The sequence below is a fragment of the Gopherus evgoodei genome, chromosome 3 (genome assembly GCF_007399415.2).
Source record: "Gopherus evgoodei ecotype Sinaloan lineage chromosome 3, rGopEvg1_v1.p, whole genome shotgun sequence".
Taxonomy (NCBI): domain Eukaryota; kingdom Metazoa; phylum Chordata; order Testudines; family Testudinidae; genus Gopherus; species Gopherus evgoodei.
In genome coordinates this window covers 9,181,970-9,252,769 of record NC_044324.1, presented here as the reverse complement: position 1 = coordinate 9,252,769, position 70,800 = coordinate 9,181,970, and the positions used below count along the sequence as shown (strand labels likewise).

The 70,800-nt window shown below is 53.6% G+C and overlaps 2 protein-coding genes across 2 annotated transcripts in view; one reads left to right on the top strand and one right to left on the bottom strand.

Moving 5' to 3' along the window:
* Positions 1-14,961: 14,961 nt before the first annotated feature.
* Positions 14,962-43,284, bottom strand: PPM1G (protein phosphatase, Mg2+/Mn2+ dependent 1G). The gene is made up of 10 exons (XM_030554951.1): positions 43,130-43,284; positions 38,139-38,208; positions 22,905-22,990; positions 22,047-22,179; positions 20,174-20,625; positions 19,652-19,789; positions 18,606-18,840; positions 17,405-17,534; positions 16,915-17,017; positions 14,962-15,675 (listed from the first exon to the last, which is right to left on the bottom strand). Exons 1-10 carry the CDS (start codon positions 43,247-43,249, stop codon positions 15,475-15,477), a joined length of 1,668 nt encoding a protein of 555 aa, XP_030410811.1. The 5' UTR covers positions 43,250-43,284; the 3' UTR covers positions 14,962-15,474.
* A 21,875-nt stretch (positions 43,285-65,159) lies between these two features.
* NRBP1 (nuclear receptor binding protein 1) overlaps positions 65,160-70,800 on the top strand; it is an 86,618-nt gene continuing 80,977 nt past the window's right edge. The window contains exons 1-2 of the mRNA XM_030554953.1: positions 65,160-65,242; positions 67,340-67,573. Of these exons, the coding sequence (XP_030410813.1) occupies positions 67,361-67,573 (213 nt within the window). The 5' untranslated portion in view covers positions 65,160-65,242; positions 67,340-67,360. The remainder of the gene's footprint in view (positions 65,243-67,339; positions 67,574-70,800) is intronic.

The following is a 70,800-nucleotide window of genomic DNA, read 5'->3' as shown; positions in this document are numbered from 1 at the left end:
CCTCTCGATCTTCCAGAGGTGGGGTTATCCCCGTGTGGACCTCTTCGCGTCCGGGGGGGAACAGGAAATGCCAGGCGTTCTGCTCCTTTCAGGGCCGGGAACCCGGGTCTATAGCGGACGCGTTCCTTATTCCGTGGACGACCCACTTGTACTACGCGTTTCCCCCGTTCCCACTGGTCCACAGGGTCCTTCTGAAGGTGCGCAGGGACAGGGCTCGCGTGATCATGGTGGCCCCGGCATGGCCCAGGCAGCACTGGTACACCATGATGCTGGACCTGTCCGTAGCCGACCCAGTTCCCCTGCCCCTTCACCCGGACCTGATCACCCAGGAACACGGGACTCTCTGTCACCCGGACCTGCAGTCGCTGCACCTAGCGGCATGGTTCCTGCGTGGCTGACCAGTTCTGAACTGCGCTGCTCCACCCCGGTACGGGAGGTACTCTTGGGCAGCAGGAAGCCTTCCACTAGAGCGACATACTCGGCCAAGTGGAAGCGTTTCTCCTGTTGGTGCGTGGAGAAAGGTCTCCGCCCTATGGAAGTTTCGGTGGCCAATATTTTAGACTATATTTGGTCCCTCAAACAACAGGGCCTGGCGATATCGTCTTTGCGGGTCCACCTGGCAGCTATCTCCACCTTTCACCCGGGTGGGGATGGCCGCTCCGTTTTTTCTCACCCGACGGTGACTAGATTCCTGAAGGGGCTGGAACGTTTGTACCCTAACGTCCGACTCCCTGCTCCAACCTGGGATCTTAACCTGGTGTTGTCTCGGCTCATGGGGCCCCCCCTTTGAGCCGTTAGCTACTTGCTCCCTACTCTATCTCTCTTGGAAGACTGCCTTTCTAGTAGCTATCACCTCAGCTAGACGGGTGTCGGAACTCCGGGCTCTCGTGGTAGACCCCCCGTATACAGTCTTCCATAAAGATAAGGTGCAGCTGAGGCCACACCCTGCCTTTCTCCCCAAGGTGGTCTCAGCCTTCCACAACAACCAAGAGATATTCCTCCCGTTTTTTTTCCCGAAACCTCACTCTTCAGGCAGGGAGCAACAGCTCCACTCGCTTGATGTCCGTAGGGCTCTCGCGTTCTATGTGGAGAGGACCAAACCGTTCCGCAAATCCCCCCAGCTTTTCGTGGCAGTAGCGGACCGCATGAAGGGGCTTCCTATCTCCTCGCAGAGGTTATCCTCATGGGTAACTTCCTGTATCAGGACCTGCTATGAGCTGGCCCACGTTCCTACGGGCCGGGTGACTGCGCATTCTACCAGGGCGCAGGCGTCATCGCTGGCTTTCCTCGCCCGTGTGCCCATCCAGGAGATCTGTCGGGCAGCGACCTGGTCATCGGTCCACACCTTTGCTTCCCACTACGCCCTGGTCCAGCAGTCGAGAGAGGACGCGGCCTTCGGATCTGCAGTGCTCCATGCCGCAACTTCTCACTCCGACCCCACCGCCTAGGTATGGCTTGGGATTCACCTAACTGGAATGGATGTGAGCAATCACTCGAAGAAGAAAAGACGGTTACTCACCTTTGTAACTGTTGTTCTTCGAGATGTGTTGCTCACATCCATTCCACACCCGCCCTCCTTCCCCACTGTCGGAGTAGCCGGCAAGAAGGAACTGAGGAGCGGGTGGGCCGGCAGGGGTATATATTGAGCGCCATGGCGGCGCCACTCCAGGAGGCGACCTGCCGGCCCACTGGAGTTGCTAGGGTAAAAAGTTTCCGACGAACGTGCACGCACGGCGCGCACACCTAACTGGAATGGATATGAGCAACACATCTCGAAGAACAACAGTTACAAAGGTGAGTAACCGTCTTTTTTCCTTCTCCTAGGCCGGCTGTACTCCCAGGCTGAAGAGCCCCATCTGCCCGGAGCTATCTGGTTATTTTTAAAAGGCACCAGATACTGGCTTGTTTCACACCCACTTTTGGAGAGAGTGCAGAGTATCAGAGACAATGGTCTTTTATAGGAGCTGGGATCTCATCCCACTCCAGCCAACTGCCCTTGGACTGGGGCGGGTTCTGACGACTTCCTCAGCAAGTCCCACGGCCCTGTCCCTGGACCCATAGACACCCCAGGCCAGTGCTGGGGCATCATGGCCCCAACCTTCAGCCAAATATTTCCCCCGAGGCTGGGGTGTGTTACTGGCCACCACTTTGCCCCACAGTCCTGTTCTCCTCCATGGGAGGCAGCTCCACCACCACACTAAGCTCCATATGATACTGGCCCCCAAGACCTCCTGTGCTGCTGGCTAGGAGAGGGTCTCCTGGGGCTGGGCACAACCCCCCGAGCTCCCGTTTCACACTCTGGGCTGGCTTCACAAAGGTACATGGGTATTGCCAGACCTACCCGTTTCATAGGATCCTCAGCCCTGAGCTGGCGCTCGGCTTCCCAGGTGCAGTCTGAGCAGAGTTGGGCCCCCTACAGAGATTCCCAGCAAGCTGTGCAGGGAGCCACCCAATCTAGCCAGGAGAGATGTACCAAGGCAGGGGACTGGGTCTAGGCCTCACGCCTCAAAGGTTCTTAGGCCCCTCTCTGCCATTGCTTGGGACCTCTAGGCACCTGCCTCCAGCTGGGATGCCTGGCCGTGCCCCTCTCCTGGAGTTCAGCGGCTGAGCCAGGCCAGCTCCAAACCAGAGACACCCAGTGACTGAGGCACTCACTGGAAGGGGGGACATGGAGTCAAGTGTCTCATCTGCCTGATGTGGCCCAGGGATTTGATCCCAGGTCTCCCGTGTCTTGGCGCCAGGCCTTGGTGTTCTGGGCAGGCTGCCTCGGGCTCTGCTGTACAGCCAAGCTACCGATGGGCCCGGTGAGGGGACGCTATGCCTGGCGGTCCAGCGGGCTGCTGGGCACTGACTGGCACATGCGGTACCGACCCCACTGGCCTGGGCATGCTCAGCCTGCGGCTGGCTGGAGGCTTTGGCTTGCAGCTAGCCCTCAGCACTCTTGCCCCCGGGTTGGGGAGTGACCATATTTCCCAGTGCTGGGCAACCAGTGCACCCTCTCCCCAAGTAGGGCAGAGGCACTCGGCTGGCAGCAGCAGCACTCAGCAAAGGAAGCAGTATCCCCTATCCCTCTAGCCCCCACCCCACCCAGCAGAGGGACATGCCCCCCCCGCACTGCACATAGGTGCTGGAACTAGGGGTGCCATGACTTGAAGTGGTTTCCATTGTTTACAGTTTAGTTCAATGGCTCTCAGCACCTCTACTGTACAAATTGTCCCAGAGCCTGACACTGCATGTTGCATTGCAAAGGGCAGCACATCAGATGTGTCTCCTTGAGTGCCCAGCTTGGGGGAGGCAGGGAGAGAGAACGGAAGGAGAGGGGCACCTTCTGGAGGCCCTGCAGGCCCCACAGCAGATATAAAACACAGAGACTCGGAGGAAGGGAGCTAATCAATGGGACATAGTACCAGGGTATAAAGATATATAGGAATGACGAAGTAGGAGTAGTGCTGGCACTATTTGTTTACGAAAGCACAGAGTTCAATACAGTAAAAATCTGACACGAATCAAACAGATAGAAATTCCATGCTTCAATAATGAGAGTATAGAAGCAGGAACATACCAGCGACCACATCACCAAGAAGGCGACAGGGATTGTGAAATGCTCATGGAAATTAGAGAGGCTACAAAATGGGCAACGACTGCCTAGGAAGGATACTGCAGAAAGGGATCCCAGGGTCATAGTGGATCACAAGTTAAATATGAACAAATAGTGTAACGCTGTTGCAAAAAAAGCAAACATCCTTCTAGAATGTATTAGCAGGAGCGTTGTAAGCAAAACACGAGAATTAATTCTTCCGCTCTGATTAGGCCTCAGCTGGAGTATTGTGTCCAGTTCTGGGCACCACATTTCAGGAAAGATGTGGACAAACTGGAGAAAGGCCAGAGAAGAGCAACAGAAATGATTAAAGGTCTAGAAAACATGAGCTATGAGGGAAGATTTAAAAAATTGGGTTTGTTCAGTCTGGAGAAGAGAAGACTGAGGGGGGACATGATAAGAGTTTCAAGTACATAAAAGGTTGTTACAAGGGGGAGGGAGAAGAATTGTTCTTAACCTCTGAGCATAGGACAAGAAGCAATAGGCTTAAATTGCAGCACGGGTGGTTTAGGTTGGACATTAGGAAAAACTTCCTGTCAGCGTGCTTAATAAATTTCCCAGGGAGGTTGTGGAATCTCCATCTCTGGAGGTTTTTAAGAGCAGGTTGGACAAACACGTGTCAGGTATGGTCTAGATAACACTTAGTCCTGCCTTGAGTGTAGGTGACTGGACTAACTGGCCTCTTGAGGTCCCTTCCAGTCCTATGATTCTATGAAAAACAGAAAACTCAGTAATAATGGGGGATTTCAACTATCCCCATATTGACGGTCACCTCAGGACAGGACACAGAGATAAAATTTCTAGACATCATTAATGACTGTTCCTTGGAGTAGCCAGTCCTGGAACCCTCAGGGGGAGCGGCAATTCTTGATTTAATTCTAAGTGGCACACACGATCTTGTACAAGCGATGACTACAGCTGAACTGCTCAGTATTGACGACCATAGTGTATTTAAAAATTGACCATCCTGTGGGGAAGAGCAAAAATACCACAGCAGCATTTAACTTGAAAAAGGGGAACAACATGAAAAAGAGAAGGCTTGTTAAACGGTAATTAAAAAGAACAGTCACAAGAGTGAAATTCCTACAAGCTGCATGGAAACATTTAAAAACACCATAACAGAGGTACAAATTAAATGTATACCCCTAATTAAAGACAAAAAAAATCCACCCTAGCTAAACAACAGAGTAAAAGAGATGGTAAGAGACAAAAAGGCATCCTTTAAAATTTGGAAGTCAAATCCTACTGAGGAACATAGAAAGGATAAACTTTGGCAAGTCAAGTGTAGAAGTATAATTAAGCAGGCCAAAAAAGGATGTGAAGAGCAACTACCAAAAGACACAAAAACTAACACCAAAAAGATCTGTAAGTACACCAGAAGCAGGAAGCCTGCCAAACAATCAATCAATGCGCTCACTAGATGACTGAGGTGTGAAAGAAGCATTCAAGGGAGACAAAGTCATCGTAGAGAAGTTACACGAATCTTTGCCATCAGTCTTCACTGCAGAGAACGTGAAGGAGAGTCCCACACCCGAGTCATTCTTTTTAGGTGACAAATCTGAGGAACTGTCCCAGATTGAGATGTCAATAGAGGTGGCTTTGGAACAAACAGTTCAATGTAAATATTAATATGTCACTAGGACCAGATGGGATTCACCCGAGGGTTCTGAAGGAACTCACATATGAGGTTGCAGAACTACTAGCTGTAGTACATAACTTGTCTCTTAAATTAGCCTCTGTACCAGATGACAGACGGATAGCTAATGTAACGCTAATTTTTAAAAAAGGCTCCACAGGCGATCCCGATAATTATAGGCCAGTAAGCCTAATTTCAGTACCAGCCAAATTGGTTGAATCTATAGTAAAGAACAGAATTATCAGAGACATAGATGAACACGATTTGTTGGGGAGGAGTCAACATGGCTCTTGTAAAGGGAAATCATGTCTTACCAATCTATTAGAATTCTTTGAGGGAGTCAACAAACGTGGATAAGAGGGATCTGGTGGATATAGTGAACTTAAACAAGGTCCCTCACTAAAGGCTTTAAGCAAAATAAGGAGTCAAGGGGTAAGAGGGAAGGTTCTCTTAAGAATTGGTAACTAGTTAAAAAATAGGAAACAAAGGGTAGGAATAAATGATCAGTTTTCACAGTGGAGAAAGGTAAAAAGCAGGGTCCCCCATGGCTCTGTATTGGGACCAGTGCTGTTCAACAGTCATACTTGATCTGGAAAAAGGCGCAAACAGTGAGATAGCAAAATTCACGGACAATACCAAATTACTCTAGATAAGTCCAAAACTGACTGTGAAGCGTTACAAATGGATCTCACAAAACTGGGTGACTGGGCAACAAAATGGCAGATGAAATCCAATGTTGATCAATGCAACGTAATGCACATTGGAAAACATAATCCGAACGCTACATACAAAATGATGGGGTCTAAATTAGCTGTTACATCTCAACAGAGATCTTGGAACCATTGTGGATAGTTCTCTGAAAAGATCTGCTCAATGTGCAGCAGTAGTCAAAAAAGTGAACAGAATGTTGGGAACCGTTAGAAAAGGGATAGATAATAAGGCAGTAAATAACATAATGCCACTATGTGAATCCATGGGACGTCCACATCTTGAATACTGCGTGCAGCTCTGGTCGCCCCATCTAAAAAAAAGATGTATGAGAATTGGAAAAGGTTCAGAAAAGGGCAACAAAAATGATTAGAGGTTTGGATCAGCTTCCCTATGAGGAGAGATTAAAAAGATGGAACTATTCAGTTCGGAAAAGAGACGGCTAAGGGGGATATGATTGAGGTCTATAAAATCATGACTGTGTGGAGAAAGTGAGATGGAAACTGTTATTTACTCGTGATATAACACAAGAACTAGGGGTCACCAAATGAAATTAACAGGTAGTAGGTTTAAAACAAACAAAAGGAAGTATTTCTTCACACAACGCACAGTCAGCCCATGGACTCAAAGCTAGGGGATGTTGTGAAGGCCAAAAGTGTAACTGGGTTTAAAAAAAGTTCATGGAGGACGGACCCATCAATGGCTATTGCCAAGATGGTCAAGGACACAACCCCATGCTCCGGGTGTCCCTAGGCCTCTGACTGGATGACAGGCCAGGATCACTTGATAATTGTCCTGGTCGGTTCACTCCCTCTGAAGTACTTGGCACTGACCCAGTACAGCCATTCCTGTGTTCTCGCGGATTAAGAACTGGCATGGAATGAAGTGTTCTTCTTCGAGTGATTGCTCATATGCATTCCAGTTAGGTGTGTACGCGCCGCGTGCACGTTCGTCGGAGAAACTTTTACCCTAGCAACCCAGGCGGGTCGGCTGGGCGCCCCCTATATATCCCAGCCGACCCGGCCACCCTTCAGTTCCTTCTTACCGCCCGTGTCGGTCATTGGAACTGTGGAGCGCGGCTTCGCTGACCTCCACACTCCCTAGCAGCTCGTTTTGCTACCGTTGTATATAGTAGTTATAGTTGTTATTGTACATATATAGATATATAGTTCTTAGTTAGTAAGTTACATAGTGTGTTAGTTTAGTTAGTAGTGGTAGCGAGGGGATCGGGGTAGCCTCCCCTCCCCCGCACCGGGAGCCGGAGCCCATGCCCGGCTCATCGGGCTTCAAGCAGTGCTCGACTTGTCACAAGCCCATGCCCGTGGGAGACCCCCATGACTCATGCTTGAAGTGCCTAGGGGAGTTGCACTTATCAGCCAAGTGCGCAATCTGTAAGTCCTTCAAGCCGAGGACCAAGAAGGAGCGGGACATTAGACTGCGACAGCTCCTCATGGAAGCGGCCCTGACACCCTTGCCCTCGGCACCGAGCACAAGTCAGCCGGTGAGCAAGAGCACCGCCACACCGAGTGCCACCACCAAGAAGCCAGCACTGAAACCGGCCCAGAGCCGCTCCCTCTCCCCGAGGCCAAAGGCTGCAAAGGCACAGATCATCTCACCTTCAGCCATCCCGCAGTCAGACCCTGCGCAGAAGGTGGATCGCCCAGCACCGATACCTGCCGCGGCACCGCCGAAGCCGGTACCGTTGACTCCGACCCCGCGTGGGCCGTCGAGTCCGGCACCTGGCAGCTCCCCAGTACACACCATGGTGGAGCTCACCTCTCCCTCTACCCCGGAAACATTCGCAGCGGCGAGGGAGCTAATTGCGATCACCGAGGCACCGATGCCCTTACGCCCGGCACCGCCGGTGCGGGTTCTCTGCTCTGTGGGCAAACCAACCCTGACCAGACCAGCTTCGGTCAGTGTAACAGGCCGGCACCGCTCCAGATCGCGGTCCCGTGGACGCTCCACATCAAGGCGCCACTCAGACTCAAGGCATCGATCACGATCCCGGCACCGGTCGCCTCGGCAACACTCAGACTCCCGGCACCTGTCGAGCTCCCGGCACCGATCACCCCGGTACCGCTCACGCTCTCGGCACCGGTCGGGCTCCCGGCGCCAGTCTACTTCCTGAGGGTCAACTCGGTACTCCCGACACTGCTCCAGCTCTCGGCACCGAGGTGGGCGCCGCACCTCCAGGAGCAGATCTAGGCAACGGTGCTCGCGATCCCGGTTGACCTCCCGGCACCAAGCCAGTCGCAGGTCCCGGTCTCGATCCCAGCACCGATGCCAGCACCGGTCACCGTTGTCCAGAGGTGTGAGGTCAGTCGGTACCGCGGCACCGACTTTTGCAGCACGACCGTGGCCATCAAGGGGCACGTCGGCATCCTCCCAGGCGGGCAGTTACTATGGGGACCAGGACCCCGAGGCACCGCTGGGTGTGTTCCAAGACCCCCGACCACAGGACTCGGGTGCCCAACAGTGGGGTTTTTGGACACCCTGGGGGCCCAGGGCGCCCCCGTGCCTCAGATACGTCCCACCACCTCAGAGCATCGGGTACCAGAGGCCACTGTTTCCCGCCCCCCGGTGGTTGAGTCGGAGAGACAGTCGCCCACGCACTCCCCGGGACAACAGGAGCAGGAACCAGGTCAAGAGCAAGAGGCCGTACAGGAGACCCTTATCCCCGGGGTATCCTCCTCCTCTTCCTCACCAGAGGAGGCAGTGGCCGGGTCGTCGGCATTGGGGCCTCCAGCGATAGACCTCAAGGCCCACCAGGACCTCCTCCGTCGAGTGGCTCTTAATATCAACCTCCCGGTCGAGGAGGTCGCAGAGGTGGAGGACCCGGTAGTGAGCATCCTCTCGGCCGATGCTCCTACCCGGGTAGCCCTTCCGTTCATAAGGACCATTCAGTCCACTGCCGAGAACCTATGGCAATCGCCAGCCTCCATCCCGCCGACAGCTAAAGGGGTGGAGAGGAAGTACATGGTACCGTCTCGGGGGTACGAGTACCTGTATGTCCACCCTCCTCCCTAGTGGCCCAGTCGGTTAATGACGGGGAACGGCATGGCCAGCAGGCACCGGCCCCCAAGTGCAAGGAGGCAAAACGGATGGACCTCATGGGTCGCAAGGTATACTCAGCGGGGGTTTTGCAACTCCGGGTGGCCAACCAGCAGGCCCTACTGGGACGCTATAACCACAACATCTGGACGGAGGTGGGAAAGTTCGCCGAACTGCTTCCCCAGGACTCACGCCCGGAATTTAACGCGTTCCTGGAGGAGGGTAAAAAGGTGGCCAGGACCTCCCTCCAGGCCTCCCTCGACGCGGCTGACTCGGCAGCCAGAACCCTGGCGTCCGGGATAACCATGAGGCGCATCTCATGGCTTCAAGCCTCCACACTACCCCCGGAACTGCAGTATACAATCCAGGACCTACCCTTTGACGGGAAAGGGTTGTTCTCGGAGAAGACGGACTCCAAATTACAAAATTTAAAGGACAACCGAGTCATCATTCGCTCGCTGGGGATACATACCCCTTCCACCCAGCGTAGACCCTTCAGGCCCCAAGCACGGCGCCCATACTTCCCACCCCGTCAGAGGCAGGACCTCAACAGACAGCGTGGCCGGGGGGGACGCAAACGCCAACCCAACTCCCAGGAAGGCCAGAACCAAGGGCCTTCCAAACCACAGCCGGGCCCCAAGTCCGGCTTTTGAAGGTGCGCCCGGGGACGACTTACCAGTCTCAACACAGGATCCTTCCCCTACCTTCTCCAACCGCCTCTCCCACTTCCTCCCGGCGTGGTCCCGATTAATGTCAGACCGTTGGGTGCTACGCACAGTGAAGCAGGGTTACCATCTGCAATTTGCTTCCTCTCCCCCTTCCCGCCCCCCCTTCCCGGTCCCTCTTCAGGGACCCCTCTCACGAGCAAACCCTCCTGCAGGAGGTTCGTTCCCTCCTGGCGGCGGGGGCTATAGAGGAAGTACCTCTAGCCGAGAGAGGCAAGGGATTCTACTCCCGATATTTTCTGATTCCAAAATCCAAGGGAGGTCTCAGGCCCATCCTAGACCTAAGGGGCCTCAACAAATGGATGCTCAAGTTGAAGTTCCGCATGATCTCCCTGGGAACCATTATCCCATCCCTGGATCCTGGAGACTGGTACGCCGCCCTCGACATAAAGGACGCGTACTTCCATATTGCCATCTTTCCACCACACAGGAAGTACCTCCGCTTCACGGTCAGACACCAGCACTTCCAGTTCGCAGTTCTGCCCTTCGGCCTCTCGACAGCCCCGAGGGTGTTCACCAAGTGCATGGCTGTCGTGGCCGCCCACCTCCGTCGGTGGAAAATCCACATCTTCCCGTACCTCGACGACTGGCTCCTGAAAGGGTCCTCCCAGTCTCAGGTGCGACGGCATGTCGAAGCCGTTACGGACCTCTTTTCACAGCTGGGCCTGCTTATCAATGCCGAGAAGTCCAGCCTGATACCCACACAGAGGTTGAACTTCATAGGCGAGACCCTGGACTCAGTTCAAGCCAGGGCCTTCTTACCTCAACCTCGCTTCCAGGCGATCGGGGTGATCATCCGGAGCTTGCAAGCCTCCCCACTCACCTCGGCTCGAACCTGCCTCACACTGCTCGGCCATATGGCCGCTTGCACTTACGTGACAAAGCATGCCAAACTCAGAATGAGGCCCCTCCAAACGTGGCTTCACTCAGTATTCCGACCGAGCAGGGACCAACCAGATGTATTGGTGACGATCCCCCCCGACCCTCTCCGCTCCCTCGACTGGTGGCTGACCCCATCTCTAGTATGTGCGGGCATGCCGTTCCATTCAAAGCAACCATCGGTAACTCTAGCAACCGAAGCGTCATCCCTGGGGTGGGAAGCCCACTTAGGGGACCTGCGCACCCAGGGCCTCTGGTCGCCCCAGGAGCTGTCACTCCACATAAATGTCCGGGAGCTAAGGGCAGTTCGCCTCGCCTGCCAGGCGTTTCAACGACACCTATACGGCCATTGTGTTTCCGTACTTACGGACAACACAACGGCCATGTATTATATCAACAAACAGGGGGGAACCCGTTCGTCTCCCCTATGTCAGGAGGCCATTCGACTCTGGGACTTCTCTATAGCCCAGTCGATAGACCTGGTGGCATCCTTCCTCCCAGGGGTCAAGAACACGCTGGCGGACAGCCTCAGCAGATCCTTCCTCTGCCACAAATGGTCGATCAGACCGGATATCATCCATTCCATCTTCCAGAGGTGGGGATTTCCCCGCATAGACCTCTTTGCAACCAGTCCAACAGGAAGTGCCAGGAGTTTTGCTCCTTCCAAGGTCTCTCTCCGGGGTCGATCTCGGACGCATTTCTCCTGCCGTGGACCCACCACCTCCTGTATGCCTTCCTCCGTTCCCTCTGGTGCACAAGGTCCTGTTGAAGCTGCGCAGGGACAAAGCGCATCTGATCTTGATTGCACCTGCGTGGCCCAGACAGCACTGGTTCACCACCTTGCTGAACCTATCTGTGGACCACCCGATTCCCCTTCCTCTCCACCCAGACCTGATTACCCAGGATCACGGCGCGCTTCGTCACCCGGACCTACGAGTGCTACACCTCACGGCGTGGCTCCTGCATGGCTGAGCACAGTGGAGCTCAGTTGCTCCGCACCGGTCCAGCATATACTCCTTAACAGCAGGAAGCCCTCCACTCGCTCAACGTACAGGGCCAAGTGGAAGCGTTTCTCTTGCTGGTGCGCTTCTCAAGGGGTGAACCCTACACAGACTCCGATGTCCACGGTCCTGGACTACCTCTGGTACCTTAAGCAGCAGGGTCTGGCAACTGCCTCCTTAAAGGTACACTTAGCGGCCATATCCGCCTTCCGGCCAGGGGAAGGGGGTCGCTCCGTATTCTCCCATCCCTTAGTCTCCAGATTTCTTAAAGGCCTGGAGCGTCTATACCCCACAGTACGCCGCCCTGCCCCTACCTGGGACCTTAACTTGGTCCTGAACAGACTCACGCTCCCACCATTTGAGCCACTGGCAACTTGCTCGCTCACGTACCTGTCATGGAAGACGGGATTCCTGGTGGCCATTACATCGGCCAGGCGGGTCTCCGAGCTGAGAGCTCTCACAGTGGACCCGCCCTACACCGTTTTCCATAAAGACAAGGTACACCTGCGGCCCCACCCAGCGTTCCTCCCTAAGGTGGTTTCCACCTTCCACACCAACCAGGACATCTTCCTCCCCGTCTTCTTCCCGAGACCACACGTTTCTCAGCGGGAGCAACAGCTACACTCCTTAGATGTACGTAGAGCGCTGGCTTTCTACATCGAGAACAAAGCCATTTCGGAAGTCCCCTCAGCTGTTTGTGGCGATCGCGGAACGAATGAGAGGGCAGCCTATATCCTCTCAGAGGATTTCCTCCTGGGTAACTGCATGCATTCGCGCATGCTACGACTTAGCTCGTGTCCCCTCTGGCCACCTCACGGCACATTCCACGAGGGCTCAGGCGACGTCGGCGGCCTTCCTTGCGCACGTGCCTATGCAGGAGATATGCCGTGCAGCGACCTGGTCGGTCCACACATTCACCGCACACTATGCGCTGGTCAGACAATCAGGAGAGGATGCGGCCTTCGGCGCAGCAGTTTTAAATACCGCCACATCTCGCTCCGACCCCACCGCCTAGGTAAGGCTTGGGAATCACCTAACTGGAATGGATATGAGCAATCACTCGAAGAAGAAAAGACGGTTACTTACCTTTGTAACTGTTGTTCTTCGAGATGTGTTGCTCATATCCATTCCAAACCCACCCTCCTTCCCCACTGTCGGAGTAGCCGGCAAGAAGGAACTGAAGGGTGGCCGGGTCGGCTGGGGTATATATCCGGCGCCATAGCTGCGCCACTCCAGGGGGCGCCCAGCCGACCCGTCTGGGTTGCTAGGGTAAAAGTTTCTCCGACGAACGTGCACGCGGCGCGTACACACCTAACTGGAATGGATATGAGCAACATCTCGAAGAACAACAGTTACAAAGGTAAGTAACCGTCTTTTCCTAGTGGAGTTCCACAGGGATCCGTACTAGTTCTGATGCTGTTTAACATTTCCATCCGTGATCTGGAAGGAACTATGGAAACCACTGAAGCGACACAAAGCTTGGCAGAGTGGTGAAGGACGATGAGGCAGGGCAGTCGCAGAGTGACTGGATCATTTGGTAAACTGAGCCCATTCCAACAAAATGCATTTTAATACAACACAATGCAAGGTCATACATCTAGGGACAAGAAATGCAGGCCAGATGTACAGAACAGGGACTGGATCCTGGAAAACAGGGATCTGAAAAGGATTATGGGGTCACAGTGGGCAAGCAATTCAACATAAGCTCCCAGTGTGATGCACCGGGGGAAAAGACCTAATCCAATCCTTGGATGTACGCACAGGGAAGTAGTGACTTTGAGGAGGAAGGTGATGTTTCCATTGTATGTGGCATTGGTGAGGCCATTACTAGAATACTGCATCAGTTCTGGGGTCCACATTTTAAAAAGGAGATTGAAAAATCAGAGGGTGCAGAGAAGAGAGACAAATTATCCAAGGGCTGGAGAAAATGCCTTGCAGTAAGACTGGAAGAGCTCAACCTGGTTAGCTTATCAAAAGGAAGATTGAGAGGAGACTTGATTACGGTGTCCAAGGAGAAAATACTGGTACTAAAGGGCTCTTCAATCAAGCAGAGAAAGGCAGAACAAGAACCAGTGGCTGGACGCTGAAGCCAGACAAATTAAAATTGGAAATCAGGCTCCAATTACTTTTACCAGTGAGGGTGCTGGACCACAGCACTACACGAGGAATCGGTGGAGTCTCCATCTCTTGGAGCTGCAAGATGGAACATCTCTTTCAAAGAGATCTGCTCAGCTCCCCCAGAAGTTCTGGGCTTGCGGCAGGAATCACTGGGTGAGATGCTCAGGCCTGAGGAATGCAAGAGGTCAGATTAGACAATCGTAATGGTCTCCTCTGGCCTCAATGATCTGTGTATCTATGAGACAGCTGCAAAAAGGCCAGTGGAATTTTTAGCTGCAAGTTCAGAGACCTCCTGTCCAGGGGCAGCCAGGGAACGTGTATACTCTGCCCGGCCTGGAGCAAGTTCTGTTCTGGTCCCTTCACAGGCAGAAGGGTAATGAGGTGCTGGAGGGAGCTGGGATGCACAAAGGCCGTTCACGGGCTGGGGGGCGGGATTGAGCAGGACTGATGATCTGGGCAGCATGGATCAGTGGTGGCTGGAGGGAGCACAGCTATGCTGGGCTCGAGGGCAATGCCGGCTCCTCCTGAGCAGTGAACGTCTCCATGGACCAAGAGCCCTGGGGAGGGACAGCAGGGAACTGGACTGGATGATCCAACATCTCCACAGCCCTTCTTTCAGCAACGGCCTGTAGGAAACTCAGACATCAGTCCTTCTCCTCGCTCTGCCCCCAATCCTGATCCACGCAGAAGGCCCAGGGGGGAGGAAGGGCACAGAGAGGGAACAAGGAGCAACTGAGTTTCCAACCCAGGCGCTTTGCTTCTCTGGCATCCCTCAGCGCAAAGCACACAAGCTGCCAGAGACAGGTGCAGTGCTGGCACCCGCCCAGCACATTGTGCGGCCGTTACCCTGAAGGGAAGAGGAGAGCTGGGTAGGGCCTGAGGTGTTTGGGTGTCAGTCTTGCCTCTTGGACCCAGGGGTCAAATCAGGGACTCAGTAAAGACAAATGAGCTCAGGAGGTTTGTCCCTACTGCCCATTTCTACACATCCCCAAGCCATCCCGCCGCAGCAGTGCCAGCTCTCTGTGGTGTCGTGGGAGGGAGCCCGAGACTGGAGCCTGCAGACCAGGAGCCAGGTGCAACAGGAAAGGCAGCAGTGGGTTGGGGAACCCACTACGCAATCAGCTCCTCACATTCTCCTATGGTCTCGTAACCTGTAAAGGGTTAAAAGATTAAACAGACGGACTCAGTTCTCCCTGCTTCCTGCCCCACCTCCTGCAAAAGAGCCAAGGACAAAGGTGCGGCTAAGTTTTCTGGGCTTTTAGTTTGAAAAAGTATTGATTGAAAGTGTACAACAGAGCGAGGTGCAACGGCGGCACCCGATCCAGATTGTTCCACAAATAAAAACAGAACGGGCCTTAAATAAAGGGGGCACAGATTAAAAAACCTCAACAAGTGAAAAAGTTCTTCCCCTCCAAACAGAATAGTCACAGGCACAAAAATGGCGACACCTACATGGAGACAATGTTGGGACATCCATACTCTAACCACTAACGTGCTGCTCACCTCCGCCGGGGCTCCTGTGTCCGCGGAGCTGAAGCCAGCCCCGCTCAGCAGCTCTGCTGTTGGTTCACTCTTTGGAATGGTTACAAATGAACGACATGCCCTGATAACCCACCCCACCCTTGTCCAGGACACAGACAAACGAGGCCTCTGCTAAGGCTAAAAAAAAAAAAGGATGAGACTTTGGAGTCTCGAGTTCAGCTTGTTTAAGAAACGAGTCTGGGGAGTGCATGACAAGTCTCTGTGCTGGGCCTGCTAGTCCCGCTTGGCCTTCTTGCTGCTGTCACTGCCGTTCTCCTCCCTCGCTGCCTGGGCCTCTGCCGCTGTCAGTTTCCGTTTTCCACTGTCGGTGTGGGCTTGCATGGAGCGTGGGTTGAAGCAGATAATGATGCAGGTCATGTTATCGCAGCCGGTGCCGTCCCCTGAGGTGTCGGGAGCCAAGCACTGATCCAGCAGCTGAGAGGGAACAGGACAAAGTTAACAGCACACGGGGAGCAGCCAGTAGGACGCCAACCTCACACGCAGCCGAGGAGTCCAAGGGAGCCGCTCACTCACTGGCTGACTCCCGGCTCCGGGCCCAGGCCCAGGCTCCAGCTCCTCCCAGACGAGGGAAAGGGACAGCTTAAGGCAGTGCTCAGTGCCTTGGGAGGCCGTCAGGCAGAGCCAGCGATAGGCATGAGCAGACCAGGCAATTGCTTAGCACCCGGAACACCTCCAAGGGGCCCCCTGTTCATTATTAGTATGTGTTGAGGGGCACCCCTCAAATATCCCGATGTGCTGACCACCTCTGCTAGCAGGGCCTTATGCTGCTCAGCACTGCCACCTGTGGATGTTCAGAACAACACTAGGAAGGCAAAAACAATGAGAAGTTTTTGTGGCCCCTTAGAGACTAACAAATTTGTTTGGGCATAAGCTTTCGTGGGCTAGAACCCACTTCATCAGCTGTGTGCAGTGAAAAATACAGTAAGCAGTATATATATACAGCACATGAAAAGATGGGAGTTGCCTTACCAAGTGGGGGGTCAGTGCTAACGAGGCCAATTCAGTCAGGGTGGATGTGGCCCATTCTCAAAAGATCTCCCTGGACATTCAACAACAGACTTAAAAGTGGCCATTCTTCAACAAAAAAACTTCAAACACAGACTTCAATGAGAAACTGCAGAACTGGAATTAATTTACAAACTGGACACCATCAAATTAGGCCTGATTAAAGTGGCTGGGTCACTACAAAATTTTTTTTTCCCCCTCTGTTGATACACTTTCTTGTCAACTGTTGGGAATGGGCCACATCCACCCTGATTGAATTGGCCTCGTGAGCAGTGACCCCCTACTTGCTAAGGCAACTCCCATCTTTTCATGTGCTGTATATATATATACTGCTTACTGTATTTTCCACTCCATGTATTTGATGAAGTGCGTTATAGCCCACAAAAGCTTATGGCCAAATAAATTCGTTAGGCTCTAAAGTGCCAGCAGGACTTCTCGTAGTTTTGGCTGATACAGACTAACACGGCTACCCCTCTGAAACTAGGAGGCAGATAAAGTTGTTGGGTCCGTGTGGATTTCGTCACCATCCAGCAATGAGTGGACCCGAGTAACTCTCCCCGCAGGGAGTCACTGCCCAGCGAGCGTGCAAATGCCCGGCGAGCTGAGGAAGCCCATCCAGGAAAGGGCAGCTGGAATCAGGCTGCTTACCTCTTCTACTATGGAGGAGAGAGGCCTCAGGTCCCCGTTCTCATCCTTCTGGCTGATCTTGGCCTGGATGAAATCCACCACTTCCTGGCTGCTCATCACATTCCTGCCAGCAGAGCGGGTGACGGGTCAGAGTGGCTGGCAGGCCAAGGGAAGAGTGCCCTGCAGCTGACGGCAGGGAGGTCTGGTTCTGCTGTGCTATGGCGGAGAGCACTGGCTCGCTGAATGGGAGGGGCAGGGTGCGCACCAAGACAGATGTTAAAGGAGATCCCCTCATTCAGGGGCCATGGGCATTGTGGAGCGCACTGTGCCATCCTCTGCCCAGGGAATGGCACCCCACTGGGGACAGCCTGCCTTGGGCTCTTTGATGAGCTATCCCAGAGGCCCCTAACCCTTACTGAGGTGTCACGGGGATATGCACCTGGCCTGCTGCCCCATGCAAAGGCTGGGGCAGGATCCATCCCATAGGGGCTTCTGATCCTCTGGTGCTCACCAGATTCCGTCGCATGCGATAACCATGAAGTCGTGTTCCTCGTTTATTGTCAGCACCTTGATGTCGGGTAAGGCCGAGATCATCTGCTCTTCCGGGGGCAGGTTCTTGTTCCGTTTGTAGAAGTGGTCGCCTGGCAAGAGAGGGGAAGGTCAGTGCCAGCACAGTCTCCTCCAGCTACGCAGCCCTGACTGCTGGGGAGGGGCTGCCTGAGAGCCCAGGCCAGCACTCCCACAGGCAGGAGGGGACAACCCCCCACCTGTCGCAGACTGAGGTCAGTGTTTGAGCTGGAGCATGAGACCAGCTCAGCAGAGCCTGGCACTTAACTGCTACAATGCTGAAGAAGAGCGAGAACCCCAAAACAGTGTGTCGCCAGCCCAGCCACACATCTCTCCACCGCCTGTGCTTTTAGGAGCACAAACAGACACTGCTCATGCGGACCAGACCAGGGTCCATTTAGTCCAGTGTCCTATCTCTGACAGGGGCCAGCGCCAGCTGCTTCAGGGGAAGGTGCAGTGACCAGGCGGCCTGCCCCAGGGGAAGGTTCCCCCAGCCCCAGTAGTTAGAGGCTCATGCTCTGGGGCAAGAGGGTTCATGGCCAGTTCAGAACTCTGGTTTGAGGGTTAGTATTTCCTCTGATAATTCCGGATATTCCCCATTCCTAGAGAAACATCTACCTTCTTGCTGAATCCCGCTAGGCTCTTAGCCTCAGCTATGTCATGTGACGGAGTTCCACAGGCTCCTTGTGCCTTTTCAGGGTCCCCATCATTTAAACAGACACTGCTGATCTTCCTTTCTCTCAACCATGCATTGCTTTAGAAACTTTAATCACGTCCCTCCTCATCCATCTCCTTTGCACGAGGACAAACCCCTCTGCACAGAAGAGATTTCCCCAAGTCCTTGACCGTTCTTGCTGCCCTTCTCTAACCCCTGTAGCTGTGCAACACCCTGTTTAGGAGGATGAGGAGAACCCCACATGGTGTTCAGATGAGCCCACACCACTAATTAGGGAATACACCACCCCATGCCTTATACATCCCAGGATTGTTTGCTTTTCTCACCACTCCTGGCTCACGCCTACCATGCCTTGGGCCCCATCTAAATCATCCATCACTCACAAATCCACCATGAAGCAGGCGGTCTGCGTGCACGTGCCATCCCCTCAGCTGCAGGGTGCCCTGGCCGGCCTCCTGGATTCACTCACCGATTGCCCTGGAGAGGTTGAGACCCCCGTTCACTCTCCCATCCATGGTGACCTTGCCCCCGGCGTTCTTTATCCTCGCCAGCTCCAGCTCATCCTCCGGTTTGTGGTCATAGGACATGTCCACAGCTTTGCCACCCTCCGACACCACGCAGCGAGAGTCTCCAGCATTGGCTACGATCAGCTGTTTCCCCCGGATAAGGGCTACCACGGCCGTCGTCCCGCTGTCAGAGCCAGGCTGAGAGGCAAGGGGTTTGGTGAGACTTCTTCTCAGATACATAATGCTCCTAGCCCTAAAGTAGCTATTCAGGGAGAGATGGTACAAACCAGCCCAGGAGCTCTTACAGGACATCGGCTGTACCAGACCTCGCCTTTCAAGGTGCAGGGCCCAAAGAGGGGGCCACCGCAGGAGGCGAGGGAAGGGGTGTGAAAGGAACAGAGCATGGCTAAGTTTTCCCAGGAGTGGGCCACCTCAGATTTAACACATCGTCCTAGGACCACCAGTGAGCTCAATAGCATGGCCTGCAGCTGTCCTCTCCTGCAGCAACTCCAGCCTCAGCCAGCCCCAAGCAGGGGCTGCACTGCATTGCAGAGGCAAGGATGGAGGCTTCTGCAGTCTCCATCTCACTGCACCTAGCTGCAGCTCCCGCCCAGCTGTGAATGCCGTCCTCAGCCTGCTGGCTGGCTGGAGAGCTGCTAATTACTAGCATTTGTTGTGTGCAGGTGAGACACACAGCCGGGCCGGCTGATCCTGAGGAATTGCCGTGCTGTTCTGCAGTACGTCTGATCAGATAAGCTAGCAGCGGAGTCCCCCTTTGCAGCATCTCCCCTGCTGCCCCACAGCTCAGGCCCCATTCCAAACCCTCCACCGCCTCCAGGTGGGAAGACACCTGCTTCAGGCTACATGCTCCGCCGCAGGAAAGCTGTGTAGAAAATCCCTGGGCTGCACAGAGCCTCCATGGCCAAGGGGCATTCTCTGGCTCCCAAGTGATTCGCGGGTGCTCCCCAGCACAGGACTAACAAAGAGAAGGCAGAAATGGGATGTGCACCTCCTCTTTCCCCTCCATGCCTGGTAACATCATCTCTTCCTCTTCGTCCTCATCCTCCTCAGCCTCTTCTGTGTCATCTTCATCCTCTTCATCCTCTGCCTCCTCACTGCTGTAGCCATCTTCATCCTCACTGCACTCCTACAGACACGAGAGACGCCATGAGAGAGCAGGAGTGCCCGGCTCCAAGCACACAAGCCCCTCCAGGAGGATGCACAAGATGAGCTCAGCAAGAGGGAGCCAATGACCCAGCAGGTCGTCTCTCATTCTCTGGTGTGTATGAGCTGGGCAGCAGGTAGCAGCTCCCAGCTCATGCACTGGCCAGACCACAGCGTCTGCAGCACCCTCCTTCCACAGGCCCGCTGCGAGGTGGGGCAGACACAGGCATCAGCCTGCAAATCCCATCTTGACGGCAGGCCTGGGGCAGCCCGATGCTCTTACAACCCTTAAAGAATGTGGAGAGAGAGAGAAAGAGTCATTCCCCACCCCCAGGAAGGGCAGCTGCCTCTGAGCTCTGGCGCCTACCTCACTGTCCTCCTCCTCTTCTCCCTCATCTGACTCATCCTCACTGTCTTCAAAAAATTTGGACTTGGTCGTGCCCTGGGGCTTTCCAGTGGAGGAGCAGGAGGGCCCTGCCTCCCCCGTGGAGGAAGTGACCGTCTCTTTGCCCCTCCCCACTTCGGCCTGCTTTGCAGCACAGCTGTTGTTCCCAGCATCAGCTCCGTGGGAGGTGGAGGAAATGCCCGTGGCCTTGTCATCTGGCTTCCCGTTCTTCCTCTCTCTGTGCTCAGCCAGCTCTCCCAGGCTGCTTTCTCCATTCACGCTCGCCTCCCCGCCATGCTCCTGGCCCATCTCCTCAGCCGGAGGGAGTGGCTTGTTTCTGAGGTTCTTGATGCAGTTCTGTCCATAGCGAGTCAGCAGCTCCTCTATGGTCATTGTGGCTTCTTCATGCAGAAGAGCCGCTTCCTCGTTGTCAACTGCAAGAGAAAGGGGAAGTCAGAGCAGGAAATGCCGCCTGTGGGGTGGCAGCAGCAGCACAGGTTTGGCTCCAAGCTGCACTAGCCAAGAGATGCCTGAGGTTGCAGCAGTGCCCGCACTAGGCCGGGCATTCCACGCACACACACGGGAGACAGCTGCCCCCACCCGCTCCCAGACCAAGCAGTGGGGAGGGTGACCATCACACTCACACAGCTGATAGGCACAGCGCACACACTGGGCTGTATGGACACACAGCAGCCAGCTCCCAGCTGCTAAGCCAGGTGATGCTCACTGGCCAACGTCATGGACACAGTGGCCACCAAGGAGGAATTCGCCAACGGAAGCTCAGCTCGAGGTGCTGGGGGTGAGCTTGCAAGTGAGAAGAGCTGACGCTGGCCAAGCGTTTGGGTTTTGTTTGAAGGTCTGTGGTGATGCCGAGTGCTGGGACACTGGCTGGTCTGTTTCCTTGCACAGGTCAGACACCACAAACGGGAAAGGCTAAGCTTCGAGGGCCAAGTCGCTCCGCAGGGCTCTGGCACAGGTCGCTCACCCACCTGAGAACCAGGCGCTGGGGCCATGGGGAAACGTGAGACGCTAAGACACACCCTTCCCAAACACCAAATTGGGGCCAGCAGTTCAAGGGGGAATCTTGCTGCTTCCCTGAAGCTGCCGTTTTGCTAGTTTTTACTTTATTAGTCAGCTCAAAGATGGGAAGTGAAACAACTCTACCCAGAGTGCTGCCAGATGCAGAGAGCAAACTAAAGGGCTTCCCCCACAGGTGAAGGAACCCAGGTTCCTCGGCACTTGCAGAAAAATGCCGGGATCCAGTGTGGGTGCCCCTTTACATTCACTCGAAGGCTGGAAGCGAGTAATTCTCGTTTCCTGGCTGGGGCTTTGCTCCTTGTCCTGACAGACATGCACACATGGGAAAGCACATCTGCTTCTTTGAATGAAAAAGGCAGAGTCTTGGGCCAGTCACCTGGGGGGTCTTGAGTTCACCTCCGTCCCACCACTTGTCCATCCATGACCCCCCCACCCTGGAGCTGCAAGCTTGGGACACTGCTGCCCATTTCACTGACACCACATCTCATCTCAGACCCGTATTGCCATGGCCCAGAAAGCTCGAACCCTTGGCTGGAGCAGAGCACCTGCTGCAGATATGCCCAAGGGAGGGGCCCACGGAAGGCGTGTGTCAGTTAAACGAGCAAGCTTGAAAAACAGCTCCGACTCCGCCATGCCCGCCCGGGAGGCGCCTCGAGGAGAGCGCTAAGTTAGCTCCAGCTGCACTCTGTTTAACTGGCTCCTTTAAAGAACAAACCCTTCCCCAGCAGTCACTGCCCTTCCCACCCTCCCCCCACGGCTGGTGGCCAGCACCTCAGTGCTCAGCCTCAGATACTGGCTGGGCACATGCTTCACTTACCATCATCTTCATCAGCCACTTTCTCTTTCCCCTCGTCGTCATCCTGGGGCCGCCCAGCGATCTGAGCGAGCTCCTTAATCACCTCCTCTGTGGTCAGCTTGGCATCGATGGCCAGGAAGGCATCCTCCAGAGCCTACAGACAGACAGACACCACAGGGGCTGCATGCTGTTCAGGGGAGCGCCTGCCCACCCGCCCTGCCCTCTCTCAGCAGCACTGGGATCCCATCACGTCCCCAGCCCCTTCAGGAGAATCACTGAGGTGACTGGCCAGGTTTGCCAGAGAGCGCATGGGGCAGATGGGATGGCACTGGGGAGGGTCAGCATGAGAACAACCCCTCATTTCTATAGGTCACTGGCTTTGCCAGACTGGCCTGTGCTCAGGACATGCCGCCTAATGCCTCTTCTCCGAAAGCTCCACTCTGCCATCGCTGTGAGTCTCAAGGAGCTGCATTTCTCTCACTTACACTGCTGCCCATCAGTCCGATTCCTGCATTGATCCAGGAGGAGACTGAAAACCAGGGCAGCTCTGTGGGGATATGGAGAGCAGAGAGGGGGACTCTCTGCAGCGAACACAAGGCATGAGCCAGAAATGAGCACGGCTCTCAGTAACTTCAAGGGAGCTAAAGAAGGGAGGCGGAACAGTTGAACAACAAGGCCAACAGCTAGTGAGCAGAAGACCCAAGGTGGAGAAAGGAAGAAAGCTTCCCTGGGAGAATAACCAGTCCTTGGGACAGCCTCCGAGGGAGGGGCTGGGCAATCCCAGATGACAGCGGGATCTGGGTGGGGACTAGATGCCCAGAGAAGCCTGTTCTCTTGCCTTGATGCCTACACTTATCCACTGTGGTGCCAGGCTCTTACCTTCTGTAGTTTGCCTTCCTTGTACGCCTTCTGGTCCTTGATTATCTCTGGGAGATACTTGGCACAATACAGGGCAACCTCTTCCCCTGAAAGAGAGCAGAGGCTGCTTGAAAATCCTGCTCCTCCCATTGGCCCTGCGCACAGAGCGAGCTGAGCTGTGACAGCCTGAGGGAAATCTGGGGCCTCCAGCCAGGATGGAGGTCAGTGCAGGAGGAGGAGACAGCAACCAACTGCAGAGGGGAGGTCGCTAGTGGGATATCTCAGGGCTTGGCGCAGGGGCCTCCGCTTTCCAAGGAGCTGCACCGCCGAGGTGGTAGGACTGGCTGCTGCCACTGGAGACACCATCAGTATGACAAGCCTTGGGACCCCAGCAAATCTCCAAGGCTTTTCACCCTTCATTGGGGGCTGGCCAGGTTCCAAGGGGCCTCCACTGTTCTCAGGCCAGTCCCACCTGGAGAGCCGAGCTTTGATATTGCAGCTGGGGAAAGGGGGCTTCTGCTCAATGCAGATAATCTGGGAGGTGCCATGTTTCCAGCATGCAGGGGGCAGCCAGTGAGTGTTCACATACAGGAGCGCCTGCCCCAGCGCAAGAGGAAGGAGATGCTCCAATTAACGAGGGAGACTGTGGTCCTAATGGGCAGAGCGGAGTCCTACTGGGAGAGGAAGGAAAGAAATGCAGGAGGCGACGATAGGAGAAGCAAGCCACAGGGCCAGACATGGAAGGAGGAGAAATTCTCTGAGTTGCATGTAACAGACCCACGGCCTGCACATAAGCATACAGATTATTTCACTCCTGAACCAGCTGTCAGCTACTTGACACCACGACTCCTCCTTGGGGGTGCCTGGGTAACCAGTGCCGCCAAGCAGACCACAGGGCCATGGTTCAGATGACAGGTGGGCCCCCCCAAGAGAAGACGGCACTGACATGGCAGCAGTGACCACTAACTCCTGGAGTCAGCTCATCCAGTGGGACTTGGCAGAACGCAGAGCGGGGCAGGGAAGCAGTCCAGTGAAAAGCTCTGATGGGAGAGGTGAGGAGCAGCCCCTCTGGTCTGGAAGGGAAGGGCCAGAAATCTGAGTGGGAGAAGGAACTACCCTGGGAATGGAGAAGGGGTAAGCAGCCAGACAAGAACATGCCAAGAATGCAGGGAAAGCAGAAGGGCAGCGAGAATGCAGACAAAGGGTGACGGCAGGGTCCCCCCAAGGTGATGGCGCTGTTAGGGGAAGTAAGGAATCAATGGCAAACACAAAGCTCTTTCAAACCCGTCTGGAGGAGGGGAGAACTGGGCAACCGGCAAGGAATGGAAACCCTGTGAAAACCGCTTTGGCTAAAGGCGATGCATCAGAGGTCGGATGATACAGACCCGTCCAGTCAGACCATATTCACCCTGAGCGGCAGAGAGAATCGGCACCCCCGTTTCCAGTCTGTTCCAGAGTGGAGATTGGAGCCTGGCCCTCCCACATCCCTGGTGAGTACTGTAACCATTGAGCTAGAAGATAGCGTGGGGGAAAGGGATCAACAACAGTGACACAGACAGTGACCATCTTGGGGTGGCGACTTTAAATGGGTGAACAGGATGTCCCAGGTAACCACAGGCCTATCAGACAGACATCAGTCCTGGCCAGAACAACAGAACAGCTGATACAGGACTCAATTTATAAAGCATTAAAGGACAGCGCACCAAATGACTAGAATGTAATGCTGATTTTTAAAATGGGCTCCAGAGGCGATCCCGGCCAGTGGTTACAGGCCAGTGAGCCTAACTTCAGGACTCCGCAAACTAGCAGAAATCATAGTAAAGAACAGAATTATCAAATACCGAGTTAAACACAGTTTATTGGGGAAGAATCAACACAGCTTTTCTAAAGGGAAATCATGCTTCATCAATCTATTAGAATTCTTTGAGGGGGTCAACAAGCATGTGGCCAAGAGTGATCCAGTAGTTAGAGTGTACCTGGACTTTCAGAAAGACTTTGACAAGGTCCCTCAACAAACACTTTTAAGGAAACTTATGCTATGGCTACACAAGAGAGCACTGATGCAGCTACACCACTCCGGAGGGCTCTCCTGTCGGCTTAACTTCTCCAGCCCCTGCAAGAAGCTCTCCCGCCGACACAGCACTGTCCACACTGGCATAAGTTATGGCGCTTAGAAGGGTGGCTAATTCACATCCATGAGCAACATAACTTATGTTGACTTAAGCTGTAGTGTAAACAGAGCCTAAACTGTCATGGGATTAGAGGGAAGGTTCTCTCATGGATCAGTAACTTGTTAAAAGACAGGAAACAAAGGGTAGGAATAAATGGTCAGTTGTCACAATGCACAGAGATAAATACCGGGATCCCCCAAGGATCTGTACAAAGACCTGTGCTGTTTAACAAATTAATTGCTGATCTGGAAGAAAGAGTGAACTGTGAAGAGGAAAAGTTTGCAGATGATACAGAGTTACTCGAGATAGTTAAGTTCAAAGCTGCCTACAAAAAGTTCCAGGGGGAATCTCTCAAAACTGGGTGATTGAGCAGGAAAATTTGAGCAGATGAAATTCAACATTGATAAGTGCACAGTAACGCCTGATGGGTTCAAAATTAGCTGTTATCACTCAAGAAAGATCTTGGAGTCACATTGAATAGTTCTCTGAAAACTTCAGCTCACTGCGCATCAGTGGTCAAAAAGGTTAACAGAATGGTAGGAACCATTAGGAAAGTGATAGAAACTAAGACTGAAATTATCATAATGCCCCTAAGTACGTACATGGCAAACCACACCTTGAATACTGTGTCCAGTTCTGGTTACCCCATCTCAGAAAGGATATAACGGAACTAGAAAAGATTCAGAAAAGGGGAACAAAGATAATTACGTATATGAAAGGGCTTCTATATGAGGAGAGACTAAAAAGATTAGGGCTGTTCAGCTTGAAAAAGAGACGACTAAGCGGGGATATGCAAGAGATCTAGAAAATCATGCCTGGTGTGGAGAGAGTGAATAATGAAGTGTTATTTACCCTTTTCCACAATATAAAAACCAGGAGTCACCCAATAAAATTAACAGGTAGCAAGATGAATACAAAACAAGAGGAAGTACCTTTTCACACAGTGCACAATTCACCTGTGGAACTCATTGCCAGGGATGTTGTGACGGCCAAATAGAACTGGGCTCAAAAAAAATCAATAGCGAGGTTCATAGAGGACAGGTCCATCAATGGCTATTAGCCAAGATGGTCAGGGACACAACCCAACCCTTGGGGCAACCCTAAAGTTCTGACTGCCAGAAGCCGACAGGGGAAGACAGGATGGATCACTAACTACCTTGTTATGTGCACTCCCCATGAAGCTCCACAACTGTCAGACAAGTATCAGAGGGTAGCCGTGTTAGTCTGGATCTGTAAAAGCAGCAAAGAATCCTGTGGCACCTTATAGACTAACAGACGTTTTGGAGCATGAGCTTTCGTGGGTGAATACCCACTTCCTCAGATGCATGAGACATGCATCTGAGGAAGTGGGTATTCACCCACGAAAGCTCATGCTCCAAAACGTCTGTTAGTCTATAAGGTGCCACAGGATTCTTTGCAACTGTCAGACAGGCTACTGTGCTAGAGGGACCATGGTCTGACACTGCACGGCAGTTCTTACATAATATAATTAATGCAAATCAACATGGGTTTATGGAAAATAGATCCTGTTAAACTAACATGCTCTCTATTTTTGATGAAATGACACATTTGGCTGATAAAGGTCATAGTGTTGATGTAGCAGACTTAGATTACTGTGAGGTGTTTGACTTAGTACAACATCTTTGTTAAAAAAGGAAAGGTTAACGGGTGACTTGATCCCAGTCTATATGCACATACATGGGGAACAGCTATTTGATATCGGAGGGAGTCTTCAATCTAGCAGGCAAAGGTGTAATGTCCCAGTGTCTGGAAGCTGAAGCTGGACAAATTCAGACCAGAAATAAGATGCAACTACTTTTTTAAAAAACAACAACAAAAAAAAACCACTGAGGGTAACTAAACACTGGCACAACTTATCCTCCATCTCTGGTAATTTTAAAATCAAGACTAGATAGTTTCCTAAAAGCTCTGCTCCAGTTCAAATAGGAATCATTATGAGGATTACTACGGCATGTGTTACACCAGAGGTCAGAGAAATGATCTCAGAGGTTTCGCCTGCCTTTATGCTCTATAAATCTCTGGTTCCTAACCTAAGAGAACAGTGGAGGAGAGAGTCCCTCTAAAACACCCTGGTAGGACCTGGAGAGACAAGGAGGCGGGACCACGGAGAGGCATACTAGGCTTATTCGGCCAACCAAACTCAAATGTTTTATCAGGTGAACGTGAGTTGCAGGTCACAAATCATCCTAAACTGTGAACATCAATAACTGTTAGTGGCTGTACCCCCCTTAATCCAAGGGGCTGCAGCTATCTCCATCTCCTCTTGCTGCTTCCCCCAACTCAGCAGCATCACCTCAGACTAGTCTGGGACAAATCTCATCTGCGCTCCAATCTCAATACTAAAACACCCTTCTCTCTGGCTTTGACAAAGACAGTCTTGTCTCGCTCAGACCCATTCAGAATGCTGCTGCAAAGATGACTGTCCTAGCTGGAGTGCTCTGACTATATCACCCCTCTCTCCGCATCCCTCCACTGCCCCCCCCCCACCTTCTCTACTGTACCTAACATAAGCTGTCTTCACTCTCAAGGCCCTTCACGCTCTGTCCCCACCAACTGTCCTCTCTCATTCATTAGTGAAAGGCTGACTCCTGCCTCTAACTGGCTCGTGGTGCAAGCCTCAACTGCCCCCTTGGTACATTTTCAAGCCTTCTCCCCTGCCACCCACATGCTTGAGAGCAGCTCCCTGCAAACACCCACAAAGCGCCTCATTCAACACCTCTGCTGCCATGAACCTTCCAAAAAACGGACAGCCGCTAGGCTGCTGGTGTGCAGAGACCCCTGCCCCTCAGGCTCACTAATGCTGTCTCTCTGTTCCCTTGCAGCCCCATCTGGCCAGGTCCCTCTTGGCCTGACTTCAGCTGTCAGCTCTTTGGGGCAGGAGTCATCTTTCTGTCCTATGTCTAAAGCGCCTAGCACAGGGGTGCTGGCCATGACGGAGGCTTGTAGCTGCTATGGCAACACAAGCCAATACTACTAACAACATGAAACTCAATGGCACAATTCATGGGGAGGTTGAGAATTCCAGGGTTCGGTTTCAAAGTGATCACCCTGCTAGGACGCAGCAGCAAGAAGCAGGGCAGGCTTGCACTTACGACAGGGACTCCACGGTGACTTTGGCCAGGCAGACCGCACGTGACTTTGGACAGATGTGCCCAGCACCCAAACACCACCTGTACTCAAAGGCACTTCCAAAAAGTCCTTGATCCGTCTCTGTTCCCTGCCTACCAGCCAGAAGATAACAACTCTGTCTTACCTGGCAGGGCCGTTGCAAGAAGCGAGCGGCTCAGATACGACGGAGGGGGGAGCAAATAAATAAATGTTATTGTCTGCAGGCTCGAGTGGATGTTACTGTATTGGTTACACCGCAAGTAGAGGTGCCAGGCCATGTTTCTGCACAGAGGTGGCGTCTGCAGCCACAGAATACGTGCATTTTGATTGGAAACCGACTCTGGACAAAATCCATCTACCCAGGCATTTACAGAAAGCTTAGTTCCATTGAGACTGTGGCCCATGTATCTAGTACTGGCTTAGCTGGGCGTGCGGAGGGGAAGGGACTAGCTCAGTGGTTCTTCACATTTTGCACTGCTGACCCCTTTCACACAGCAAGCCTCTGAGTGCCACCTCCCTTATACATTAAAAACGCTCTTGGTCTCTATGGACACAGGCTTCAGTCTGACATGGGAAGTGGGGCACGGGCAGCAGCATCAAGGCAAGGACCTTCAGCTACAGTCTAGAAACTAAAGCAGGATCAAGGCCATCAACTGCAGAGCCCTCCAGAGCAGCTTGCAAACCCCAAGTCACCCCCTCACTGCAGAACTGGAAGTGCCCATTCCTCTAGGACCTGCTCTGTGTATGAAGAAACGTTCACGTAAAAAAGAATCCGACACATTAGAAAAGGGCAGACAAATAAACAGTGACAAGTTTTTAAAGTGCTTGTACACAAATGCTAGAAGTCAAAATAATAAGCTGGGTGAACTAGAGTGCCTTGTGATAAAGGAGGATATTGATATAACAGGCATCACAGAAACCTGGTGGACTGAGAGCAATAAATGGGACACAGTCATTCCGGGGTACAAAATATATAGGAAGGACAGAACAGGTCCGGGGGGGGAGTGCAGGGTGGAGGGGAGGAGTGGCACTATATGTGAAAGAAAATGTAGAATTAAATGAAGTCAAAATCTTAAGTGAATCCACATGTTCCATAGAATCTCTGTGGATAGGAATTACATGCTCTAATAAGAATATAACATTAGGGATCTATTATCAATGACCTGACCAGGACAGTGATAGTGATGATGAAATGCTAAGGGAGATTAGAGAGTCTAACAAAATTAAGAACTCAAAAATAGTGGGATTTAAATTATCCCCCTATTGACTGGGAACATGTCACCTCAGGACGAAATGCAGAGACAAAATTTCTCAATACCTTAAATGACTGCTTCTTGGAACAGCTGGTACGAGAACCCACAAGGGAAGAGGCAACTCTAGATTTAGTCCTGAGTGGAGTGCAGGAGCTGGTCCAAGAGGTAACTATAACAGGACCACTTGGAAATAATGACCATAATATAACAACTTTTAACATCCCTGTGGCGGGAAGAACACCTTGACAGCCCAACACTGTGGTATTTAACTTCAGAAAGTGGAACCATGCAAAAATGAGGGGGTTAGTTAAACAGAAATTAAAAGGTACAGTGACTAAAGTGAAATCCCTGCAAGCTGCATGGGCGCTTTTTAAAGACACCATAATAGAGGCCCAACTTCAATGTAAACCCCAAATTAAGAAACACAGTAAAAGAACAAAAAAAGAGCCACCGTGGCTTAACAACCATGTAAAAGAAGCAGTGGGAGATAAAAAGGCATCTGTAGTAAGTGAAGGCCCAGTATGAGGCCTGAGGCCTGAACTAAAGTAATGGTCAAGACTTTGCTAACATAAAGCAGAGAGAAGCTGTGAGCCAGAGGCAGGCCCTGCTCACAGAAGCTGGCAAGGAAAGGGCTGATGCTGCAAGAAGATACGTACCTAAAAGGTACTGAACACTAGAGATCAGAACATTCACATACTTGCACATTCCACACAGATAACAAGGAACAGGCCGACCCATCCCAATGACAGGGGCAAAAGGGTAATATGATGGATAGAGTTGTTTTGATCGAACCAACATGTACAAGGTGAGAGGCGGCACTTTACTACGTAGAGGGGTTGTACCTTACTACGTAGAGGGGCTGCACCTCAATACGTCAGGAGTGATGTGTAACTTGTTTGTACCTGTGTATAAAAATGTATCCCTGGGGCGATGCCTTTGTCCGGCCTAGGGGGCAGTGGAAAGTCCCGCCACTGACTGAGCCGAGTCCATTGCCAAGAGGCACTTTCTCGTCGTATGCCCTGAGTTAGGCTCAGAAACCTACACGGAACTGCAATTGTGTCCGAGCGCAATAAACCTGGCCGACGTGCCTTCGTACCTTACTAGACTCTGTGGTCATTGGGGGTTCTCTTCGGGTCCGCTGTGTCAGCTATCTGCGCAGAGCTGGGGCAGCACACAGAGGGAACACACGCACGCAGCCGAGTAATACCAACAGAGAGAGAGCAGAGCACCACACCGGTAGCATCTGACAACACACCTCTGACAACACTGGTGACCCCGACCGCTGATCTGGTGAGTAAGCGAGCTGTCCACTGTAGGAATCGCGATCTAACATGACAGAAAACCTCGAGCTAGGGAACCCCCTTATCCCCTCCCTTTTGATCCCCACGGAGTTTGATAACTCCTGAACCCGCTGGATTGCCAGTAAGGGGGGTCCATATGAATTTAAAAAAGAGAGTGGGGAAACATGGACTGGCATATGTAGAGCTGAGGCTCTAAGAAATAGTAATAAAAGTAAAAAAGCAAAAGTAACAGTAACAAAGAAACAGTTAAAAGAATCAAAAGAAGCTACACAGCCCTGGAATGCTCCCACCGCCCTAGCAGGGTTGCAAGCAGCCCAGAGACAACCAGTACAGGAACAGAGTAAAACACTGGAAACAACTGTAAGGAACCTACAAAAAATACATGTGCCGTCCCCTGTTATAAATATTGGTGGTAAACTGCAGGCTTCAGGTAGCTACCCTGTGCCTGAAGAATGGGGACAGAAGTGGAAAGAGGTGGTCCTAGTAAAATTAAAACATGAAATGGGTCCACTGCACTGTAACCATCACCTTATGATAAAAGCCGGGTTCCAGTGAAACTTAAACCGGAACCTAAACTGGTGCCTGTCAGAACGGGACAAGTAAGTGCACAGAAGGAAAGAGTAGCAAACAATACTCTCATTGAATTGGTAAATCAAATGAAGGAAAAAACGGAACAGTTCACAGAGCACATTAGGAGACAGGAGCTGCGACTCGATCGCAGGGGAGTGAATAAAAAAGAATTTCAAAGTAAAAAACTAAAATTAAGCGGGTTAACAGCTAGAATTGATGCATTAACACATGGAGCTGCCCAAAACCAGTTAACTGCAGCAAAAAAGGGCACCCCCACCATCCATTTGGCATGCACACAAAAGCAACAGACACTGGGGGAACAAATTCAGGTTTTACAAGAGCAGGTAACTACCCTCAATCTCCTCTCAGAGCCAGGATAAAAACCAGGGGCGCAATCCCCAACTGTGCAGGTTCCCAATTGCTTTGACCCATGGAACCACACTCCGCGCTCATATCTGAAAATAGAACCTTCTTTCTCATACATTTTTACATACCAGTTAAGTTTTGTCCTTTGTATGTTTTCTCAGTTGCTAAACTTGCTGCTGCTGCTGCCCGTACTTTCAAATGCCTTGATAGAGTTAATCTCTCTTGGCTCAGGTCTCGCTATCTATCTAGGTTGCTCTTCACCCTCCCCCTTTTTCCCCCGCCTCTCCTCATTTCTAATTTTTCTCTTTGTTTTAAAAGTTAAAAGTTATAGTTTTTACAGAAACCTCCAAAAGATAAAGCAATTGAAAACAGAACAAAACAAGAAACAAACAAACAAAAAAATAAGGTAAAAACTTTAAATCCAGTAAATTAATTATTTTAACCCTTCAGGAATGCAACAGCTGGAATTATTCCTAACTTTCTTGAAGATATGGTTGCCAAGCAACAGAAATGCACTCTCTGCTTCTAATCCTAACCACTAACTAATATTTGAAACATGGGCTTTTCTTATTCCATACAGCAGAGTTTTAAAATAATGTTAAATATAAAGTAATGCAAAATTCCTTGTTACCAAATTAATACAATACATTTGGCAAATATTAATATATTTTTTATCAAATTCATGCTACAAGTTTTAAATAAGGTAATAACTTGTTTATTCAAATGTTTAACTCTTTTTACTTTTTATTTTTTGTGGTGTTATTTTGTATAGTTATGAATAGAATTCTGGCGCCATTTGTTTTTAATTGTAAGTTTGTCCTGTATGTCCTGTGTGTGTGTCTTGTGTCTTTGTTGTGTGTGTCATGTGACTATTTTAAAAAACAATATTTTTATTGTTATTTTTTTTGTTGCAACAAAAGTCAACTTTATACCCTTTTAAAAAATATATGAAATGTGGTACCACACTATTTTAAAATCACGGTTGGGGTATAATCATAGTATTATTAACACCAATTTTTTGTGCAAAGTTCAAAAAGGTTTCAGTTACAAATATATGTACATATATTTCTGTCTCAACAAATAATGCAATCGCAAACAAAAATAAGTCTCTTTTATCAATCACAGTTTTGTTTTGTTTTTTCATTTTTTTTTTAATTGTTATTAAAAAAAGAAAAAATGTTAGGGAAAATCTCAACATTAAGGTAAAGATAATATTAATAAAATGTCAATTTCTTGTTTGGGCTTTTTATACATTTGTTTGCACTGTTAAATAGAGTTATAAGACTGTTATAACTAAAATGTTTTAAAATAACAATTTATGCATGAAGCTAACCAAACAATTTCAACAGGTTTCCACGTTTTTAACAGGTTTCCACCTTTGGCTCCCAAACATAACAAAGCATTTTGAAAGTATACCCTCAAATATCCTCAAAGTATTTGCATGTATCTGTATTTAACATTTATTTTGGTTTAATGTTATAGTTGGTTTAATTTTATATGCTTTTGTTTTGTTTTATGTTCATGGGGAGCAATGGTTGTTAAAGTTTGTGCTTCTAAACGGTTAACAAGAGTAAAATTGGTATCACAAGCAAATTAACTCTAACTCTAAAAAGCTTGTTGAAGTTATGTTACTAAAACAAAGTGTTCAGCAAGGGAAAGCAATACCCCTTCTCATGAAAGATTGTGAGCATTTATTTTAGCTGTTAAGCATTACATTTAGTGTTAAATATTAGTAATGCACCCCAAATGAAAATGAATGTCTATACAACAATTGCAAAAGTATAGCTTATGTTATAAAAGGCTTGGTCCCTATTACATTGTTCTTATTATATTGTAAACAAACTAAGTTAAAACTGTGTATTAAGTTTGGGTTACTGAAAACAAATAAACAAACAAAAAAAAACTTTACTATGTTAACTAACAAAAGTTGTTTAAGTTGCATCCCACAGACCAAAGATGCTAGAAAATATCACACCTTGAAGACACCAGATAATAACTGTATACAGTGAGGAAACCTCCAAGCATCAAGAAAAGAAAAATGAAGTGCTTTATAAGTAAAAGACTGGTCAAATACACCTCTACCTACCATATATGGACAATTAAGTTAACAATCAGATAAAAACCATGAGCTGGATCAGAAAAACTGTCATTTAATTTTAACTTGATTACTGTGTAAAAACAACTGAATTATTGCTGTACTACTGTACTATCATTGTACTGCTGTATTATTGCTGTATTGTATGATTGCTGTACAACATCTACAATGTGTATAACCTTGCTAAACTGTTTAACCAACCCACAGGTAAAAATCAACAAACGAATGGCAGCAAACACCATGAAGGCAAGGAAAAAACAAATTGGTAAAGAAATTAAGCTACATGGTAACTACAAATTGGGTAAACAAATTGCCTGTTAGTACCAGTTATAATTTGGGTCAGTGACACTGCATCCTAACTGAGGCACATGTTAGTCAAAACAATCTTGTTTAGTATCTGGGTACCAATATTAAATCCTAACACAGCAATATTTGATAAATTGGTTACTGTCCATTCAGTAGGTTATCTGGAAGACAGCATCCATAACAAACAACTGGATCTACATCAACTACTGGTGTATCACAGAGCAGTTCAACCAATGGAACAGAGAAGCTACCCACTTCTGTTTCCTGCCCAGTAAAGCTGACCAGATGGTGACAACCAGCCTTAAGGATAACCTATAATATGAATGGACAGTACTGTGTAGTAACTCATTACAATATATTTACATATAAAGGCCTCAGTGGTAGTGTCACTACTCCAAATGTCTGTTTTATTTCTCATATACATAGCACTGTGGGACACACTATCACAATCCCTATCCCAGTATTTTAAAACACTTAGCCTGCTACTAATGATGAGACAGGTGATAACTGGAATTGCCCTAATAGGAGTGTGTTTCTATCTGTGTCACCAAAGTAAAATGGCCAGAGTACACCAGCAGCCTGGAAAAACATGGTTACACTTGGATATAAGTTGGTGTCATATGTACACATACATACTATACATATAGGCCCATACACACTACAAATATATGCCATATCCATATAATTCATATATATTAATTGAAAGTGCCTCTAAGGATCAATCATAATATTACATTCCTCAGTCATGGTCCCGGGCCTAACATTCCCAGGCCCACCATAAGGGACTAAAAAATAATTGGATAATAAAATCTGTCTCTCAGTCGTACGAGGGAATGTGCAGACTAAACTGACAGATGGGGCATAAGTGTATGGATGGTAAAATAAGGTAACCACATAACAGTGTTTAGCCCACTGGATTATCTTTAGTCCATGCATTATGCTTTTCCGGGACGATGGGTAAACATCCTCCCCATAAAAAGACAAAAAGTAGGGGAATGTAGTAAGTGAAGGCCCAGTATGAGGCCTGAGGCCTGAACTAAAGTAATGGTCAAGACTTTGCTAACATAAAGCAGAGTGAAGCTGTGAGCCAGAGGCAGGCCCTGCTCACAGAAGCTGGCAAGGAAAGGGCTGATGCTGCAAGAAGATACGTACCTAAAAGGTACTGAACACTAGAGATCAGAACATTCATATACTTGCACATTCCACACAGATAACAAGGAACAGGCCGACCCATCCCAATGACAGGGGCAAAAGGGTAATATGATGGATAGAGTTGTTTTGATCGAACCAACATGTACAAGGTGAGAGGCGGCACTTTACTACGTAGAGGGGTTGTACCTTACTACGTAGAGGGGCTGCACCTCAATACGTCAGGAGTGATGTGTAACTTGTTTGTACCTGTGTATAAAAATGTATCCCTGGGGCGATGCCTTTGTCCGGCCTAGGGGGCAGTGGAAAGTCCCGCCACTGACTGAGCCGAGTCCATTGCCAAGAGGCACTTTCTCGTCGTATGCCCTGAGTTAGGCTCAGAAACCTACACGGAACTGCAATTGTGTCCGAGCACAATAAACCTGGCCGACGTGCCTTCGTACCTTACTAGACTCTGTGGTCATTGGGGGTTCTCTTCGGGTCCGCTGCGTCAGCTATCTGCGCAGAGCTGGGGAAGCACACAGAGGGAACACACGCACGCAGCCGAGTAATACCAACAGAGAGAGAGCAGAGCACCACACCGGTAGCATCTGACAACACACCTCTGACAACAGCATCTTTTAAAAAGTGGAAGTGAAATCCTAGTGAGGTAAATAGGAACATAAACTCTGCCAAATTAAGTGTAAAAATGTAATAAGAAAAGCCAAAAAGGAGTTTGAAGAACGGCTAGCCAAAAACTCCAACAGTGATAACAAAATGTTTTTAAGTACATCAGAAGAAGGAAGCCTGCTAAACAACCAGTGGGGCTTCTCAATGATAGAGATACAAAAGGAGCATTTAAATATGATAAAGTCATTGCGGAGAAACTAAATGGATTCTTTGCTTCAGTCTTCACAGATGAGGATGTTAGAGAGATTCCCAAACCTGAGCTGGCTTTTGTAGGTGACAAATCTGAGGAATTGTCACACATTGAAGTGTCACTAGAGGTGGTTTTGGAATTAATTGATAAACTCAACAGTAACAAGTCACCAGGACCAGATGGCATTCACCCAAGAGTTCTGAAAGAACTCAAATGTGAAATTGCGGAACCACTAACTATGGTTTGTAACCTGTCCTTTAAATCAGCTTCTGTACCCAATGACTGGAAGTTAGCTAATATAACGCCAATATTTAAAAAGGGCTCTGGAGGTGATCCCAGCAATTACGGACAGGTAAGTCTAACGTAGGTATTGGGCAAATTATTGAAACAACAGTAAAGAATAAAATTGTCAGAGACACAGAAGAACATAAATTGTTGGGCAAAAGTCAACATGGTTTCTCTAAAGGGAAATCGTGTCTTACTAATCTATTAGAGTTCTTTGAAGGGGTCAACAAACATGTGGACAAAGTGGACATAGTATACTTAGATTTCCAGAAAGCCTTTGACAAGGTCCCTCACCAAAGACTCTTACATAAATTAAGCTGTCATGGGATAAGAGGGAAGGTCCTTTCATGGATTGAGAACTGGTTAAAAGACAGGGAACAAAGGGTAGGAATTAATGGTAAATTCTCAGAATGGAGAGGGGTAACTAGTGGTGTTCCCCAGGAGTCAGTCCTAGGACCAATCCTATTCAACTTATTCATAAATGACCTGGAGAAAGGGATAAACAGTGAAGTGGCAAAGTTTGCAGATGATACTAAACTGCTCAAGATAGTTAGGACCAAAGCAGACTGTGAAAAACTTCAAAAAGATCTCACAAAACTAAGTGATTGGGCAACCAAATGGGGAAATGAAATTTAATGTGGATAAATGTAAAGTAATGCATATTGGGAAAAATAACCCCAACTATACATACAATATGATGGGGGCTAATTTAGCTACAACTAATCAGGAAAAAGATCTTGGAGTCATCATGGATAGTTCTCTGAAGATGTCCACACAGTGCGCAGAGGTGGTCAAAAAAGCAAACAGGATGTTAGGAATCATTAAAAAGGGGATAGAGAATAAGACTGAGAATATATTATTGCCCTTATATAAATCCATGGTATGCCCACATCTCGAATATTTTGTACAGATGTGGTCTCCTCATCTCAAAAAAGATATACTGGCACTAGAAAAGGTTCAGAAAAGGGCAACTAAAATGATTAGGGTTTGGAATTGGTCCCATATGAGGAAAGATTAAAGAGGTTAGGACTCTTCAGCTTGGAAAAGGAGAGACTAAGGGGGGATATGATAGAGGTCTATAAAATCATGAGTGGTGTGGAGAAAGTGGATAAGGAATAGTTATTTACTTATTCCCATAATACAAGAACTAGGGGTCACCAAATGAAATTAATAGGCAGCAGGTTTTAAACAAATAAAAAGTTCTTCACACAGTGCACAGTCAAGTTGTGGAATTCCTTGCCTGAGGAGGTTGTGAAGGCTAGGACTATAACAGGGTTTAAAAGAGAACTGGATAAATTCATGGAGGTTAAGTCCATCAATGGCTATTAGCCAGGATGGGTAAGGAATGGTGTCCCTAGCCTCTGTTTGTCAGAGGGTGGAGATGGATGGCAAGAGAGAGATCACTTGATCATTACCTGTTAGGTTCACTCCCTCTGGGGCACCTGGCACTGGCCACTGTCGGTAGACAGGATACTGGGCTGGATGGACCTTTGGTTTGACCTAGTACAGCTATTCTTATGTTCTTATGCACGTGCTCACCTCAAAGTGGTGACCCTCAAACCACTCCCCTGCCCAGCTGGAAAAACAGCCTCAGTCCTGGAATGTCTCCTGTGGACCCTTCAAGCCCAACTCCCACCAGAGGGAGGTTGTCCAGCTCCCACTGTGCCAACCCAGTGCCCTTCTTCCCACAGCCACTGCAGCAGACCAGAGCAGTCCCCTGTGAGAAGCTGCCCAAGTACAATTCCCTGGAAAGAGTGAGAGGAGCAGTTACCTCCATGTCCATCGTAGACGGAGAACATGGCCGTCTCACTGTCCAGCTCAGGAATACAGTTGTGCGCATCCTGAAAGAGAAAGCACCAAGTCAGAGTGTTGGGGTTGCACTGGCTCCCAGCGGCTGACCCGGCATGAATGGTGCTCAGAGGCAGGGAAATACGGTACCAGCATAGACACACTCACATTTCACACCTGGAGATTTCCCACTCACACGCTGTTCTCACAAAACCAGAGACGGGCACGAACAGTAAGAAGCAGCTGCTACAGTAGCACAGCCACATGCCACTATAGCGCAGACGCTTCTTCCAGTGACAGAAGGGGTGTTGCTGTTACAGGAACTCCACCTCCCTTAGTGATGGTATCTAGGCTGATGGAAGCAGTCCTTCATTGACCTACCTACGTATGCCCCAGAGAGTGGGTCAGCGCAACTACAGCAGGCAGGGGGGTGAATTTCACACTCCTGAGACCTCCCAAGACGCTCCCAGACTCACAGCACATGCTCCACCTACAGCTCACCAGAGCAGCTTGCTCCTCCCGGAAGGGGCATGCAACTCTTCTGCCTCTTGCTGTGCACAGCAACCTCTGCACTCCTCCAGACTGAGAGCTCTTTAAAATGGTAACTTGGGATTCTGCCAGTCTGGAGCCAGACTCCAGCTCTATCTATCCAGGCTCCCGTCACCGTACCATCCGAGGGTCTTTATTCCCACACCCCCTTGTGTGGCAGGATGGGGCTACTGGCCCCATTGTACAGATGGAAACGGAGGCCCAGGGAGACCAAGTGCTTATCTACACAAGGAAATGTACTGGCATGACTATACCACCACGGTGCAAATAAGTGATGGTCACATTAACACCACCCTATATCGAAAACCTACCGACCGCTATGCCTACCTTCATGCCTCCAGCTTCCATCCCGGACACATCACACGATCCATTGTCTACAGCCAAGCACTGAGGTACAACCGCATCTGCTCTAACCCCTCAGATAGAGACCAACACCTACAAAATCTCCACCAAGCATTCTCAAAACTACAATACCCGCACGAGGAAATAAGGAAACAGATCAACAGAGCCAGACGTGTACCCAGAAGCCTCCTACTGCAAGACAAACCCAAGAAAGAAACCAACAGGACTCCACTGGCCATCACATACAGCCCCCAGCTAAAACCCCTCCAACGCATCATCAAGGATCTACAACCCATCCTGGACAATGATCCCACACTTTCACAGGCCTTGGGTGGCAGGCCAGTCCTTGCCCACAGACAACCTGCCAACCTGAAACATATCCTCACCTGTAACTGCACACCGACCATAATAACTCTAGCTCAGGAACCAATCCATGCAACAAACCTCGATGCCAACTCTGCCCACATATCTACACCAGCGACACCATCACAGGACCTAACCAGATCAGCCATACCACCACTGGTTCATTCACCTGCACATCCACCAATGTAATATACGCCATCATATGCCAGCAATGCCCCTCTGCTATGTACATCGGCCAAACTGGACAGTCTCTACGGAAAAGGATAAATGGACACAAATCAGACATTAGGAATGGCAATATACAAAAACCTGTAGGAGAGCACTTCAACCTCCCTGGCCACACTATAGCAGACCTTAAGGTGGCCATCCTGCAGCAAAAAAACTTCAGGACCAGACTTCAAAGAGAAACTGCTGAGCTTCAGTTCATCTGCAAATTTGACACCATCAGCTCAGGATTCAACAGAGACTGTGAATGGCTTGCCAACTACAGAACCAGTTTCTCCTCTCTTGGTTTTCACACCTCAACTGCTAGAACAGGGCCTCATCCTCCCTGATTGAACTGACCTCGTTATCTCTAGCTTGCTTGCTAGCATATATATACCTGCCCCTGGATTTTTCCACCACATGCATCTGAAGAAGTGGGTATTCACCCACGAAAGCTCATGCTCCAAAACGTCTGTTAGTCTATAAGGTGCCACAGGGCTCTTTGCTGCTTTTACAGATCCAGACTAACACGGCTACCCCTCTGATACTTTATACCACCATAGCACACCAGGAGAACAACAGTGGTAGCATCGTACTGGCAGTTATGCCGGTAAGTTTCCCCATATAGACAAGCCCCAAAGGACTCGGCCAAAGTCAAACAGGGAGTCTGTGGCCCCTCCAACTGCCTGGCTCCTTTCCCCAGTTCATAAGCAGCCCAGATCCATGCACACTGGAGCATCACCTGCTCCAGTCATACCTGACAGGAGGGAGAAGTGGTACGGCAGCACCACCACACTCTCCAGGCCTTCGTAGGGGATCTCTGCACACCTGGGCTAGAGGCCTTTCCCCTCTCTCTAGCCCGAGTGTGCCAAGCCTTTCCTGGGCAAGCCCCACGTGGACTCTGCCCCATGTGGCTGGGTAACAGCGTGCTGGTCTCAAATGAGCTGAAGGGTAGGCTGAGGAGTCTAGAACTGACATTGTCCCCCACTGTTCTCGGTGCATTGGAGCGAATCAGAAATAGTGTCATGGAAATCCCACCTCCCAGGCAGGCATCTCTGCCATGGCACTGGTGTCAGAATCCTGCTCATTCTCCGGCCGCCCACGGAACCTCCCAGGTGAGCCAGCAGAAAGGGTGGCCTACCGAGGGGACTGTTCGACACAAAAACGAAATCCTTTCTGGCCTTTATCTATACGCACTCAGACACTGAGGTAATGACCATGGAATAATCACCTATACAGAGCAGAACATCACAGAGCAGCAGACAAGGGTTCATGGCCAAATTCCTTCCCCAGGAACAGCAGCTGGCTGTGACTTGGGCTGAATTTGAAGCACAGAATGTGCCTTTCAGACTAACAGTTCTCTGGCTGGTGCTCAGCCTGCAGGGGGTGTTTGTGTGAAATGCTGTGACGTCTCTTAAGTGCTGCACACTCCCTCTCAGCACAGGTGCTTTGTTCTTTGCTAGATACTTGGGGACGGATCTGTTTAAGTGACTCTCATGCTGACACTGAGATGTACCTCATCAGAGAAGCTCCACAGGAAAATTCACTATCAACAGTGTTCACTGATTCCTCTTTCCCCAGTATTCAGCCTAATTTAACAGATTTTGAAGAGGCCAAAGAGCAAAACCAAACCTCCACAGCCAAGATGAGAGGTGGCACGAAGTTAGTGCCCGAGGAAAGTGCAAATAACCACCAACAGCACAGCAACACCGACCTGCACAGAGCACTGCCCAAGCACAAGGGGAACGGAGGACCCGTGTAACAACAGTAGGCCATGGAGAGGGAGGGAAATAGCTCCTCCGTTCACCTACTGGGTATTCTCCTAGCTGACTGCTAAGACCTCAGTGGCAGAAGCCTGGGAAGGAGACACTTACAGGAAATCAAACAATGGCAAAGATAAGGTGTCCTCACAGAGAACACCCAGAGTTTTTGAGAAAACAAGCTGTTAACTGGGGAACCCAGCTGCCAAGCTGAGGCCAAGTCCCAACTCTGAGTTCCCAGCCTGGGGGGAAGGAAGGTTGAGCAGGCAGCAGCAGCAGCTGGTGCACAGTCTGAAAGAGACAGAGCATACTGTCTGTCAGACTCTTGTCAGGCCCTCTCCAGCCAAGAGTCCTGCCACTTCTCACTGGGCAAGCAGGGGAGGCTGGGGTTTCCATGCAGGTGATGATCATTTCGCAGCACCAATCCGCCGTCTCTTCCAACCTTAGAGGCTGGGGAGCCAGGAGGAATGGGCAGCTCCCTGCGCTCTGCTCCCCTTCCAATTCCAGAATGGAAGGTGGAGGGAAGGAAGTGAGGAAATAGGCTGATCCAATGCATCCAACAGGTTGTGATGATTATCTGAATGCCACTGGGGGGGTTCTGTTGGGCTGCGCCAAGAGCTCCGGGACAGGCACATTTACACTGACACAGCAGATTAAACTCTATGTTAGGCTGATAGTAAGTGCACAGTTAAACACTCGAAAACCAGGAAATGCCAGAGGAACTTGAATTTGGCATGGGTCCTTCCTTTACTGCAGCTTTATTTTTATGGTATAGCATAGAGACTAGAAAGGAGATCTCCCCTGCAAAAAACTTTGTTTATTTCTGTGGAAGTATCAGGAAAGATGTGTCTTGGCACTTTTGCCAGGAGACTCCTTGGAGGACTGAAACATGGCCTGGAAGTTCTCAGCCCTTAACCTCAGTGGTAGGGGTGCTGAATCCTTAGTAGGAGAGTTTGCTTCCATGTGATTTACATATGGCATTAATGAAAACAAAGAGAAAACAGAGTGAATAAACATCCCTTCACTGTAGTGGTGATGGCACTGTGCCACCAGGTCCCCAGCTGAGGGCTTGGCAGGGAATTCAGAGATGAGCCACACACATGTCCCAGGCTGGAGAAAGTGGCTATGGGTGTGAGACAAGCGGAATCCCCCTAGCTCTGCAAAAGGACGTGTGAGGGAAAGACACAGGAGAACCCCGGGGGATGTTTCACTATCAGTCTGGGGAGGCTTACAGGGAGAGAGAGAATTACATGTACCAAGAAGCAGTTAAGGGTCCCGCGCCGCCCCCCCATCTCCTCTCCCCTTCCCCCCAGGGTCCCGCGCCGCTCCCCCCCTCTCCTCTCCCCTCCCCCCCAGGGTCCCGCGCCGCTCCCCCCCTCTCCTCTCCCCTCCCCCCGGGGTCCCGCGCTGCCCCCCCTCCTCTCCTCTCCCCCCGGAGTTCCGCGCTGCCCTCCCTCCCCTCCTCTCCCCTCCCCCCGGGTCCCGCGCTGCCCCTCCTCCTCTCCTCTTCCCTCCCCTCCCCCCCCGGGTCCCGCGCCGCCCCCCCTCCTCTCCTCTTCCCTCCCCTCCCCCCCGGGTCCCGCGCCGCCCCCCTCTCCCCTCCCCTCCCCCCCGGGGTCCCGCGCCGCCCCCCCTCTTCCCTCCCCTCCCCCCCGGGTCCCGCGCCGCCCCCCTCTCCCCTCCCCTCCCTCCCGGGGTCCCGCGCCGCCCCCCCTCTTCCCTCCCCTCCCCCCCGGGTCCCGCGCCGCCCCCTCACCTCCATGGAGACCCGCCAGCCCTGCATGGCGCTGTAGCCGAAGTGCAGCGGGCGCGGCCCAGCCCCGGCGCCGTCCCCCGAGCTCTTCACCGTGTTGGGCTGGGACAGGTAGGCGCCCATGGTGCGGCGGCCTCCGCCGGGGGCCGGGCCCTGCCGCGGGGCCGGGCGGGACGCGAGCGGAGCGCGAGCAGGCGGCGGAACCAGCCACCACGGAGTCACCGACCGGAACCAGAGCGGCCGGAAGCGACAGCCATAGAGTCTCGCTGGGGGAGAGCGAGCGGCCGGAAGTAGCTGCCATAGAGACGGTGAGGGACAGAGCGGCCAACGGAGCGCGGGCTGGAGGACAGTCAGCGCACGGGCTCGAGGGGGGCGGGAAGGGGAGTTCCGAGTCTCTGTGGGGGGGAGCGTGTCCCCCCGCCCCGGGGCCCTGTGTGCACCCCTCCCCCACATGCACCCCTCGCTCCATGGGGGGACCCATGCAGCCCCCCCCAGCACGCCCCTCCCCCCATGTGCCCCCTTCACCCCGGGGACCTGTGTGTGCCCCTCCCCCCATGTGCCCCCTTCACCCCGGGGACCTGTGTGCTCCCCTCACCTCCTCCCGGAGACCCTGTGTGTGCCCCTCCCCCCATGTGCACGCTTCACCCCGGGGACCTGTGTGCTCCCCTCACCTCCTCCCGGAGACCCTGTGTGTGCCCCTCCCCCCATGTGCACCCTTCACCCCGGGGACCTGTTTGCTCCCCTCACCTCCTCCCGGAGACCCTGTGTGTGCTCCTCATCCCCCATGTGCACCCTTCACCCCTGGGGACCTGTGTGCTCCCCTCACCTCCTCCCGGAGACCCTGTGTGTGCCCCTCCCCCCATGTGCACCCTTCACCCCTGGGGACCTGTGTGCTCCCCTCACCTCCTCCCGGAGACCCTGTGTGTGCCCCTCCCCCCATGTGCACCCTTCACCCCCGGGGACCTGTGTGCTCCCCTCACCTCCTCCCGGAGACCCTGTGTGTGCCCCTCCCCCCATGTGCACCCTTCACCCCGGGGACCTGTGTGCTCCCCTCACCTCCTCCCGGAGACCCTGTGTGTGCCCCTCCCCCCATGTGCACCCTTCACCCCTGGGACCTGTGTGCTCCCCTCACCTCCTCCCGGAGACCCTGTGTGTGCTCCTCATCCCCCATGTGCACCCTTCACCCCTGGGACCTGTGTGCTCCCCTCACCTCCTCCCGGAGACCCTGTGTGTGCCCCTCCCCCCATGTGCACCCTTCACCCCGGGGACCTGTGTGCTCCCCTCACCTCCTCCCGGAGACCCTGTGTGTGCCCCTCCCCCCATGTGCACCCTTCACCCCTGGGGACCTGTGTGCTCCCCTCACCTCCTCCCGGAGACCCTGTGTGTGCCCCTCCCCCCATGTGCACCCTTCACCCCGGGGACCTGTGTGCTCCCCTCACCTCCTCCCGGAGACCCTGTGTGTGCCCCTCCCCCCATGTGCACCCTTCACCCCGGGGACCTGTGTGCTCCCCTCACCTCCTCCCGGAGACCCTGTGTGTGCCCCTCCCCCATGTGCACCCTTCACCCCGGGGACCTGTGTGCTCCCCTCACCTCCTCCCGGAGACCCTGTGTGTGCCCCTCCCCCCATGTGCACCCTTCACCCCTGGGGACCTGTGTGCTCCCCTCACCTCCTCCCGGAGACCCTGTGTGTGCCCCTCCCCCCATGTGCACTCTTCACCCCGGGGACCTGTGTGCTCCCCTCACCTCCTCCCGGAGACCCTGTGTGTGCCCCTCCCCCCATGTGCCCCCTTCACCCCGGGGACCTGTGTGTGCCCCTCCCCCCATGTGCCCCCTTCACCCCGGGGACCTGTTTGCTCCCCTCACCTCCTCCCGGAGACCCTGTGTGTGCTCCTCATCCCCCATGTGCACCCTTCACCCCTGGGGACCTGTGTGCTCCCCTCACCTCCTCCCGGAGACCCTGTGTGTGCCCCTCCCCCCATGTGCACCCTTCACCCCTGGGGACCTGTGTGCTCCCCTCACCTCCTCCCGGAGACCCTGTGTGTGCCCCTCCCCCCATGTGCACCCTTCACCCCCGGGGACCTGTGTGCTCCCCTCACCTCCTCCCGGAGACCCTGTGTGTGCCCCTCCCCCCATGTGCACCCTTCACCCCGGGGACCTGTGTGCTCCCCTCACCTCCTCCCGGAGACCCTGTGTGTGCCCCTCCCCCCATGTGCACCCTTCACCCCTGGAGACCTGTGTGCTCCCCTCACCTCCTCCCGGAGACCCTGTGTGTGCTCCTCATCCCCCATGTGCACCCTTCACCCCTGGGACCTGTGTGCTCCCCTCACCTCCTCCCGGAGACCCTGTGTGTGCCCCTCCCCCCATGTGCACCCTTCACCCCTGGGGACCTGTGTGCTCCCCTCACCTCCTCCCGGAGACCCTGTGTGTGCCCCTCCCCCCATGTGCACCCTTCACCCCGGGGACCTGTGTGCTCCGCTCACCTCCTCCCGGAGACCCTGTGTGTGCTCCTCCCCCCATGTGCACCCTTCACCCCGGGGACCTGTGTGCTCCCCTCACCTCCTCCCGGAGACCCTGTGTGTGCTCCTCCCCCCATGTGCACCCCTCACCCCGGGGACCTGTGTGCTCCCCTCACCTCCTCCCGGAGACCCTGTGTGTGCCCCTCCCCCCATGTGCACCCTTCACCCCGGAGACCCTGTGTGTGCCCCTCCCTCCGTGTGCACCCTTCACCCCGGGGACCTGTGTGCTCCCCTCACCTCCTCCCGGAGACCCTGTGTGTGCCCCTCCCCCCATGTGCACCGTTCACCCCTGGGGACCTGTGTGCTCCCCTCACCTCCTCCGGAGACCCTGTGTGTGCCCCTCCCCCCCATGTGCACCGTTCACCCCTGGGGACCTGTGTGCTCCCCTCACCTCCTCCCGGAGACCCTGTGTGTGCCCCTCCCCCCGTGTGCACCCTTCACCCCGGGGACCTGTGTGTGCCCCTCCCCCCATGTGCACCCTTCACCCCGGGGACCTGTGTGCTCCCCTCACCTCCTCCCGGAGACCCTGTGTGTGCCCCTCCCCCCGTGTGCACCCTTCACCCCGGGGACCTGTGTGCTCCGCTCACCTCCTCCCGGAGACCCTGTGTGTGCCCCTCCCCCCATGTGCCCCCTTCACCCCGGGGACCTGTGTGTGCCCCTCCCCCCATGTGCCCCCTTCACCCCGGGGACCTGTTTGCTCCCCTCACCTCCTCCCGGAGACCCTGTGTGTGCTCCTCATCCCCCATGTGCACCCTTCACCCCTGGGGACCTGTGTGCTCCCCTCACCTCCTCCCGGAGACCCTGTTTGTGCCCCTCCCCCCATGTGCACCCTTCACCCCTGGGGACCTGTGTGCTCCCCTCACCTCCTCCCGGAGACCCTGTGTGTGCCCCTCCCCCCATGTGCACCCTTCACCCCGGGGACCTGTGTGCTCCCCTCACCTCCTCCCGGAGACCCTGTGTGTGCCCCTCCCCCCATGTGCACTCTTCACCCCGGGGACCTGTGTGCTCCGCTCACCTCCTCCCGGAGACCCTGTGTGTGCCCCTCCCCCCATGTGCACCCTTCACCCCTGGGGACCTGCGTGCTCCCCTCACCTCCTCCCGGAGACCCTGTGTGTGCCCCTCCCCCCATGTGCACCCTTCACCCCAGGGACCTGTGTGCTCCCCTCACCTCCTCCCGGAGACCCTGTGTGTGCTCCTCCCCCCATGTGCACCCTTCACCCCGGGGACCTGTGTGCTCCGCTCACCTCCTCCCGGAGACCCTGTGTGTGCCCCTCCCCCCATGTGCACCCTTCACCCCAGGGACCTGTGTGCTCCACTTACCTCCTCCCGGAGACCCTGTGTGTGCTCCTCATCCCCCATGTGCACCCTTCACCCCTGGGACCTGTGTGCTCCCCTCACCTCCTCCCGGAGACCCTGTGTGTGCCCCTCCCCCCATGTGCACCCTTCACCCCGGGGACCTGTGTGCTCCGCTCACCTCCTCCCGGAGACCCTGTGTGTGCCCCTCCCCCCATGTGCACTCTTCACCCCGGGGACCTGTGTGCTCCGCTCACCTCCTCCCGGAGACCCTGTGTGTGCCCCTCCCCCCATGTGCACCCTTCACCCCTGGGGACCTGCGTGCTCCCCTCACCTCCTCCCGGAGACCCTGTGTGTGCCCCTCCCCCCATGTGCACCCTTCACCCCAGGGACCTGTGTGCTCCACTTACCTCCTCCCGGAGACCCTGTGTGTGCCCCTCCCCCCATGTGCACCCTTCACCCCGGGGACCTGTGTGCTCCGCTCACCTCCTCCCGGAGACCCTGTGTGTGCCCCTCCCCCCATGTGCACCCTTCACCCCGGGGACCTGTGTGCTCCCCTCACCTCCTCCCGGAGACCCTGTGTGTGCTCCTCCCCCCATGTGCACTCTTCACCCCGGGGACCTGTGTGCTCCCCTCACCTCCTCCCGGAGACCCTGTGTGTGCCCCTCCCCCCATGTGCACCCTTCACCCCTGGGGACCTGTGTGCTCCACTTACCTCCTCCCGGAGACCCTGTGTGTGCCCCTCCCCCCATGTGCACCCTTCACCCCAGGGACCTGTGTGCTCCACTTACCTCCTCCCGGAGACCCTGTGTGTGCCCCTCCCCCCATGTGCACCCTTCACCCCGGGGACCTGTGTGCTCCCCTCACCTCCTCCCGGAGACCCTGTGTGTGCTCCTCCCCCCATGTGCACCCTTCACCCCTGGGACCTGTGTGCTCCCCTCACCTCCTCCCGGAGACCCTGTGTGTGCCCCTCCCCCCATGTGCACCCTTCACCCCGGGACCTGAGTGCTCCCCTCACCTCCTCCCGGAGACCCTGTGTGTGCTCCTCCCCCCATGTGCCCCCTTCACCCCGGGGACCTGTGTGCTCCCCTCACCTCCTCCCGGAGACCCTGTGTGTGCTCCTCATCCCCCATGTGCACCCTTCACCCCGGGGACCTGTGTGCTCCCCTCACCTCCTCCCGGAGACCCTGTGTGTGCCCCTCCCCCCATGTGCACCCTTCACCCCTGGGGACCTGTGTGCTCCCCTCACCTCCTCCCGGAGACCCTGTGTGTGCCCCTCCCCCCATGTGCACTCTTCACCCCGGGGACCTGTGTGCTCCGCTCACCTCCTCCCGGAGACCCTGTGTGTGCCCCTCCCCCCATGTGCACCCTTCACCCCTGGGGACCTGTGTGCTCCCCTCACCTCCTCCCGGAGACCCTGTGTGTGCCCCTCCCCCCATGTGCACCCTTCCACCCCGGGGACCTGTGTGCTCCCCTCACCTCCTCCCGGAGACCCTGTGTGTGCCCCTCCCCCCATGTGCACCCTTCACCCCGGGGACCTGTGTGCTCCCCTCACCTCCTCCCGGAGACCCTGTGTGTGCCCCTCCCCCCATGTGCACCCTTCCACCCCGGGGACCTGTGTGCTCCCCTCACCTCCTCCCGGAGACCCTGTGTGTGCCCCTCCCCCCATGTGCACCCTTCACCCCAGGGACCTGTGTGCTCCACTTACCTCCTCCCGGAGACCCTGTGTGTGCTCCTCATCCCCCATGTGCACCCTTCACCCCGGGGACCTGTGTGCTCCCCTCACCTCCTCCCGGAGACCCTGTGTGTGCCCCTTCCCCCATGTGCACCCTTCACCCCGGGGACCTGTGTGCTCCCCTCACCTCCTCCCGGAGACCCTGTGTGTGCCCCTCCCCCCATGTGCACCCTTCACCCCTGGGGACCTGTGTGCTCCCCTCACCTCCTCCCGGAGACCCTGTGTGTGCTCCTCATCCCCCATGTGCACCCTTCACCCCGGGGACCTGTGTGCTCCCCTCACCTCCTCCCGGAGACCCTGTGTGTGCCCCTCCCCCCATGTGCACCCTTCACCCCGGGGACCTGTGTGCTCCGCTCACCTCCTCCCGGAGACCCTGTGTGTGCCCCTCCCCCCATGTGCACCCTTCACCCCGGGGACCTGTGTGCTCCCCTCACCTCCTCTCGGAGACCCTGTGTGTGCCCCTCCCCCCATGTGCACCCTTCACCCCGGGGACCTGTGTGCTCCCCTCACCTCCTCCCGGAGACCCTGTGTGTGCTCCTCATCCCCCATGTGCACCCTTCACCCCGGGGACCTGTGTGCTCCGCTCACCTCCTCCCGGAGACCCTGTGTGTGCTCCTCATCCCCCATGTGCACCCTTCACCCCTGGGGACCTGTGTGCTCCCCTCACCTCCTCCCGGAGACCCTGTGTGTGCCCCTCCCCCCATGTGCACCCTTCACCCCGGGGACCTGTGTGCTCCCCTCACCTCCTCCCGGAGACCCTGTGTGTGCTCCTCATCCCCCATGTGCACCCTTCACCCCGGGGACCTGTGTGCTCCGCTCACCTCCTCCCGGAGACCCTGTGTGTGCCCCTCCCCCCATGTGCACCCTTCACCCCTGGGGACCTGTGTGCTCCCCTCACCTCCTCCCGGAGACCCTGTGTGTGCCCCTCCCCCCATGTGCACCCTTCACCCCGGGGACCTGTGTGCTCCCCTCACCTCCTCCCGGAGACCCTGTGTGTGCCCCTCCCCCCATGTGCACCCTTCACCCCGGGGACCTGTGTGCTCCCCTCACCTCCTCCCGGAGACCCTGTGTGTGCTCCTCATCCCCCATGTGCACCCTTCACCCCTGGGACCTGTGTGCTCCCCTCACCTCCTCCCGGAGACCCTGTGTGTGCCCCTCCCCCCATGTGCACCCTTCACCCCGGGGACCTGTGTGCTCCGCTCACCTCCTCCCGGAGACCCTGTGTGTGCTTCTCATCCCTCATGTGCCCCCCCAGGGACCACGTATGTGACCCCTCTCCCACTACGTGCCCCCCGGGGGCATTTGTATGCCCCTTCCCACTGTGTGTATCACTCGCCCCCTTGGGGTCTCTATATGTGCCCCCTCCCCTCACGTGCACCCCTGGGGACCTGGCCATTGGCTCCTGTTTGCATGCCGCCAGGGCCCACCGGCTGTTTTTGCATTCAGGATACCATGGCCCTGGAATTGCTGTGGTGATGGGAGAGCTGGCACAGTTGCGGCTTGGGGCTTGCTATAGAGACACTTGACCTGAGTAGCATTAGGGTCAGGAGGCAATCCTGCCCACTGCAGCAGAAGCCATACCTTTTACAGCGTAGTAAGGCAACTTGGCTCCCAGTCTCTCTATGAGCCCTCTGAGCGTGAGCTCGTCCAGGCAGCACAGGACTTGCAGCTTTCTGCATGTTTGGAAAATTCCCAACATTTTGTAGGTGCTACTGGGAATAAATATACTGGAGAGGGTGCAGTTCAAAATCCAGAGAAAAACTGTGTTTGGTTGATACCTGATTAATTCCAGCCATTCGGAGAAAGCCCTGGCACAGGGCTTCAGTGAAAGTCTGATAAACTTCCCAAACCAGAGAGACCCGCCAAAGAGCGGACTGGAGACCTGATGAGTCAGAGATTTCTCATGGAAAGAGGAAAGCTTTTATGTGGTCCCTGAACCTTTGCAGACTTTCATACATCAGGAAATGGCACACACTCAACGTGTTTGATCAGCGTGTCACATTTAAGATGAAAAACTAAAGTGTAAAAGTCTCTTGGTACCACTGAAGCAACCGGACACTGTCAAGGGCAGGATCCCAGCCTTCATTTGCTTTCAAATGGCTCCACCTCATTGGCACCTCCAGCAATTGCTAAGCTGGAAAAGTGTACAGACAAAACTACACAAGATCTTTTCAGGGGGTAAGACAAAGATGCCACATTTATTATGATAATTTGATTTATGACCAATAACTAATATCTTAATCCTTATACACACACATTATACCTAATACCTACACACACACACATTCACATATCCATCAGATGTTCTGCAGCTGCTGCATAGTTACCAGTCCTGAACATAGCTTGAGTTCGTGGCTTGATTTTACAGCTTGGGTTCGTAGCTTGTGGCGGCTAACTGGCCAGGAAAGCTGGGCACAAGGACAAACTGGATCTCTAGGGCATGCACCGATGCCCTTCCATGTTGGCAGCAGAATGTTACCCTTCCAAGTCTTCCATCTCACCCGTCCTTTTTGTAGGCTTTAGTTTGAATCCAGAATCTATAGGTCTTGCTGTGTCAGGCTGCCTCTGGGTTTGGTGATTGATCACCGTCAATTGCAGGCGACTTTCAGCCTCGGACCTGGCTTTGATCTTCCTTCTATTGCACCTTTTCTTTTTAGGGTGGACTCTTCTTACTTTGTTAGGGCTCTTGTCTGCATCTTCAGCCGTTGGTGTTTGAACTCTGTTTCATCAGGACAGACTGGGGCTGGAGGTTTATTCCATCATCCATACACACCTCAGTCACACAGCTAACCTAAACTAATAAGATTACAGCAGGGTTTGCAAAAATGATGGTTGGAGGAAGCTTTTACAAAATGGAGTGAGCGTTTTAAAATGAGGTTTGAATTACAATAGGGCAAACAGTGAACAGAAGTTACAATATAGACAAGTGTAGTGGATGGCAAACAGTGAACAGAAGTTACAATGTAGGCGAATGTGAATGGTGAACAGAAGTTACATTAATAAAGTGAACAATTAAAAACAATTTCATTCATCAGTTCTACAAAAGTCCCAAGAGGGACATATTTATGGGCTTACAACTGTATTTAACACAATTAATGTTTTGTGTGTGTTAAAGAGTTGATCACATCTCTTCATTTTCTTCTTGATCCTCAATTATTTCCCCCCCCCCCGCCGCATATTCTTTCTTGTAGGACTGATCCTCCTCTTCCCTATACATGTGAGCATGGAAATTGACACTGTAGAGGTCATGGTGAAGTGGGAGGGTAGGAGGAGCCTTGGGTTTCCATTGCAGGGGGTTGAACAGGATACAGCTGTGGATACCATCTGCCTCCTTCTCCTTGGAGTATTTTCTAGGAAGGAGCAGGCCCAATGGTCTAAGTAAATTCTTGGGTGAAGTCCTTCTGAATCCTCAACAGCTGTGACCAACCGTACATTGTCACAGAGTATTTTCCATATAGAAAATATACTAGAAAACTGATAAATGTTGGTAAGTGCACAGTAATACACATTGGAAAACATAATCCCAACTATACAAATTATGGGGTCTAAATTAGCTGTTACCACTCAAGAAAGTGGATTTATGAGAGCCAGACTGAGGGCTTGTCTACATCAGAAAGTTGCAGCGCTGGTGAGGGAGTTACAGCGCTGCAACTTAGGAGGTGTACACATCTGCAGGGCATCACCAGCGCTGCAACTCCCTGTTTGCAGCGCTGGCCGTACTCCCGTTTTGTCTCGGGTGTAGAGGATCCAGCGCTGGTGATCCAGCGCTGGTAATGCAATGTAGACACTCACCAGCGCTTTTCTTGACCTCCGTGGAAGGAGGAAGCCTCTGGTAATCAAGCTGGTTTCCTTTCCCGGTTTGCTCTCTCGGTCCCGGAGCCAGCCAGCAAACCGCAGGGAAGGAGACCTGCTTGCTCGGGGTTCCGGGACCGAGAGAGCAAACCGGGAACGCCGCGGTTTGCTCTCTCTAGGTCCCGGAGCCAGCCAGCAAACCGCGGGGAAGGAGACCTGCTTGCTCGGGGTTCCGGGACCGAGAGAGCAAACCGGGAACGCCGCGGTTTGCTCTCTCGGTCCCGGAGCCAGCCAGCAAACCGCGGGGAAGGAGACCTGCTTGCTCGGGGTTCCGGGACCGAGAGAGCAAACCGGGAACGCCGCGGTTTGCTCTCTCGGTCCCGGAGCCAGCCAGCAAACCGCGGGGAAGGAGACCTGCTTGCTCGGGGTTCCGGGACCGAGAGAGCAAACCGCGGCGAAGCTAGTTTCCTTTCCCGGTTTGCTCTCTCGGTCCCGGAACCCCGAGCAAGCAGGTCTCCTTCCCCGCGGTTTGCTGGCTGGCTCCGGGACCGAGAGAGCAAACCGCGGCGTTCCCGGTTTGCTCTCTCGGTCCCGGAACCCCGAGCAAGCAGGTCTCCTTCCCCGCGGTTTGCTGGCTGGCTCCGGGACCGAGAGAGCAAACCGCGGCGTTCCCGGTTTGCTCTCTCGGTCCCGGAACCCCGAGCAAGCAGGTCTCCTTCCCCGCGGTTTGCTGGCTGGCTCCGGGACCGAGAGAGCAAACCGCGGCGTTCCCGGTTTGCTCTCTCGGTCCCGGAACCCCGAGCAAGCAGGTCTCCTTCCCCGCGGTTTGCTGGCTGGCTCCGGGACCGAGAGAGCAAACCGCGGCGTTCCCGGTTTGCTCTCTCGGTCCCGGAACCCCCCTTGAAGCCGCCCAACAGCGCTGCAGTGTGGCCACATCTAACACCACTTGCAGCGCTGGTTGCTGTAAGTGTGGCCACTCTGCAGCGCTGGCCCTATACAGCTGTACTAATACAGCTGTAACAACCAGCGCTGCAAAATTTTAGATGTAGACATGGCCTGAGTCAGCACTATGCTCCAACAAATGACAGTGATGAAGTGAAGGACAAATTCTATCTTACACTACAGGCAAAGTTAGAGAGAGTACCACATCATGACCTAACTATTGTTATGAGAGACATGAATGCCAGAGTTTGTAAGGACAACACAAACAATGACAGAGCACTGGGAAGACATGGGTGTGGCACCATGAATGAAAATGGAGAAAGGCTTGTTGATTTCTATAATATGAATGACCTAGTCATCAGTGGAACCTTATATAAACATAGTGACATTCACAAGCTGACATGGTGTTCTCCAAGTGGCAGAGATAAGAACCAGATTGACAATATCATGATCAATAGCAAATGGTGATGCTCACTGAGAGATGTGAAAGCGAGAAGGAATGCAGATGTTGGCAGCAACCACCACCTTATGACAGCCTCCATCAAGCTAAAACTGAGAAGTGTGGGTCCATCAAATAAGGGCCATAGACATTATGATAGTGACAAGCTAAAGTCCCTTGAAATACAGAAGCCTTCGCTGCAGTTAAAGAACGGGTTTCAGGCACTTGCAGACCTTGATGACGAGGTGGGGATGCAGATGAGGAGATCAACAAGTGGGGCAAAGTAGCAGCAATTTATAAACATAGCAGTGAAGCCTCTCTAGGCTACAGGCGGAAGAGAAGGAAGGAATGGATTACACCCAGCATGTAGAACCCCACAGAAGCCAGACGAGCCCTGAAGAGAAAAGTTTTAGACACAAAATCCCAGAAAGCTAAAGGACAGATACCACGAGCAGTAGAGCAAGGCACATGGGGGTCAAACACCTTGTGAGAGGGGACAAACTGCATTATATTGATAATCTGGCAACACAAGCAGAGGATGCAGCTGCTCATGTTGAACAAGGAACTGTCCACAAAATGACATGGCTTATCTGTGGTAAATGGCAGATACCAACAAACAGTCTCATCGGGAACGAACAAGGACACCTACTAACAACTGAAAAAGAACAAGAAATGTGCTGGGCAGAGCATTTCAAAGAACTGCTGATCAGGGAGCCACCTAAAGAGGAAGAAAACAACCAGAAGATCTTGGTATCAACACAGACACCCCAGCTAAGGAAGAGATCATTCAAGCCATCAAATCCTTACAAAATGGGAAAGCTCCTGGCAAGGGTAACTTGAATGCAGAATTGTTCAAGGTAAATCCTAAATTAGCAGTATCTATCCTGGCCCCTCTATTTACATTAGTCTGGGAAAGGGAAAAAGTGCCAAATGAGTGGACCAATGGGGTTGTAATGAACACATCAAAGAAAGGAACTCTCAGGGATTGTAATAACTGGCGTGGCATCACACTTTTATCTGTGCCAAGCAAAGTATTGTGTAAGATCATAGTTCAGCATATATCAGAGGCAGTTCATAGTGTAACCCTTCTGCCCTCTGAGTTGGCAGCAACAAGGGCCGGGTTCAGTATCTAGGGGTTCTGTTTCAATAACGCAATGCAAAACCAGCTCGAGCCCCCACCCAGTGACCTGGGATAATTACATACCACCCCCCGAGCACCTCTAAGAGGCAATACTTCCCCTCTCGCAAGCACAGAGTCTGAGTGTAGCAAAATCCTTTTAATAAAGGAGGGAAACAATGCAGTATTATGTTGAGGAAACACCACAAACAGGATTCATAACACAAAGCATGAGCAAAAGAGCCCCCCACACAAGTAAGTTTGGCAGTATCCTTTTTCCCTCAGGGTCTTAAGTCCAACACCTTCAAAAGATCACCCAAAAGTCCAACAACCCAAAAGTCTCTGTCCCTGGTCAGTGCAGACCCAGAGTTCAAAAGTTTATCTGCAGAGTTTTACACCCCCAGCCCGGGGGGAAATGCGGGGTGTTAATGGGCACCTTACGTGGTCCAAGGCCAACTGCCCCGCCCCTCTGTGGGTTTCTGCTGCAGCCTTCACCACAAGCTGCTCCGCTCCATCAGCTGTCTGAGCCGCTCCAACCGTCCCACAAACTGCTCCACTCTGCCAGCTGCTTAGCAATATATCTTCAGGCTCCCCTGCTATTTAACAAGGCACTCAGTGATCTCAGCGCTTAGTGAGTTCTGCTTGTAGTAGGAGAGCCCCAGTGCTGATGCACCATTGGCCCAAAGTCAATCCAGCACAGCAGCCTGTAACTAGACTCTTAATGGAATCAAAATTAGCTCTGCTATTCAACAGTAGAGAGAGGAGAAGGTGAAATTGCTATTTCAGACCCTCAAAAGGGGTGGGGCATGGCATATCATCAAATAGTGATACCTGCCTACAACCTCTCTCCAGTCACTGGGTTTTGGAACCCATGTCCGTTGTCTAGCGAGTGCTACTTAGTTGATGGTGAGTCCCTCTGTCAAAACAGTTCCACTGGCCTTGACTCACATAATCAGAGTAACAACACTTTATTCTTCCTGCCCCAATAACAGAGAAACTGGGGATCCCACAGCAGCCAAAGTGACCATTTGGGCTGCTGTGGGCTCATGCTAGGCAGGGTGGGTGTGCCTATGCAAACAAGACCAGTCCCTGAAGTTCTTTTCCACAACTCACCACAATTTACCACCAGATGTCAGGGTAGAGCTCATCCTGACTCTGCTTACATCAGCTTTCTCAGAAAAGAGCAAGCTGGTTTTCAGAAAGGACGTGGATGCACAGACCAGATCTTCACTCTACGAAACATAATAGAACAGTGCTTAGAATGGCAATGGTAACTCTACATAAACTTCATAGACTTTGAGAAGGCTTTTGATAGCATTCACAGGACCAGCCTATGATGCATTCTGCAAGCATATGGAATTCCTTTCTGTATAATCAATGTCATCAAAAGCTTCTATTTCAACTTTACATGCAGTGTTGATCACAGTGTGCTCAGTTTTGAAGTCAAAACAGGAGTACGTCAGGGGTGTTTCGTGTCTGCAGTCCTCTTCAATATTGCCATCGACTGGGTGATGCAGCGTACAACAGAAGAGATGCCAAGAGGCATTAAATGGACACTCTTCTCATCCCTTGAAGATCTGGACTTTGCAGATGATGTCTCTCTCCTATCACATACCCAACACAATATTCAAGAAAAAACAACTTGACTCAACGCATTCAACCAGCAAATTGGACTGAAAATCAGCCACAATCAGACAGATATCATGACCTTTAACATTGCATCACCATCACCAGTATGGATAGAGGATCATGTTCTCACCAATGTAGAAACATTCACATACTTGGGCAGCACCATCAGCCAGGATGGTGGAACAAGCCAGGACATCCAGAACAGAATCAATAAAGCCAGGAACAACTTTAGGAGCTTAAATACAGTCTGGAAATCATCAAAATACAACACCAAAACCAAATTCAAGATTTATCAGAGCTGAGTACTCTCAACACTACTTTATAGTGCAGAAAGCTGGGGAATGAGAAAGTCTGACATGTCCAAACTGTCTTCATTCCATACAATCTGTCTCAGAAAAATCCTCTGTATCTTTTGGTCCAGAACAATCTCAAACCAAGATCTATTGACACAGTGCAGCCAAGAGGATCTGAGCGCCATCGTTGCCAGGAGGTGCTGGAGTTGGATCTGTCATGTGCTTTGGATGGAAGTTGATTCCATCACCAGAGTAGCAATAAGAGGGACACCTTTAAGGCAAGCGAAAATGAGGCTGCCCAAAAACAACATGGCAAAGAGCTGTAGAAGCCGAGCTGAAAAACCTGGGGCACAGCTGGGAAACTATTGAAAGACTTGCCAGAAACAGACAGGAGTGACGGAGCTTTGCCACTGCCCTAAACGCCAGAGGCATAATAGGAGCATGATGATGATGTTGACTCAGGAAAGGGATCTTGGAATCATTGTGGATAGTTCTCTGAAAACTTCCACTCAGTATGCAGCAGCAGTCAAAAAAGTTAACAGATATTGGGAATCATTAAGAACGGGACAGATAATAAGACAAAATATCATATGCCTTTATATAAATCCATGATATGCCCACATCTTGAATACTGCATGCAGATGTGGTCACACCATCCCAAAAAGATATATTGGAATTGGAAAAGGTACAGAAATGGGCAACAAAAATGATAAGAGGGTATGGAACAGCTTCCATGAGGAAAGATTAATAAGACTGGGACTTTTCAGCATGGAAAAGAGATGACTAAGGGGGGATATGATAGAGGTCTATAAAATCATGACTGGTGTGGAGGAAGTAAATAAGGAAGTGTTATTTACTCCTTCTCATAACACAAGAATTAGGGGTCACCAAATGAAATGAATAGGCAGCAGGTTTAGAACAAACAAAAGGATGTACTTCTTCACACAACACACAGTCAACCCGTGGAAGTCTTTGCCAGAGGATGTTGTGAAGGCTAAGACTAGAACAGGATTCAAAAAATAACTAGATATGTTCATGGAGGATAGGCCCACCGATGGCTATTAGTAAGGCTATGAATTTGTCATGGATATTTTTAGTAAAATTCAGGGAGAGGTCACAGGCAAGAAACAAAAAATCATGTGAGCCGTGACTTATCCCTGATTTTTACTAAAAACATCCCTGACAAAATGGGGAGGGAGGAGGGTCCAGCACTCTGCCCCTCCCCTGCCTGCAACAGCTGGGGGCTGCAGGGATCCCCAGCTGTGGGCTTCAGCAGATGTTACTGAGCATGCTCAGTACACCCCAAGTAGCAAATTCAGTCAGGTGGCATTTTTCCACACTACATTATGGCTGGTCAGCTTTGGGGGCCCTCAATGTCACAGAGGTTGGTGGAAGTCATGGATTCTGTGACTTCCTGACCTCTGTGACATAATCATGGCCTTAGCTATTCGCCAGAATGGGCAGGGATGGTGTCTGTCCCAAGCTGGGAATGGGCAACGGGGGATGAATCACTCAATGATTGCCTGTTCTGTTCATTCCCTTTGGGGTACCTGGCACTGGCCACTGTGGGAAGATGGAGAGTGAGATTAATCAGTCTGCTCTGCAGCCTTAACCAACAGCTATATGGCTTTTAGCGCAGGCAGCAAAGGCTCATCCACTAAGCTCCAGAGGTTCCTGGTTCAATCCTGCCTGCCAATGCCTGGGGTCTGTTGGCGTTACAAGTGGGGCTCATCTGGGATTTAAATTGGGAAGTCTCTGAAGCTCAGCATGTGCTTCCTCAGCTAGGGCAAGTATGTAACCCACACACCTCCTGGGGGTGGTGTTCTGTCCCATCTAGTGGCCCCAAGACAGCTGGCTTTTAGCTCATGTGGTAAAGGCTCATGCATTCAGTTCTATAGGCCCCAGGTTTGATCCTGCCCGCCGACAACCAGGGTCTGTTGGTGTTACACTTGCACTGCCAGCCCTGAATTCTCTCGTGTAGAGACTCACCAGAGAAGCCATAGAAGAGTAGTAGGGGAATAATAGAATAATGTTGGCTTTTGTTATATTGGAACAGTAACCACACTAGACTGTTTGTATTTCAGCATTCTAGAAGTTGTTGAAAGGAGTTGGGGGTTTCAACAACTGTGTAGGGGGACACACTCTTGTCTCCTGGGGAAGTAGGAAAGTCATTTCGGGATAGACAGTGTTAATTTTATAACCATGAGGTTTACAAGATTGATTTTTAAAAATGGAACTAGAGATTCACTGACACTGTAGCGATGAAAGCTACGCTGTGATGTAGATAGCTGTTACCAGGATAGTCCAGCCCAGTGCAGGAATGCAGGCCCACATTAGATTTGGATGAACTATGTTTTTAAATTGAGTTGTGATATTGGCATGACCAATAGGCCCAAAGCATGTGACCAAAAAGGAGATCATAAGATTGTTGTGTTAAATTGATAGTAACCCTTTGAAATACAAGCGTTCTCTTTTTTAACGTTTGAGCTAAAGTAATAGAAATAAAACATGGTTAATTGCAGTAAATACTTGGCTATATAAACAACTGCATCACCTGATCTTACCTAAGGTCCAATAATTGGAAGTGACACGACTTTATGTTAAGCATATAAAAATAAACTCTTAAAGGGTTCATTGCTAATAATTGCCTGACCAAGTTGGAGCTGACCAATGAGTCTAAGGAGCCCTGGCTTTAGCCCATTTGTAAGTACCTTGGTCAAATGCTTTTGTTCTGTTTGGCTGTGGTACACTGCAATTTATTTAGGCTTTTTAGGCATGATTAGCTCAGTTGCATAAACACCATTTGACCTTTGGATTTAATAAAGGAATTTATGTTTAAATTAGTGTCATGTTAATACTCTGCATAAATAACAACTCCAACACCCAGGCAGGGGCTCCACAGAGCTGAAGGGAGGAGACAGTAGAATCCAGGTAGCGAATGCAAAGTCTTTCCCAGCCTACTGTAGGGAAGGGGAGCATGTTCTCCTGAACAGCCAGAATGAGGGACCATTGTGATCATCTAATCTGACTTCCTGTAAAAAACAGAGAATGTCCCACAGTTTTTCCTAGAGCAAATCTTTTATAAAACCTTTCCATCTTGATTGAAAAATTTCCAGTGATAGAGAATCTACCATGACCCTTGGTGAATTGTTCCAGTGGTTAATTACTCTCACTGTTACCTTATTTCTAGTATGAATTTCTCTAGTTTAAACTTCCAGCCACTTGATTGTGTTAGAGCTTTTTCTTCCAGACTGAAGAATCCGTTATCAAGTATTTGTTCCCTGTGTCAGTACTTATGGACTGTGATCAAGGTAGCCTTCTCTTTGTCCAGCCAAGTAGACTGAGCACGATAAGGCAGGCTTTCTCGTGGCTCCGCTCTGACCCCTCTCCAGTTGATCAATATCTGACTGGAGGGGTACTGGACACCTGAACTTGTCACAGCAGTCCAGCAGCGGTGGCACCAGTGCCAGATACAGAGGGGAAATCACCTAGCTGCGCCTACAGGAAGCTCCCTGTACCCCTGGCTGGCGTTAGCCCCTTTGGCTGCAGCCTGGCCCATATTCAGCTGATCTCCCGCCAGGGCCCCAGGCCGCACGCCTGGTGCCTAGATGGACAGGCGTCATTCAGCTGGACCGGAGGCCAGACCGCACCCATCCCCCTGGCCCTGGGCCACACGCCTGGGGCCTGGATGGACGGGCTGCACCCATCCCCGTGGCCTCGGGCCTGGATGCAGGGGCGTCGTTCAGCAGGCGGGAGGGCAGGCTGTGCCCATCCCCGTGGCCACCCGCCTGAAGCCTGGATGGATAGACCTCGTTCAGCTGGGTGGGAGGGCGGACTGCACCCATCCCCCTGACCCCAGGCCTGGTGCCTGGATGGACGGGCTTCATTCAGTGGGGTGGAAGGGCAGGCTGCGCCCATCCCCCTGTCCCCTGGCCCACACGCCTGGTGCCTGGATGGACGGGCATCACTCAGCGGGCGTGAGGGCAGGCTGTGCCCATCCCCCTGGCAGCATGCCTGGTGCCTGGATGGATGGGCATCGTTCAGCTGGGCGGGAGGGAAGGCTGGGCCCATCCCCCTGGCCTCCTGCCTGAAGCCTGGTTGGACGAGCCTCATTCAGCTGGGCAGGAGGGTGGGCTGCGCCCATCCCCCTGGCCACCCGCCGGAAGCCTGGATGGACGGGCCTCGTTCAGCTGGGCGGGAGGGCGGTCTGAGGCCATCCCCCAGCCCGCACGCCTGGAGCCTGGATGGACGGGCCTCGTTCAGTGGGGCGGAAGGGCGGGCTGCCCCCATCCCCCTGACCCCCAGGCCTGGAGCCTGGATGGACGGGCCTCGTTCAGTGGGGCGGAGGGCGGGCTGCCCCCATCCCCCTGACCCCAGGCCTGGTGCCTGGATGGATGGGCCTCGTTCAGTGGGGTGGAAGGGCGGGCTGCCCCCATCCCCCTGACCCCAGGCCTGGTGCCTGGATGGATGGGCCTCGTTCAGCTGGGTGGGAGGGCGGACTGCACCCATCCCCCTGGCCCCTGGCCTGGTACCTGGATGGACGGGCTTCATTCAGTGGGGTGGAAGGGCGGGCTGTCCCCATCCCCCTGACCCCAGGCCTGGTGCCTGGATGGACGGGCGTCGGTCAGTGGGGCGGAAGGGCGGGCTGTGCCCATCCCCCTGGCCCCTGGCCTGCACGCCTGGAGCCTGGATGGACGGGCCTCATTCAGCGGGAGGGAGGGCGGGCTGCGCTCATCCCCCTGGCTGCATGCCTGGTGCCTGGATGGATGGGCCTCATTCAGTGGGGCGGAAGGGCGGGCTGTGCCCATCCCCCTGGCCTGGTACCTGGATGGATGGGCCTCGTTCAGTGGGGCGGAAGGGCGGGCTGTGCCCATCCCCCAGGCCTGGTGCCTGGATGGATGGGCCTCGTTCAGTGGGGCGGAAGGGCGGGCTGCCCCCCTCCCCCTGACCCCAGGCCTGGTGCCTGGATGGATGGGCCTCGTTCAGTGGGGCGGAAGGGCGGGCTGCCCCCCTCCCCCTGACCCCAGGCCTGGTGCCTGGATGGACGGGCGTTGGTCAGTGGGGCGGAAGGGCGGGCTGTGCTCATCCCCCTGGCCCCTGGCCTGCACGCCTGGAGCCTGGATGGACGGGCCTCATTCAGCGGGAGGGAGGGCGGGCTGCGCTCATCCCCCTGGCTGCATGCCTGGTGCCTGGATGGATGGGCCTCATTCAGTGGGGCGGAAGGGCGGGCTGTGCCCATCCCCCTGGCCTGGTACCTGGATGGATGGGCCTCGTTCAGTGGGGCGGAAGGGCGGGCTGCGCCCATCCCCCTGGCCCCCAGCCCGCACACCTGGAGCCTGGATGGATGGGCCTCGTTCAGTGGGGCAGAAGGGCGGGCTGCGCCCATCCCTCTGGCCCCTGGCCCGCACGCCTGGAGCCTGGATGGACGGGCCTCGTTCAGTGGGGCGGAAGGGCGGGCTGCGCCCATCCCCCTGGCCCCCAGCCCGCACGCCTGGAGCCTGGATGGACGGGCCTCGTTCAGTGGGGCGGAAGGGCGGGCTGCCCCCATCCCCCTGACCCCAGGCCTGGAGCCTTGATGGATGGGCCTCGTTCAGTGGGGCGGAAGGGCGGGCTGTGCCCATCCCCCTGGCCTGGTACCTGGATGGATGGGCCTCGTTCAGTGGGGCAGAAGGGCGGGCTGCGCCCATCCCTCTGGCCCCCAGCCCACACGCCTGGAGCCTGGATGGATGGGCCTCGTTCAGTGGGGCGGAAGGGCAGGCTGTGCCCATCCCCCTGACCCCCAGCCCGCACGCCTGGAGCCTGGATGGATGGGCCTCGTTCAGTGGGGCGGAAGGGCGGGCTGCCCCCATCCCCCTGACCCCAGGCCTGGTGCCTGGATGGATGGGCCTCGTTCAGTGGGGGGGAAGGGCGGGCTGCTCCCATCCCCCTGACCCCAGGCCTGGTGCCTGGATGGACGGGCGTCGGTCAGTGGGGCGGAAGGGCGGGCTGCCCCCATCCCCCTGACCCCAGGCCTGGTGCCTGGATGGACGGGCGTCGGTCAGTGGGGTGGAAGGGCGGGCTGCGCCCATCCCCCTGGCCCCCGGCCCGCACGCCTGGAGCCTGGATGGATGGGCCTCGTTCAGTGGGGCGGAAGGGCGGGCTGCCCCCATCCCCCTGACCCCAGGCCTGGTGCCTGGATGGATGGGTCTCGTTCAGTGGGGCGGAAGGGCGGGCTGCCCCCATCCCCCTGACCCCAGGCCTGGTGCCTGGATGGATGGGCCTCGTTCAGTGGGGTGGAAGGGCGGGCTGCCCCCATCCCCCTGACCCCAGGCCTGGTGCCTGGATGGATGGGCCTCGTTCAGTGGGGCGGAAGGGTGGGCTGCGCCCATCCCCCTGGCCCCCAGCCCGCACGCCTGGAGCCTGGATGGACGGACCTCGTTCAGTGGGGCGGAAGGGCGGGCTGCCCCCATCCCCCTGACCCCAGGCCTGGTGCCTGGATGGACGGGCGTCGGTCAGTGGGGTGGAAGGGCGGGCTGCGCCCATCCCCCTGGCCCCCAGCCCGCACGCCTGGAGCCTGGATGGACGGGCCTCGTTCAGTGGGGCGGAAGGGCGGGCTGCCCCCATCCCCCTGACCCCAGGCCTGGTGCCTGGATGGATGGGCCTCGTTCAGTGGGGCGGAAGGGCGGGCTGCCCCCATCTCCCTGACCCCAGGCCTGGTGCCTGGATGGACGGGCCTCGTTCAGTGGGGCGGAAGGGCGGGCTGCGCCCATCCCCCTGGCTGCATGCCTGGTGCCTGGATGGATGGGCATCATTCCGTGGGGCGGAAGGGCGGGCTGCGCCCATCCCTCTGGCCCCTGGCCTGCACACCTGGAGCCTGGATGGACAGGCGTCATTCAGCTGGTGGCAGGGTGGGCTGCACCCATCCCCGTGGCCTTGAGCCTGGACTCGGATGGCCAGGCTCGTTTGGGAGGGTGGGCTGCACCCATCCCCGTGGCCCCAGGCTACCCGCCTGGAGCCTGGATGGACGGGCCTCGTTCAGTGGGGCGGAAGGGCGGGCTGCCCCCATCCCCCTGACCCCAGGCCTGGTGCCTGGATGGATGGGCCTCGTTCAGTGGGGCGGAAGGGCGGGCTGCCCCCATCCCCCTGACCCCAGGCCTGGTGCCTGGATGGACGGGCCTCGTTCAGTGGGGCGGAAGGGCAGGCTGCGCCCATCCCCCTGGCTGCATGCCTGGTGCCTGGATGGATGGGCATCATTCCGTGGGGCGGAAGGGCGGGCTGCGCCCATCCCTCTGGCCCCTGGCCTGCACACCTGGAGCCTGGATGGACAGGCGTCATTCAGCTGGGTGGCAGGGTGGGCTGCACCCATCCCCGTGGCCTTGAGCCTGGACTCGGATGGCCAGGCTCGTTTGGGAGGGTGGGCTGCACCCATCCCCGTGGCCCCTGGCTACCCGCCTGGAGCCTGGATGGACGGGCCTTGTTCAGTGGGGCGGAAGGGCGGGCTGCGCCCAGAACCCTGGCCCACACACCTGGAGCCTGGATGGACGGGCCTCGCTCAGCAGGGTGGAAGGGTGGGCTGTGCCCATCCCCGTGGCCTCGGGCCTGGAGCCTGGATGGACGGGCCTCGCTCAGCTGGGCGGCAGGGCGGGCTGCGCCCATCCCCGTGGCCTCAGGCCTGGAGCCTGGATGGACGGGCCTCGCTCAGCAGGGTGGAAGGGTGGGCTGTGCCCATCCCCGTGGCCTCGGGCCTGGAGCCTGGATGGACGGGCCTCGCTCAGCAGGGTGGAAGGGTGGGCTGTGCCCATCCCCGTGGCCTCGGGCTGGAGCCTGGATGGACGGGCCTCGCTCAGCAGGGTGGAAGGGTGGGCTGTGCCCATCCCCGTGGCCTCGGGCTGGAGCCTGGATGGACGGGCCTCGCTCAGCTGGGCGGCAGGGCGGGCTGCGCCCATCCCCGTGGCCTCGGGCCTGGAGCCTGGATGGACGGGCCTCGCTCAGCTGGGCGGCAGGGCGGGCTGCGCCCATCCCCGTGGCCTCGGGCCTGGAGCCTGGATGGACGGGCCTCGCTCAGCTGGGCGGCAGGGCGGGCTGCGCCCATCCCCGTGGCCCTGGGCTGCCCCGCCCCGCCCCGCCCCAGCCAGGGCCGCAGGTTGGAGCGTTCCAGAGGCCCCGCCCCGCGCTGTACCTGCCCGGCTGCAGGGGCGGGCTCTACCCGGGTGCCCTCCAATCGGGAGGCGGCGGCGGCGGGCCGGGCGCGTGTCATTGGCCCGGCCTCCCGGCCGCCAGCAGGGTGCGTTGCGCCGCGCTGCGGTTAGTGCCGTGGCTGTCGGCGACGTAGGGAGCAGCCCCGAGCGGCGGCGAGAGCGCGAGGCGCCGGGCCCAGCCCGGTGAGTGCGGCGCGCGGGGCCTGCCCGGGGCTGGGGCCGCGCCGAGCCGAGCGCATCTCGCTCCCTCCCTCCCGCGGGCGGGCCCTGGGGGGGGGCGGTGAGAATCCGGGGGGCTGGACGGGCCCGGGCCCTGGGGGGGCGGTGAGAGTCCGGGGGGGCTGGGCGGGCCCGGGCCCTGGGGGGGGGCGGTGAGAGTCCGGGGGGGCTGGGCGGGCCCGGGCCCTGGGGGGGGGCGGTGAGAGTCCGGGGGGGCTGGACGGGCCCGGGCCCCAGTCCGGGGGGGCGGTGAGAATCCGGGGGGCTGGGCGGGCCCGGGCCCTGGGGGGGGCGGTGAGAGTCCGGGGGGGGCCCGGGCCCTGGGGGGGGCGGTGAGAGTCCGGGGGGGCTGGACGGGCCCGGGCCCTGGGGGGGGCGGTGAGAGTCCGGGGGGGCTGGACGGGCCCGGGCTCTGGGGGGGCGGTGAGAGTCCGGGGGGGCTGGACAGGCCCGGGCCCTGTGAGAGGCGGTGAGAGTCCGGAGGGGCTGGGCGGGCCCGGGCCCTGGGGGGGGCGGTGAGAGTCCGGGGGGGCTGGGCGGGCCCGGGCCCTGGGGGGGGCGGTGAGAGTCGGGTGGGGGCTGGGCGGGCCCGAGCCCTGGGGGGGGCGGTGAGAGTCCGGGGGGGCTGGCTGGGCCCGGGCCCTGTGGGGGGCGGTGAGAGTCCGGGGGGGCTGGGCGGGCCCGGGCTCTGGGGGGGCGGTGAGAGTCCGGGGGGGCTGGACGGGCCCGAGCCCTGGGGGGGGCGGTGATAGTCCGGGGGGGCTGGGCGGGCCCTGGCCCTGGGGGGGGCGGTGAGAGTCTGGAGGGGGTGGGCGGGCCCGGGCCCTGGGGGGGGCGGTGAGAGTCTGGAGGGGGTGGGGGGCTGGACGGGCCTGGGCCTGTGGGGGATGGTGAGAGTATGAGTGTGGGTGTGAGGGGTGCACGGGGCTGGGCCCTGTGAGGGTTGGCGGGTGGGCGGTGGGGGGAGTGCCTGGAGGGGCTAATGAGGGCCTAAGGAAGCCAAGTGGTGAGGGCCCGAGGCCTCAGTGGGTGGCCTGAGACCTTGGGGGGTGTCCTGGGCTAGGACCCCTGTTTGAGAGCTCAGGGCTGCAGTTTAAGCCCAGTGCTTCTTGTTCTGTCATTGGAGGCTAAGGTGAACAAGTTTTCTCCCTCCTCCTGATGACACCCTTTTAGATACCTGAAAACTGCTATCAGGTCCCCTCTCAGTCTTCTCTGTTCTCAGTCTTCATCTGTTTTTCCACTTTGCCTGGTGGGACAGAGATGTCACATTACTTGGAACTGATGCTTAAATGAGTAGGAGGCGGGGGAGACTGGTGAGTGGGGTCTGCCCCTGTTAGCTAAGACCGAGCTTGGGCACTTGTTGAGTAGACCCTGTCTGGTGCTCACCGCCTTGCCGGTGCTTGTATGAACTAGCTACATTTCCCCATAGCAGACCTGGCCCAAAATCTGTCTCTTCCCTCAGACCTCCTGGTCTAGGGATCTGCTGGATTGAAATGATTCTGTAAAATCTCAGAGAGTGGCCCATGTTGTTGTTGGCCAACTTGTGCCAATGTGCAGTGCTCACACTTTGTACATCTGGTAATGCTCAGAAAAATGCATCTCTGCCTACCTGAGCAGCAAGATTTCTCCCCCTTAACCAAGCACTAGTTTTTTAGCCTTCCCAGAAAGCAAGGCCTTCCAAATAAGTGAGAGAGACAGAAGGTCCCCCACAGTGATTGACTCAGGTTTATCTGTAGGGAACTAGGAAACAAACACAATGCTTTGCCTTCCAGTGGATCAGATCTCACAGAAAGAATGTTCTCCCCAAACAACTAGGGTGGCTGCAGTACCTTAGGAACATGGGGGGTGAGCTCACTGGTTGGGCCCAAAGCACATCAGCAGTGGTCAGATACTAAGTGCTGTTTTGCTAAGTCTTAGAAGAATCAAGTGAGACTCTTCTTCCTGAGTGAGCTGCCCTGAGCTGGAGAGTGGCTGTCCTTGAGGAAGATTCGCTCCACTTTCCCTCGTACTGGGTGGGGTGCTTGACTAGAGATGGTATGTGAGCTTTGTCATGGTTTCCAGGTACTAGAATTGCATCCCATCATGTCCGAAGGAGAAGCCAAGCAGGTTCCCAGCAGTGGTTCAGACACAAAGCCAGAATCCACATCTTCTGGGCCAGGAATGACCTCCGTGTCTCCACCAGTGACTTCTGCAGCTCAGGCAGCACCCCAGGAGGAGGAAGAGGAGGAGAGTGAAGATGAGTCTGAAATCCTTGAAGAATCTCCTTGTGGACGGTGGCAAAAGAGACGTGAAGAGGTCAGTGCCCAACAAATAAGCAAAGGGCAGGGAACTTGTAATGTTGTGAAGGCCAAGACTGTAACAGGGTTCAAAAAAGAACTAAATAAGTTAAGGGGAGATAGATCCATCAGTGGCTATTAGCCAGGATGGGCAGGGATGGTGTCCCTAGCCTCTGTTTGCCAGAAGCTGGGAGAGGGTGATGGGATGGATCACTTGATGATTACCTGCCATGTTTGTTCCCTCTGGGGCACCTGTCGTTGACGACTCTTGAAAGACAGGATACTGGGCTAGAGTGGCCTTTGGTCTGACCCGGTATGGCCATTCTTATGGTATGTTCTAGTGGCCTTTATTGGGTGTGTGTGTGTGGGGAGACACAGGACACAGAAAATAGGGGATGTGATGAGGGTCGGAGAGGGGGGGCCTATATGAACTGGTGAAACTCTGTACTTTCTTTTGAGTATAGCCAGTGTTTGGGGCTGGTGGAGAGTTACAATTCCCCAGGAAGAAGAATGATGGTATGAGGAAGCTCAACCTCGGTATGAAGAACTGTTCTGTGATCTGGATAGCTGTGAACTAATCTGAGTAGCCCAGGGCATCTTGTCCTGTGATTGTCATTTGACTACGTCAAAGTGAGCAGGACAGATTGGTGCCATCAGTTCTTTTTATTAGTGAGTGGTCCAGTCATAGAACCTGGTTCTCTTCCTGAGCTGAATTGTACCCGACCTCTCTCAAAGTAGCTTTCTCCCGTTGGTTCCTTTGCATCCTTCTGTCTCTCACCCTGTCGTCATTTCCAGATAGTAGTTTGTTTTACCCCTGTTTGTGTAAGAGAGTGAGACAACACATTGAATGTACCTGAGTGCTACTGAATAGAACTCCACATGGTGGTGGAGTTTTCTCCTACCGAATCCCCTTTGGACAGTGGCAAAAGAGAGAATTCACAGGCCCCATTTGAAAATGATTTTCTTCAGTCTCTTGAATGTCGAGTCCAGGGGCCTACCTGTGACCTGTGTGTTAGGGGTTATTTCTCTTTTTATCCATGTTGGGTTAGAGCTGGTGCAGTTTATTTCTGCACAGAAAATGGGCAACAGAGAAGTGAAGGATGGTATTTGTGGCATCAGTGCATACGTCTCATCAAGCCTTTTGTTGTTGGATATCTAGAGAGCGTTGGCCAATTTGTGTTTTGCTGTCTTTGTCTGGTGATTTAAGATGTTCTCTGATGTGGAGGTTACCACAATCACCCATCCCTCCATCAGCTGCTGGCTGGACTCTTGTGGCTGTGCTTTGGGCTTGACTTGGAACTTCAGCCAGTGCAAAATACTGCCTTTTAAGTAGGGGTATGCCATGTGAACTTGACTCTCATGCTGCTTGCTCTGCACAAAGCTCCTGGTGCATAGCAAGGTTTTGTTTGCCATTTATAAATGCCCCAGTGGGCTGTCACAGACTCCAGCTTCCTTCCATTCTCCATTGTGGCCCATGTATTTCACGCAGTCCTAGTTGTCTGTTATCAGAGCTGACTTCCAGGTAGGTGACAGGACTTGTCTGTGAGGAGTCTTTGGGTCTGGGATTTGCTCCCTGATGTGGTCTGCTAAAATAAATATTATCTTGAGTATCATGCAAGACACACCCCATCCTCCCCTTTCAGAGCTTGGCTTTACTAGGGGAAAAAAAGTGCACACTTCATATCAGGTATTATCAGGTAACTTCTTAGGGAAGACAAGACAGTTAGAAGTTCAAGGTGAACCCAAGGCTTGCTCATAGTCTTTATATTGACCTGCTAATACATGCAGAGTGGCTGAGCCAGGATTAGAACTCATGGCCCCCGGACTCCTCGTTCCTCCAGATCAAACTGCCTTCCTGCTAGAGATGCTGAGCATCTGCAGTTCCCTTTGATTTCAACTGAAGTTATGAGTGCTTAGCACTTCTGAAAGTCATGCTCCATGTGTCTCAAGTGAGGCACCCAGAAAATAAGGAACACATAGCTAGTGGCTATCTATGCAAATTTTGGCTGGGCTTGCCCAGTGGTCACATAGGAAGTGTGTGGGTTTGATGGCATGGACTGCACTCTCAGCAAGTTTGCAGATGGCACTAAACTGGGAGGAGTGGTAAATATGCTGGAGGATAGGGATAGGATACAGAGGGACCTAGACAAATTAGAGGATTGGGCCAAAAGAAACCTGATGAGGTTCAACAAGGACAAGTGCAGAGTCCTGCACTTAGGACGGAAGAATCCCATGCACTGCTACAGACTAGGGACCGAATGACTAGGAAGCAGTTCTGCAGAGAAGGACCTAGGGCTTACAGTGGATGAGAAGCTGGATATGAGTCAAAAGTGTGCCCTTGTTGCCAAGAAGGCTAACAGCATTTTGGGCTGTATTAATAGGGGCATTGCAAGCAGATCGAGGGACGTGATCATTCCCCTCTATTCGACATTGGAGAGGCCTCATCTGGAGTACTGTGTCCAGTTTTGGGCCCCACACTACAAGAAGGATGTGGAAGAATTGGAGAGAGTCCAGTGGAGGGCAACAAAAATGATTAGGGAGCTGGAGCACATGACTTATGAGGAAAGGCTGAGGGAACTGGGATTGTTTAGTCTGCAGAAGAGAAGAATGAGGGGGGATTTGATAGCTGCTTTCAACTACCTGAAAGGGAGTTCCAAAGAGGATGGATCTAGACTGTTCTCAGTGGTAGCAGATGACAGAACAAGGAGTAATGGTCTCAAGTTGGATATTAGGAAAAATGTTTTCACTAGGAGGGTGGTGAAGCACTGGAATGGGTTACCTAGGGAGGTGGTGGAATCTCCTTCCTTAGAGGTTTTTAAGGTCAGGCTTGACAAAGCCCTGGCTGGGATGATTTAGTTGAGAATTGGTCCTGCTTTGAGCAGGGGGTTGGACTAGGTGACCTCTTGAGGTCCCATACCATGTGGTCAGCCTTTCTCTTTCTGCAGAAAAGCCTTCCTTAAGGCTTGCCTATATGGGAAAATTGACTGGACTAGCTGTAGCAGAGTAAACTGTTCACAAATAGCTCCTTGTGTGGATGCTGTTCTGGAATAAGTCATTTTATTCCAGAAAAATTGCTATGGAAGTGTATGTATTATTCTGGAATTAGTGACTTTGATTCCGATAGTGTTCACAGAAGGAGCTATTGTGGAACAACTTTTCAGCTAATTTCTCTGTGTAGACGAACTCTTTTCACTACACCGTGGCCTAATTTTGGCATTAGTGATGTAGTGATCCTGTTGAAAACAC

What these genes read in the sequence shown, in the direction of transcription:
- PPM1G (XM_030554951.1), bottom strand. Translation starts at nt 43,249, where the DNA reads ATGGGCGCCTACCTGTCCCAGCCCAACACGGTGAAGAGCTCGGGGGAC. An exon ending in GCTGGCGGGTCTCCATGGAG is followed by an intron (nt 38,209 to 43,129) that starts GTGAGGGGGCGG and finishes TTTCTCTTTCAG; the next exon opens with GATGCGCACAACTGTATTCC. An exon ending in GCATGGAGGGGAAAGAGGAG is followed by an intron (nt 18,841 to 19,651) that starts GTGCACATCCCA and finishes CTTGCCTCTCAG; the next exon opens with CCTGGCTCTGACAGCGGGAC.